The sequence below is a fragment of the Gorilla gorilla genome, chromosome 17, assembly GCF_029281585.2.
Source record: "Gorilla gorilla gorilla isolate KB3781 chromosome 17, NHGRI_mGorGor1-v2.1_pri, whole genome shotgun sequence".
Classification (NCBI taxonomy): Eukaryota; Metazoa; Chordata; class Mammalia; order Primates; family Hominidae; genus Gorilla; species Gorilla gorilla.
In genome coordinates, this window is record NC_073241.2 from 84,265 (window position 1) to 156,353 (window position 72,089).

The window sequence follows — 72,089 nt, forward strand, 5'->3', positions numbered from 1 at the left end:
CCCACCCTCTGGTTTGTGGGCTTCTTGGAGGTGAAATTTATCATATTTGTACTCTCAGTTCCTAAGAAGAGTGTCTGATACATAATGGGTATTCAATAAATATTTGTTGAATAAATTAATTTGTCTGTAGATTGACTTTATTCTTCTTGAATTGCTAAATCTACATAGACAATGTTGTTGTTAATCCTCAGGGTCAACCCTTAGTGTTGGAAATGAGAAAGCAGGTAAAAGTAAAAGAAAATCACGTGCAGTTATATCCAGAATACTGAGAATATATTTAGTAGGCTACAATGATTAGCGAACATGTAAACAGTGACTACGAAATAAAAAATATGCATTGCCATTCCTAACAATAACTTATTTCAAAATTATGCTTATGGTCAAAATAAATGAATCAATATTTATTACTTAGCAATGTGAGAAAGTGAGGAGGCCATGATTAGCTTGAGGTTAATTATGGCAGGTTGGTATTCTGCCACTTCAAATTTACCTCTTTGGCAACTGTTCACAGTCCTGAGGCTTCACTTTACTGATTTCTAAATGGTTCTGTTACCTTTATTGCAGGATGTTGCAAAAATTAAATGAGATAAACTACCCAAGATAGTGTCTGGAACATAAGCATCAACAAATAAATAGTAACAATTATGTTTTCTTCAGCTGACTTTAAAATCAATTCAGATTGTTGATTTTTGATGAACTAATTTACTTGTAAGGGAATTGGATCTCTGTAAATAGATTTAGTCATAATCTGCTACATGAAGTTTACTTCTGAACCTGCCCATTTCTAAGAGGTTCATTTCTCATTTTTAAAACCTGCTGATGTTCAAAAGAAAAGTGGTTGCATTTTGAGACAGTACTATGGTACACTGACCATTCATCAAGACACTCACTAACTTCTCTAACAATCCAAAAACTGACTCCAGAAGTTTCCTTCATCTAGATATAAATTTAAGCATGTTGAGATGTATTAGATTGTCATATATGGGACAAAAGAGACTAGCAATTCTGCATAAACCAGATAAATGCTAGAATAAATCTGCTGCTATTTCTAATAGAGCATAGGCCTTTCTGACATGTCATTGCTAAATGTTCTACTTTACAAGATTGAAATTGTCCAAAGTCACTCACTATTCTAAACAGGATCAATACTAAAAGGGATTTACTACTCAGCTCAGTGCATAAATCTGCTGTGATTAAATCTAGTTCTAGAGAATACTAACACTGGAAATTTTCCTTTTGTTCTTCAGAGGAAATAATGAAATGCATTCATTTTAAGGGTGACAGAAAATAATTTGTTTTTTCATCATGACTATCAATGTTATTCACTCATTTATTTATTCATTGATTTATTGCTCAAATATGCATTGAGTGTTCACTATGTACAAGTCACTTTGGGAGCTGCAAGTTTAGCTTATACATGAATTTTTCCCCTGGGGAGCTTACAATCTATCAGAAAAAGACAAATGTGAACATAAATTAATTTTAGTGTTGAAACTGTTAGGTGTAATAAGTACATTAAGACAGAGTTTTAGAGAGAACTCACATTTGGCTTAAAAATCATCAAAAACACATTATAGAAGTTTTCTACACTTGAATGGGGTCTTGAAGAATGCACGTAATTTAAATGTGTAGATATGGAATAGAATCTACATATTTTACATTTTTCACTATACATCTTAAACTTCCACAATAGAATAAGCAATAGTAGACAGTCATCAAATATTGGCATTAAATCATTTAGCTAGATTTTTCTAGCAAAACACAATATGAATGCCAACTGCAAGACTGCTTTGCACCTTCCAAACATCTCAATCACTTCCTAGTGTAAATATTTTGAGAGATGAGAATTTTCCCTGGTCTACAGGGAAACATTTTATGCATCTTCTGTCAAAGAGTAGCCTGCATGCTCAGATTGCAGCTTTGTAACTATTTTTTTCTTGAGTTTATCTCTTGCTTATTAATATGGATGAATATTAAAATTTTAACGACTTCCATGTGGCATCTGGTTAGAGTATAAAAACATAATTATATGAGAAAGTATAATTAATATTTGTATATTTAGAAATAAGTGTATAAATAACCCATAGAGGCAGGAAATGGTATTTAAAGCATTTAAAACCTTTCCCATTAGTAAATAGTGTCTATGATGAAAACTATGAGAAATACTATCACCTTGGTAATTTTAACACTTTGTATTCTGGAAAACTTCACTTCTGTAGGATACTAAGAGGTTTTACTGCCTTTCTACAAAGATTATATTGTCAAGTAAGTGTGGGTTAAAACAGAGTTAACCAAGCTTCTTTATTGCAGGATTTTGCTCTAGAGTCTTACATACGTTGAAGTGTAACATGAATTCCTCACATAATACCTAGAAAACAATATCTCACAAACTAAATGTAAATGAAACACCATTTTTAAGAAGGCCTTAGCTCATCATTTTCACGTATTTGATTCCAATACTTGAAATAGATTATTCAACTAAAGATGAAACTTTAATGAATATTGGACATACTGATTTGTACATTTATTCAACTCAATAAAGAAAAAAAGTGTCTTGAGTCCCTAGAAATCAGGGCCTATGTTAGAGAAGCAACAAAGCATAGTGCTAAGAACACAAGGTGTGGAGACAGTGTGTATATTCTGAGCCAACTGCTGATTAACAAGTTTCTTAAACACTCTGTGCCTTCTTGTTTTCTCATCAGTAATGGAGATGAGAATATAACAGAATCTACTCCACAAAGTTGTTATGAGGACAAAATAATTGAATAAACAAATTGGTAAAGTAGTTCCAGCCACATAGTATTATACATGTATTAGCCAATGTAATAATCACCATTATAAATATAAAGTAAAAATTTTCAAATATTACCTTTGGCTTCTCATAAGCTAAATATTGATTAAACATATGTGAAGTTGTAATCATGGTTTCATTATTTGACAGCTGTATCTCTTTGAGTGAGTTATTTGAATTCTCTGTGCCGTAGTTTCCTAATCTGTTATTGGCTGGTGGGGAAGGTGATAATGATTGCATCATGTTGGTAACACTACCTCTGCTTTCCCCACTACCTCCCTTTAAAACACAAGCACATTTCTCAATGAAAGTGACACTTTAGTCCTTCCTATTAGACACAGCCTTCAGAGAAATTTATGACAGCCTTGTCAAATCTGACAAATGCATAAGATTATTTCACGCTGAGTCTCAGAATCAAGATCATATGAATCCACACTAGAAGGACAAATATTTGAAATCTTTTTTTCTTGTGTTTTTCTAAATAGGAAAAATTAAACCAAGTCAAAAATTTTGACTGCTAGACCATTTTTTAAATAACAACTTTATTGAGCTATAATTGTCAGAACAAGTAACTCCTTTGAAGTGTAAAAATCAAAGGATTTTAGTATATTCACAGAGTTCTGTAACCATCACCACTATGTAATTTAGGACATTTTCAACACTCCAAAAGAAACCCCGTACCCATTAAGAGTCACATGTTATTTCACCCTATCCCAGGCCCTGGCAACCACTCATCTATCAGAGAGACAGACGTCTCTATGGATTTGCCTATTCTGGAAATGTTATATGAATGAAATGATAAAATATGTGTTCTTTGTGACTGGCTGTTACTTAGCACAGCATTTTCAGGCATCAATCATGTTGACGTATACATCAATAATTCACTCCTTTTTCCTGCCAGATAATATTCCATTGCATGGATATACTATGTTGAGTTTATCTATCAATGGGCATTTGAGTTGTTTTCACTTTTTGGCTACTATGAATAATTCTGCTATAAACATATATATATGTACATGTACAAATGTTTGTGTGAGTATATGTTTTCAGATCTCTTGGGTATATACCTGGGAGTGAGATGGTTGGTTATGTGGTAACTCTATGTTTATTATCTTGAGGAACTACCAAGTTATTTTCCGATGTGGCTGTGCCATTTTACAATTCCACTGTCAATGCACGAAGGTTTCAATCTGGGTTTTCTCTACTTGTAATTGTCTATTTTCTATATTTTAGTCATCGTAATGGGTGTGAAGTGGTCTTTTATTGTACTTTCAGACCATTTTTATAGGGTTGAAAATAGAAATGGAATTTTTTGGGGAAGCAGTAATATCATCAAATAATGTAACTATAATATAGAATAAGAAGACGAAATAAACATCTTGTCAATCACAAGCCATGAATATATATATTGCTCTTTTGAAGCATGCTCAAGAATATATTCAGTTCCATGAAGACATATTTAAACCACAGATAACTAAAGAAAGCTCTGAAATGGTGCCATTTTCTTTTTATTTTAAAAACTAGGAAAACTATAGGTCTAGCTTGGCAAAAATACATTTTTCAATACATTTGAAAATATGAACTGCTTAACAGACTTATAATTTTACATTGGCAATAGTTTTAAAAGCAATTACATCAAATATGTCTCCAAAAAATCTCTCATGTTTACAGTTAGAAAAATTGAATTAAAAAAATGTTTGTGTCTTGGGAGGCTGAGGTGGGTGGACCACCTGAGGTCAGGAGTTTGAGACCAGCCTGACCAACATGGAGAAACCCCGTCTCTACTAAAAATACAAAATTAGCCGGGCCTGGTGGCGCATGCCAGTAATCCCAGCTACTCAGGAGGCTGAGGCAGGAGAATCGCTTGAACCTGGGAGGCAGAGGTTGCCGTGAGCCGAGCGCACACCATTGCACTCTAGCCTGGTCAACAAGAGTGAAACTCCATCTCAAAAAAAAAAAAAAAGTCTGTGTCTGACTCAGCTTTAAGTTATCATTTCCTAACCAAAATGCTGTAATTTTTGCATGTTAAAAATATATTTTCTGCTGGGTGCGCTGGCTCACGCCTGTAATCCCACCACTTTGGGAGGGTGAGGCGGGTGGATCACCTGAGTTCAGGAGCTCGAGACCAGCCTGGCCAACATGGTGAAACCTCGTTTCTACTAAAAATACAAAATGAGCCAGGCATGGTGGCGGGCGCCTATAATCCCAGCTACTCGGGAGACTGAGGCAGGAGAATCGCTTGAACCCGAGAGGCGGAGGTTGCAGTGAGCCGAGGTTGCGCCATTGCACTCCAGCCTGGGCAACCAGAGCGAAACTCTGTCTCAAAAACTATATATATATTTTTTCTTAGTTTGTATAGTGTACAGGATTTTGTTTATCCATAATTGTATTGGTTTCTTGTGGTTGCTGTAACAAACTACCACAAATTTGGTGGCTTAAAAAAACATTTATTCTCTTCAAGTTCTGAAGCTCAGAAGCTGAAATCAGTTTCATTAAATCAATAATCAGTGTGTCATTAGAGCCACATTCCCTCCAGAGACTTTAGAGAAGAATCTATTCCTTAGCTCCATCAGCATCTGGTGGCTGCCAGCATTTCTTGGCTTGTGGCCACATCTCTCTACTTCTGTGGCTACATTTAACTATCTACAGATCTGGTGATTCAGATACATTATTTTATAGCTAGAGATACAAATGTTTTTTAAACCTAAGTGGTAATGATAAACTATTTCATATTTCTATGATACAGTTTTCTGTCTCGACAAACCTTTTGCTAGATCTTCAATAAATGTCTATAGAAGTTATTATAAACCTTTATGAAAGAGTATACAAAACTATAGCCAGTGCTGATGACTTAAGCTCACTTGTAAATTAGTGCCCAATGGAGAGCCAGACATAGAAACAGGTAAGTAGACTACAATGTAACAAGCATTATAAGGAACACCTGGGTAATCTGAAAGTGGCTAAAATAAGCTTGAGTAGAAATTTTAGAAGCTGGCACCTGGCCTGACACTTTGTACACAGGCAGCAAATATTTAGTGAGTGAATAAATGGAAAATTCACACTTCAAGAAAGATTCTTGAAAATTTGTCTAAAAGGAATATGATTTTGCATCACTGATAAACTTCAGGCAGAATTATAAGAAAAAGAAAAATATTTGCAAGTTGACAATAGTTCGATTCAAATAGATGAAATAATTAGATATTTTATTTCAATCAATTAAATAGCTTTATGCAACTAAGACACCTCAAGAGCCTTAACAATTATTTAGAGCCCAAAACAACTTTTGCTTTTACAGGTTATAGCTACACATATTTACTGTATTAGAAATTAAAACTAAGAACTTTAAAAAATAGTCATTCGATTTTTAAAAAGTAAATAATATACCCAGTGCATGTTAACATAAATAACATTTTGATTTTAAAAAGGGTTATATTTTCCAGATGAAAATAAGTTAGTGAGAAGAGTGGCATTGTTTTACTTTGGCAAATCTCTTTTATATACGACTTACGATGGCGGAATTCTTATTTTTGTTTCTGCATTCACTCTGCTGTGATTTTTTTTAACTGAAGTATGTGAAGGAAATCTAGCCTCATCCAACTACTTAGTTGGAAAATAATTCTAAAATATTATTTCATATCTTTGTGAAATTGTCGATAGTACACTGAAATGTGACAAGTAGCATTTTTTTTAAAGATTAACTGTGAGGCTAGTGGCTAGTTCAGCTGGCAAATTAAACAAATACACAAGTGCTTTTCTTCCAGACAAGCCTTACACTTGGCTACTCAGTTGAATTGCTTTGTTGTGTCCTTTCTATTTTATTATGAAGAATATTAGAAAGAAGCATATTTGGCTCACACCTGTAATGCCAGCATTTTGGGAGGCCGAGGCAGGTGCATCACTTGAGGTCAGGAGTTCAAGACCAGCCTGGCCAACATGGTGAAACCCCGTCTCTACTAAAAACACAAAAATTATCCCAGCATAGTGGTGAGCACCTGTAATCCCAGCTACTTGGGAGGCTAAGGCAGAAGAATTGCTTGAACCTGGGAGGCGGAGGTTGCAGTAGGCCAAGATCGTGCCACTGCACTGCAGCCTGGGCAACAGAACAAGACTCTGTTTCAAAAAAAAAAAAAAAAAGCATATTTAAGAGTTGAGATTCAATAAAATGAATCATTTTCAGTACTTCATTCATATTTTAGTGAACTAGCTTTTTATTTTCTGCAAGTGCATGGCAGTGAAGAATACAGTAACTGTTAGTACAGTATGCTGCCACATTTCTTGTACTTAAAAAGTACTTGTAGTGGCACCTCTTCTACCAAGAAAAGACTTGTTTTAACATCCCCCAAAATCTATGTTGCTAGAGTAATGCCTATACTCCTAGAAGAAGCCACAGAAACTTGCAATCCATTCCAGATTAAAAAAAAAATCTCCCACATACTAACAATTCAATAAATACAGTTGAATTCATGAAAATATGAAATTAACAGGAATGTCAAATTAGAATTCAGAAATGAGCTAGCACACAAGGCAACTGACAAAATTGTGAAATTACATCTGATAAATCTAAAAACAGGAAAGAAAGAGAAAAGCTATTTAAGAAATAGCCAAAGAATTTTAAAAGTGTGGCCTATATTCTTTTAGGTTTTGTTGTAGATAGGAACTTTGTAGGACTAGTTTTATTATAGCAGAATAATCCTTATGATCACTCTGGATAACTTGTTGTCAAAAATTACTAAACATTTCCCATTGTACTGAAAATATTTTTATTTAAAATGGTTTAAATTGAAGGAAATACACATATTAGTGTCCAAAGAAATGTGTTAAAAATGGGAAAATTCATTTTGAGGATTCAAGGTAACTGAAACATAACTTGATATCTCATTTCTCACTCTACTAGTTCCCTGCATAGCCCACAGCTCTGTAAGGAATTCCTCTCAAATCTGAACGTTTAGCTGTCAGTGCTATTTTACTTCTCCAGGGAAGTTTTCAGGGAAAAAAAATCTTCATAAGTTAGTGTTTTGCTTGGTATGTATTCAAATATTTGGGGCACAAAATTGTTGAACATGTGCAGGAAAAGGAAATTAGATTTTTTTCTTTATTAGAGAGTTGTTTCAGTACTTTGAAATGAATCATAACTGCGTATCAAAATGTAAAATACAAAAACACATATAAAACCTATTATGTTTTATGATAACTTGCCATTTTAAAATACCGTGTCCATTCTCAAATCAACTTAATAAGAATAGTTAAAAGCTGATATTAATAATCTGAGGGTTGATATAAATAAAGGCCATTAAAATTACCTACCATGAAAGTCAATATTAGAAACCATATTGAATTTTACAACTGAGACCCAGATCTAAGTGCAAATTACTAAACTATAAAAAGTATCTCTGTTTGGTTTAGAGCTCAGTGGTCTTCCTTATATTATCTTAATTTAATCTACCTTCTCTGAATTATCAAAAGATTTGTATGTTTCCTCCCTCAATTTCTACAAGAAAAATTATTAACATGCCCATTATGGTATATATCAATATAATTTAAATTCAAATGTAATACAAACTAAATATTGAGCATTAGTATTTAGAGTGTTGGCCGGGCATGGTGACTGGCACCTGTAATCCTAGCACTTTTGGGAGGCCGAGGCAGGAGAATTGCTTGAACAGTAAGCCGAGATCACGCCATTGCACTCCAGCCTGGGCAACAAGAGCAAAACTCTGTCTCCAACAAAAAAAAAAAAAAAAAAAAAAAAAAAAGATTTAAAGCGTCAATACAAATCATGTTGAAATTGCCAAATCAAGACTCAATGATAGCTCAAATATCAAAAATACTAAATTAATATCTTCTAGTAAGAAACATACTTTTTAGAATTACTTAATATTATTCAGTTAGCATTATGAACAGGATCAAGTTGGGATGATTGCAAATGCAAGAAGTAAAAGCCTAGAAAAAAATTTTTTTTTTGGTAGAGGGGAGAGTGCTCCAAATATTATACATCAGAAAAGAGAAAACTAGGGTTCTTTGCAAAAGCTGTTACTTGAATGTTATCTGTACTATTTCACATTTCTATATATCTTCTCCCAGTTAAATTTAATTTACTGAACGTTTTCCACAAATATTTCTTAGAAATGGAACTTTTACCATTATAAATCTTCATCTCATAAAATGTGAAAGTGATAATAACAACATGACATTTCTTTCTTTCTTATGTGATGTAGATTGAATATTTTGTATGTTTACAATTAGCAGAATGAGATATTCCAGAAATTGAAAATTAATTCCAAGTCAACATTAAAATTTAACCTCCTAAACATCCCTGTGGAAAATATGCTCAAGCATTCTTTTTGGAGGACACTGAAGATAGGGCTTAGTTTTACTTTAATCATGTTGGTCATAAAGAGTGTCTCATCAGCAAAATCTGGTTCAAAAGTACAGTTTTCTGCAAACAGCAATTTGCAGTTTATCAGTAAGAACGCTCAAGGTGACTTTCCCTGAAGAGCTTTTAGGAACATGAGAAAAGGCATGAGAATCTCAGCAAGAGTGTTTCAGCCTGATGTGTCCAATCCCTTGAAGCATATTGGAAACAATATATACAAATATTCATTCTGGCTATTGTCTTTTCACTCCTTTTCCCCTGAGACAACATGCCATGTTATTCCTTATTCTCCGACTCTCCAGCCCATTTGTGAGACAACATATGAGCATATAAAAATGTGTCCTGGATTAGCTAAACTGGCTCATGCTTGTAATCTCAGCACTTTGGGAGGCAGAGAATGGCTGTTCACATGAGGTCAGGAGTTCGAGACAAGCCTGGCCAACACGGCGAAACCTTGTCTCTACTAACCTATTTAACTTTGTAAAAATACAAAAATTAGCCCGTCGTGGTGGTGCAGGCTTGTAATCCCAGCTACTCTGGAGGCTGAGGCAGGAGAATCACTTGAACTTAGGAGGCGAAGGTTGCAGTGAGCCAAGATCGTTCCACTGCACTCCAGCCTGGACAACAGAGTGAGACTCTGTCTCAAAAAATTAATTAATTAATTAATTAAAAATGTGCTCTATAGCTAACAGAAACACAATAATAACAAGTTTTAAGACCAGTTTAAAGGACCATAATCTTAAGAATCTTAAAATTCTTAAACAAACAAATAAGCTTTAATTTTATTCTAAAGTGCCATTGCTGCCGCTGATGACGATGCCTGGCACCCACTGAGAGTTTAAATGTACCAGGGACTTGGTTGCTTTTATCAAATTTTCTTATCTAATCCCTAACATGCACAATAACAAAAGTTAAGTGCTCACCTTAATAAAAAAAAAATTAGGCTTAGAGTTTAAACTATGTGTGCAAGTTCTCACAATTGACAAAATATTCCAGTGCTTAAGAATTCATGCTAAACAAGCACAGTTTGTAATGGGCCAGCATGAATTCAGTGATCTAGATCATCATGAGGAATGAAAATGATGATATATTACAAAAATGACATAACCGTCTTTGTTATGATGTAAAACGAGTTATAATAATCTTCGATAGATAATTAACAAAGCTACAGTCTACAAACTGGGATTTATTAGTTAATAGAAAAGATTGGACGCAGTGGATCATGCCTGTAATCCCAAAACTGGGAGGCTGAGGCGAGCGGATCACTTAAGTTCAGGAGATCGAGACCAGCCTGGCCAACATGGTAAAACCTCATCTCTCCTAAAATTACAAAATTAGCTTGACATGGTGGCACATGCCTGTAATCCCAGCTACTCCTGCGGCTGAGGCAGGAGAATCGCTTGAACCCAAGAGGCGGAGGTTGCAGTGAGCGGAGATCATGCCACTGCACTGCAGTCTGGGCAACAGAGTAAAACTCCACGTCGGAAAAAAGCAAAAACAAAAGGGCCGGACGCGGTGGCTCACGCCTGTAATCCCAGCACTTTGGGAGGCTGAGGCAGGGGGATCATGAGGTCAGGAGATAGAGACCATGCTGGCTAACACAGTGAAACCCCGTCTCTACTAAAAATACAAAAAATTAGCCGGGCGTGGTGGCGGGCGCCTGTAGTCCCAGCTGCTCGGGAGACTGAGTCAGGAGAATGGCGGGAACCCGGGAGGCGGAGCTTGCAGTGAGCCGAGATCGCGCCACTGCACTCCAGCATCTCAAAAAGAAGAAAAAAAAAAAGAAGAAGAAAGAAAATATTTATTTTCTGCCAGACGTAATTACTTGTTTAGAACACACTGCTAAGCAAAATATGGACAATTATTGCATTTATGGAATTTGCTGTATAGAGAAGTCGTAAACTGTAATTAAAAAGAATTTAAAAACAGATTATCTGCGGATTAGTAGAAAAGGCAAGTTTAAATATTCTCCAACGTGTTACTTTCCTGGAGCCATGTGCATTTGTATGCATGGCTATTACTGATCATTAACTGCCCAAGTTTCAGTGAAGTCCTTGTGATTGAAGGGCCAGTTTTTCAATTTATATATCATGAGGGCCAATTTGTTCCTTACTCAGCAACTACCTGCCTTTAGGCAGTTTTCATGATAATGTTTACCTACAACAGAAAAGAAATTGAAAGTCAGTTGTCTTCTTTTTTGATAGTTCCTATGACACACTGATGGAAAAGAGAATTAAGTATATTACTTGAAAGAGTTTGAGAATTTTTAGCTTTTTATACATTGTACTTATCCACATTATCCCTGTTTTTCTTGCCACCTTTAAGAAACCGTTGGATAAAGAGAAGGGGCATTCCCTATTCAAGATAAACGACAGTCTGTCCAATTCTGTGTACTCAAAAGGTCATCAAGTGAAAATTAAGATCTAATTCCTAGCTGTATAAGCTACTCGGAAAAAAAAGGAGTGCTCAGAAGAATGTCAATTGGTATAACCTGGCCAATCTTGCATCACCACCCCCCGGCAAAAAAAACCCTGTGTATTAGGCTCATTCAACAAAATTATGTTCATAGGGACTAATGGGTACTTAGTAGGCACCCAGAAAGCTGTGGTAAAACCAAATCCACATTTGCGTGAAATATTACATTTATAGTTATGACATAAAAAGTGAAAAAAAAAACAAATGAAACACAGGTGTCAGAATTTCTGTGACTCTTGCTGATTGTGTCGTATTGACATGGGTTAGTGCTTAGCATTGTGCTGGTGATAAACATAGTTTATACACTTTCCTATATTTAACTTGCAATTTCTTCTGTAATAGCTGTAATTTTGAGTACATCGAGTGCTATTCAAGTGACAAGAGGATTGTGAGTAGAAGCCTCCACTTTTCTAAAATGATGCCAGATTTTTTTTTAACCTTTACAGTTTTCAAGTGTTTAGGAGCACACAGTGTTTATAAACCCACTGAAATAAGTTAAATGCCTTAATTGCTTCTGATAACACTGCTAATCTGAAGCACCCACCAAGTCTGTTACAGGTATGCTTTCCACCATAGTTTCCTCAGCAACAATACAAAACTCTACAAGGTCCTGAGGATTAGAATGTGATAGAATCTTTGAAAGAAAGAGTCTGAAGCCAGTAAAATCTAAACGTTTTCCAGCAAAACTTTATGGATATATTTAGGGACAAAAAGAAGACTTTCTCATGAATCTTTTCAATAGAATAATAGTATTCTCTCTCGATTTCTAAACCAACAACCTACATCTCAAAGTAGATGTTCCACTGGTATCAGCAAAATTGGGCATTTATGAGGATATTCATAATTCCTGTTCAATTTTTCAACATAAACAATTTGCTTTTTGTACATTTAATTCTACTAACATTATATGGTAAAATTACAGTAAATGGAAATTTGTTTTGCTCCTAGAAGGCATTCTTGATTCCTCCATTTCTCACATACTCTACAATCAATTTATCAAATCCTGTCTAGTCTACCTTTAAATGGTATCTCCAATCTACCTCCTCTCATCATTTCCCCCGAACCCCTAGTCTAAGCCACCATTATCATACCATGATACTTGGGTAACTTCATTGCCATCTTTTCATTCTTGCCCTGCTCTTACTCTTATTAATAAGGAGGATGATTTTATAAAAATAAATCACATTATGCACACCTGCTTAAAGTCTTTAATTTTTATCCATATACCTAGAATAAATACAAACTTTTAAGATACAAAAAAAAAAAAATCCCTGCACGATGTCACTCTAGCTTTCTGTAAAAAAACTAAACTTCTATTATCTGATAGTCTTCGAACTCATATTCCAAACAACTAGTCTTCTGAAACATCTTAGAACAATCAATCAACCCCAGTTTCATCTCTTATAGAACTGACCTATTTATCATCATATAGTGGCCCTCCTTGTCTTTTTTTTTACAGTTTTTAATTTGTAGTACATTTTGTCTCATATGCATATATCTACTCCATGTCCTCTTTTGGATTTTGGTTTCTAGTTGGAGGGTCTATCCCTTCCCACCCCTTCACTTTCCGTCTATGTGTGTCTTTATAGGTGAAGTGGGTTTCTTGAAGGTAGTGACATTCAGCCACTGTATGTCCTTTCAAGGTATAAAACCCAGTGGTAAAATTAAGAACCTCCATTCTTGAGCCTTTGAATACCCCAGCAAACAGGTTAACTCTCAGATATCTAGAACACTTTTCTCATTAATAATTTTGGACCAATGAGGCTAAAGATTTATAACCTACTATGAAAAGAAAATTGTGTACTTTTTATAAAAAGTGCATACCTTGTATCATATTGGCAGTTCTTCTGTGAAATCTGATCATTTGCTGTAGAGAAGAACTGCTGATCACATAAAAGTTAATAATGTCCACTGATATATAGAAATTATATTTTATTTCACAGAAAGTTTGAATTTTTGTTTTTACCTTTCTAACTAACCTCTTCACTAATTAACAGTACACATGCAAGAACAGATCTATATTTCTAACATAATATTAAATATCTTTCCTGATATATGTTGGACATCAAATTGTGAGTTTTTAATTTTTTTCTTTTTTCTTTTTTTTTTGAGGCGAAGTCTCACTCTGTCACCCAGGCTGGAGTGCAGTGGCACAATCTTGGCTCACTGCACGCTCTCCCTCCCAGGGTCACGCCATTCTCCTGCCTCAGCAGGAGTAGCTGGGACTAGAGGCGCCCGCCACCACGCCTGGCTAATTTTTTGTGTTTTTAGTAGAGACGGGTGTTCACCGTGTTATTCAGGATGGCCTCAATGTCCTGACCTCGAGATCTGCCCGCCTCGGCCTCCCAGAGTGCTGGGATTACAGGCGTGAGCCACCACGCCCGGCTAATTTTTTTCTTTTGTGTAGAGTACTCTGTGCATATTTATCATTCACACTAATAATTTTAAAATTATAGAATAGAATAAAAATTACTGATTTTATTGTGAAACATTCTGTTTGTAGTTTTACACATTATGAGTATCTGAAATATATCCAAAAGAATAATGTCCACAACTTCATAAAACTATAAGCCCAGTTTTAAAATACCTTTATAAATAAGTATAAGATATATTTCTGTGCATGATATATTGTATTGATATACCTTTTTTTCTGGAAGACACTTTTAAAATATTGTTTTAGAATTTGAATCTACTGCCCACAATATAAAATTACAAGCGAATCATTAAAAACTACACATCCCAAATGACAACACAAGGGTGTTTCATCATGTTATATATGTCTACTTTACAAATGAGAGGTCTTTGGGGAAATTTATTGTCAGATTTTTTTATGGAAGACTCTTCTGGGCTATTTCACTCTCTGCAATAAAGTAAATTAAGACACTAATTAGCTGTGCAAAGCCCATGTGATGATGTGGCTGCACAGAGGTAACAGACTACAGTCTTTTGACATGGTTCTTCAGTTTTTGAATGAAATAAATCAATAATCATTTCTCTTTATTTAAATGCAGCTTCAAAATTAGCTATGTTTGTTCTGTAAATGAAAATATTGACAAGGTCAAATTAGTTTAAAACCAAACCCAAGGCTTCGGCAAGGTCTATTTGTATCCTTGACCAGTGAGCAATCAACATGCCAGCCAGTGGTGAGGAGGTCAAACGCAAAGAGTATTTCTGGGAAATATCTGTCTGCCATTAATGTGAAAGCAACTTTGCTTTTGCCAATAAATAAAATCAATTTTCTACCATGTCTGCCACTGGTATGGATGGAGTCACTGCATCCATTTAGTCCATCAACTGCTTATCTCACAGGAATACTGAGCTTAATGCTTTTGTTCAAAAGAAAACAAGAAATGAAAGCACAGCTACTGCTTAAAAAGTCTGAAGTTTAAAAATCCTGAATCTAGCCCTAAGCAGAACTGATAAGGAAACTCTTCAATTAAAAATATTTCTCATTGATTTAATTATTATATATAAGTCTTTCTGAAAGTTTGGAAAGTCCAGCTTCTCCTTCCAATAGGGTGAATCAAACTTCATCAAATTTGTTTTCAAAATTCATGGAATATACATCACTTAATTTGGTGCTGCTTTAGTAATTGCTTTGTTATATCAACTCAATGCTTATTCAAGTTAGGATAAAAGTGAATACATTTTTATTTCTGCTTTTTTATATTTTGAGGACATCATGCCACACGAACAATAATAATTTTTTCAATCTAATTGACTTTTTAAACAAAAGACAAAACCAGAGCTAACCTGTTTTACTCAATTCTTTACACATGTGTTCTTATTTTGTCTTTTTATTAGTTGAGTAAGAATATAAGTAAATCTGAAGAGATTTGGCTTGAAGAACTCTCACCTGTATTTCTGAGTTGCTTTGCTTCACTTATGCTTTAGTAGCCTTACAATAAACAAAAATCCAGTCATAATAGATGGAGCAAATAGGGAATTCACTAGAAAGCTCAGGAAGGGTAAGAAGAAGGAATGAAGCATCATTGGAAATCAGGATAACTTTGCCTTTTATTATTGTCATTTGTGTGCTATATGATAATTTTTTTTCAGTTTCTTTCTATTTTCCTATTTTCTTTTTCTAATTGAGCTGAAATTTACCCATAATTCCCCCTCAAAATATTCTCAACACCTAAGTCTTCTTGCTATAAGTTCAGTTATCACATGGAATTAGCTCCATGTCCTACTTATAAATTTCCAGAAAGAATGTCTAATTGTCTTAATTGTCTTACTCAAAACTCAGGATCTTCCAGAGGGCAAAGGAATACCCCTGTCAATTGTCACCTCTCATTCAGTTAGCTGTGACTATGGTGTGAACTTGAGATATCAAAAGTGTTGACTAGAATTTTCAACCCAGATATTTATTAAATACTCTATATGGTACTGTGCAATATGTTACAGGAGATATAACGTATAAAAGGTGAACCCATCCAATAAGAATCTTACTATTAGAGGGTGGGTTTAAAAATACATATATTGCATATAAAAATGGTAATACACAGTAGTATTTATGACAAGATTTTGTCAGTATTTCACTTTATAATAATAAATATTTGGCTATGATATTAAAATCATCTCTTTTGGGGGGAAAGTAAACAATGAAAGAACTTTTATTAGAAATATGAGATTGCATCTCATATACGACATGGTGTAGGCACTGGATTTCCTTAAAATTCCAAGTCTGTTACTTTACCGAGAGAATGCATTCCTACCAAAATTTAATGAATGCTGCTGATATGTATGCTTAGATGGAAATATTATGTCAGACTTGCAAAAAGAATTTAATTCTCAAATTAATCAGACAGCAGTGTGAAAGATTCTTGGGGCTCCCAAATCACTAAGCTAAAGGGAAATGTCAAGCTGGGAACTGCTTAGGGCCAACCTGCCTCTCATTCTATTCACAGTCACCCCTCTGCTCACTGAGATAGATGCATACCTGATGGCCTCCTTTGAAAAGACTAATCAGAAACTCAAAGGAATGCAACCGTTTCTCTCACCTATCTATAACCAGGAGGTCAGTCAGCTTCAAGTCTTCTTGCATTTGCTTCAAGTTGTCCCACCTTTCCAGACCCAACCAACGTATTTCTTACATATATTGATTGATGTCTCATGTCTCCCTAAAATGTATAAAACTAAACGGTGCCCCAACCACCTTGGGCATATGTCGTCAGGACTTCCTGAGGCTGTGTCACGGAAGCGCATCCTCAACCTTGGCAGAATAAACTCTCTAAATTAACTGAGACCTGTCTCAAGTTTTCGGGGTTCACAACTGTAACAAGAAAATATCTTAAAGTAAAACAGCTACAGCAAATGTATTAAAATATAAACCAGACTTATGCCTGAAATTTCAGCACTTTTGGAGGCTGAGGTAGGAGGACTGCTTGAGGCCAGGAGTTCTAGACCAGCCTGGGAACCATGGCAAAACCTTGTCTCTACAAAAAAATAGGAAAGTTAGCCACACATGGTGGCATACACCTGTAGTCGCAGCTACTTGGGTGAGACCCTGTCTCAAAATAAGTAAATAAATAAAATCCCTTTGGGAAACTGGGTTCCGGAGGTCACTGTGTCCTAAGGCTAGGGGAACCAAGGGAAGAGGTTGGTGTTATCTGGATTTAGAAGCTGGAAGAAGGGACCCTACAGGGCTGAGACTCAGGCTTCTGAGGAGGGGGCACTGCCCAACTAAAACTGATACCTTTGCCAGCATACAATGAGGCCAATTCTGGGAATATAGAAAGAAGCTGACCTGGAACCAGCTACAGCCACCAGTGTCCAATACACAGTTAGCAGGTCATCTTAGTGAGAAAGACTCAAAAGATTGTCTGTGAATACCCTAAATCCAATCCAGGTATACTGGATGCAAACACTAGGAGAAAAAAGAAAGCTTTTGTATAACGAATTATATGGTCCTCTGTCTGAAGAAAGAAATGATTAGGAAAGATGGAAGTGATCTGAATAAAATTTACAAAAGGAGAATTCAGACAGACCAACCTGGGTGATGTGTTTCAAGCTCTGCCCCAGGAGCTTGAATGTCTGTTCCTCGTGGCAGGAGCGTTCCTAGAGATTGGTGCATCAGGTTTTATGTTGTTGTCTCTCAGCTCCAGCTCACCCTTCAAAACTCTGCCCTGGGATGTTGGAACTCAGATTCTGCAAATAACTTTTCTCCTTTGTCAACCCATAGGGGGTGACAGAAGAGGGTCCTGGATGGCTGTAGAAGACACTTGCTCTTTTTTTTTTTTGGCTTGCTGTTTTTCTGTCATCTGAGCAATGGCCCTTAACCCTGGTAGCTATAGTTGGTTCCAGGTCAACTTCTTTCTATATTCCCAGAATTCTTCTCATTGTACCCTGGCAAAGGTATCAGTTTTAGTTGGGCAGTGCCCCCTACACAGAAACCTGCAGGGTCCCTTCTTCCAGCTTCTAAATTCAGATGACACCAGCCTCTCCCCTTGGTTCCCTCAACCTTATAAGATGGTTACTTCCCTGTGTTGCGTAATTTCTTATAGTAAATTCTCTGTGTTAAAATATCTAGTGTGGTTTCTGTTTCTCTGTTTGGAGCCTGATGGACACAAATGCTCAATGACACCAGCCATTAACATTATCCAACAAGTTCTCTCTCTCTCTCTCTCTCATGCACACACACACACACACACCATGCTTAACACACACATCTCTGATTAGTATTTGGCTTCTCAAATAGATTTGTCTACCAAGAGAATTTGTTTTTCAGCAAACATCTATAATACATGTAGCCAGTTTGAGAGTTATATTTTTCATTATAAATGAATACATTAAGATGATGGTTTTTGTACATGAGTCTCTGAAAGCCTTATTCTTGTGATGGAGACAGATCCATTCCTGGGACACTGGCAGTGAGTTTCCTGCACTTGAATAATGACCCTAAACATGTAATTCCACCAAAATTGTAACATCCTGACCAGCTGACCAACTTCCTCTCATATTCCTTTGTTCCTCATTTTGCCCTGTGCTGGTGGCAAGGTGAACCCATTTTTCTTCAAATGGCAATATCTAATGTCTATAGGCAATGTCCCCTTTCTGAACACACTCTGATTCTTTTTAAAACTTCTTCTTCAACTAGAATTTCTCTGTAGAGCATCTGAAAAAGCCCTTAACATGAAGTCATAAACAACCAATACAGCTAAACTACCTCATCTCAAGGTGTATATTAATTTTATTTGTATATTAATAAATCTCTAATTGGTTTAAATCAAAGAGACTAAGCCTTGATTTTAGAATCTCAGAATTCACTGTGCTTAGTACGGGGAGTATTTTTCACTGGGAAGAGGCAAGAGAGAGGTGGGTCACATTTCTACTGCTCTTGAAAATCATGCAAACAGTTGCCTCCTTTAGCTGCTCTTTAAGTTGGCACTGATACAAAGACACGTTCAGTCCAACACAGTTCTTGACTGTCCCTTGGCCAGACGATAACTGATCTCCTTTTGGCTTAGGCCACAGTGAAGCACCATGGGGGAGGCCACGGAGTACCTACACATCTTATAACGGCCTCCTTTGTAAAGCTAAACAAATATTTGCCTCTGCCTTGCAAAGCTGAGTCACAGATCTGGCTTTTACATGTATATTCATATGCATCTGCACCTCTGCTGCTCACATTAGTGGCCGTGCCAACATCCTAACTGGGCCCTTGGGGCCAAGGCAGGCAGGATGCAGTGACAGTCCCAGTGTATCCAGGAGCCTGATGTTCTCAGGTGTCCTTTGTGAACTTTCACAGCCAGAGACAACTGTGCAGAACTGGGACTTCATCACCTCCAGGGAGGTTGCCTGGGGCAGATTCTAGATGTTTTTAATATTCAACCCATAGGTAAAAAATTATGCCCAATTGTTATTCGCATCTTTGAAAACTAGACATAAGGAACATTCTGGAGCATATATGAAATGATAACCAAGTAAGATTTAATAATAAACCAATGTTTAAAATGCATTTAATGAGAAATTACTGGAGGGAAGAAAAAGATACCTATATTGAAAGATGAGGGACTCTTCTCTCTGGCCCAGTTTTCTACTTACTGCCCATGAACTTAAGTAATTTACTAAATCTTTTCAGACTGTCATCTCTGCATATACAAGATAGTACATGTATAGACTCCAGACCTCTACTGGGTCTGGAGTGTTTTTGTTGTTGTTTTAAAAAGTTTTCATACATGTTCTCCGTATTTGTTTGCTAAGACTGACATAGCAAAATGCTACAAATGAGATGACTTAAACAGGGAAATTTATTGTGTCACAGTTTTGGAGTCTCAACATCTGAGATCAAGGTGTTAGCAGGGTTGGTTCCTCCTAAGGGTTGTGAGAGAATGATCTGTTCCATGCCTCTCACCTACCTTCTGGTGGTCTGCTGGCAATCTTTGGTATTCCTTGTACTTCTAAGTGCATTACCCTCATCCCTGCTTTCATTTTCACATAGTGTTCTCCTGTGTGCATGTCTGCTTCTGTGTCTAAGTTCTCCCTTTTTATAAAGACACAGTCATATTGGGTCAGGGCCCACTCTAATGACCTCATCTTAAGTTGATCACCTTTAAAGACCTATTCAAAAGTAAACTGAGGCACAATACAGTTTTAAAGAGTTTGAGCAAACAGCAATTCATGACTCAGGCATGAGTCTAAACCAGAAGAGGTTCAGGAGCTCTACCAAGGGAACACAAGGGGTGGGGAGGCTTTTACAGGACAAACACAGATATAAAGCAAATAAAATAGTTGATTGGTTACAGTTGTACAATTGCCTTGTTCGGTCTCTCCCACTGGAAAGCTTCTGAGTCATTTAACTTACATTGTGTTTTTCTTTAATATAGGCATTTACAAAAAGTTGCTGAAGTTAAGTTTTGCCTATGTTTGCAAACCAAGCAAGGTTAAGGCCACTTATGAAACCTAATTGGCTTTGTCTGCTAAGGGATTCTTCAGGCCTGGTGTCTATTTTCATTTACTTTAACAATCCCTATTTTTAAATAGGTCGTACTTGCAGGTACTAGGGATTAGGACTTAAATTTCTTTTGGGGGTACATAATCCAACCCATAATACTTTCTGACCCCAATTCTTGAAGGCAGGCTCCCTGGCAGCTCTCAGACTGACCTCCTTCTCTCTGCCATTGACCCATTATTGATTTCTTGAGAGAGATCAATAATGGGCCAATGGCAGAGAGAAGGAGAGATCCTTCTTTGCAGAATCCTTCTCTGTAGCTCCTTCTCTATAGGAAGGCAGGAGAACTCACTCTGGAAAGACAGATGGAGTCCAATTCTTTCCAGCTGCATAACACAAGACAAGTCACTTTACCTCTGCAAGCTTCTATCACCTCATCTATAAGATGGGATCATAGGTTTGCCAACAGAAGTCAGTGAGATAAAGCAAAGTAGTACTTGACTAGCACATGGTAAGTGCTTAACAAATAATGGATATTATTATTTATTCCTTTTGAGTCAATGAAAGGATGGATCAGTGATTCCTAACCCTGGATGCACCTTAGAATCATCTGAGGGAAGCTTTTAAAAACTGCCCAGGCCCCAATACAGATTCTGACTCAATTGGTCTGGGAGAGAGAGTCCAGGCATTAATATTTTTAGAAGCTCCTTGGTTTAATATGCAGCCAGGGTTGAGAACCACTAGAATAGATGACAGGATTGAAAACATGAATGGAAAGTCTCAATGCGGTGGAAAGTCAGAGGCTGATTTGTATTTACTTAGCAAGATGGCCCACTTCGTGGGGGATGCATGATGGTGAGAGCCAGAGACAGCTCTTGGAAAACCTGTGAATTGGGTGACCTAGATTTCAGAGCCACTGCTTGCTTTGTGGTCTCCCTGTGACATTTTCTCTGGGCCTCCCTGAGGAGGGAACACCCCCACTGAGACACTGCTCTGGGCTTTCCTTCCCACAGCAAAAGCCCATCCACTTGCTCACCCTCCAAACACAGGTGCCATCCTTTCCCCAGCTCCAGCTCCAGGTCTGGGAGGAAAATCCTCAGTTACTAAGAATAACAGTTTGACACACTTCCCTTCCCAGGGACATCTACCTTTTAATGGTGGACATGACAGAACTCAAGGAATCCTCCAGTGAGGAAGGTTTAGATGCTCAAGGGCAGACCTGTAGCACGGAGATGGCTGAATTTTTATGCCCTACTAGGTGGGAACTGACTGCTTGGACTGAACGTGACTCCCAAGGCCCCTGAACTGTGGCCTGGAGAGCTTTTAGTTCACAGAGTAACTCTCTCCCTCCATCCCCAGCACCAAACCCTTTCCATGTACAAGTGTGGACTCTGGAAGCGGCTGTTCTGGTAGCTGCAGGAGGGGCCAGGCTAGCTTTTGACAGTTCTGGCCACTTCCAGAGATGGCTCTTGGTTCTCAGGCCCTCGGCTGAGTGATGGGGGCAGCTGTCAACAGCTCTCTCTCCTCTCCCCTTTCCCCAGCTGCTCTGACTCTTCATCAGCAGGCTGAGCTTCTCCAAGCCTCAGTTTCCCTTCTCCTCACCCCCTTCTCACCAGACGCTTGCCACCCATGCTCTTTACGGTCCTGGGTCTCTCCAGTTTTCATGAGAGAAAGGCCAGTAACATTTTCTTAAGCCAGTGAATGAGTAATATAGATAAAATCGTATGTAAATAGAAGCAATTTTTGATGACAAAACTGTTTAAATTCTCTTAATTTATTATCCTGAAGCAATTAGGAATGTCCATTTTCTTTTTGGCTGAATTAATAAAAGTATAGCAACTAAAGCAAAGACATGAGAATCCTCTTAATCTGGATACGCTGTGTTTGAGATAACGTGTTTGGTGCTTTCCACTTCTTCAGTTTTATTATTTATTTATTTTTTAAGTAGAGACAGGGTCTCACTGAGTTGCCCAGGCTGGCCTCGAATTTCTGGGCTCAAGGGATCTACCTGTCTTGGGCTCTCAAGGTGCTGGGATTATAGGCATGCGCCACTGTGCCTGGCCCCGTTTCTATTTTAATCAAGAATATGTCAAAAGAAAGAGGAGCCAGAGACAGCCTTCTCTTAACACAAAGCAGGGTGTTGTATCTTCATCTGACAATAAGTGACTTGGTTAACTTTGACTTAATTTTGGCTTTTGGGAAGTCATGGGGAAAAGAAGTAAAGCTGAGGATGGTGAAACACCTTTGCTAAACCCAGAGACACTGCACCTGAATCCTGCTCAGTGTTTTGTAGGCAACCAACTGCCTTCTGCCACTGGTATCCGGAAGGGGAAATGAGTTACCTTAAGTGGGCCAAAGTGGGGAAATACTAACAGTACAACTAGAAAGCAAGAGCTGTCGTGAAAGCCCTGAATGGGTTCCCACTGCCATTTCAGACAAAACTGATGCAGTTAAGCCTGAATTTCCTGGCAAGCGCAAGGGTAGATTTTTCCAAAAGGCTTTTTAGACTGCAAATACACAGCCTTTCCATGTCTAATCACAAAAGCAAACTGCTGGACACATGCTCTCTGTTCCCAGCTGGTTGTGTACATTTTCTTCACACTTCAACAGAAACGTGCCAAGGTGTGACATTTATAAATTTCGCCAACTGGGAACTGTGCACACAAATCGTTCTTGCTTGTGGTGTGGGAAAATGATGAATGGGGGCTGTTCTGCCTGGGGAGGAGGGCTGCTGTCACTCTGGCATGCCTACAGCCTTATTTATTACACACCAAAGTATAAAACCACTCCACCGCTGCAGCTCTCAGCTCCAGGCCTGGCATCTGCCCGAAGAGACCACGCTCCTGGAGCCCTGCTGTCTTTTCGGGGAGACTCTGGGGCTCTGTTGAGAATCATGCTTTGGAGGCAGCTCGTCTATTGGCAACTGCTGGCTTTGTTTTTCCTCCCTTTTTGCCTGTGTCAAGATGAATACATGGAGGTGAGCGGAAGAACTAATACAGTGGTGGCAAGAATAGTGCAAAGCCACCAGCAGACTGGCCGTAGCGGCTCCAGGAGGGAGAAAGTGAGAGAGCGGAGCCATCCTAAAACTGGGACTGTGGATAATAACACTTCTACAGACCTAAAATCCCTGAGACCAGATGAGCTACCGCACCCCGAGGTAGACGACCTAGCCCAGATCACCACATTCTGGGGCCAGGTACTCAGAATTCTCTGCTAAGGATTTTTGTGAAAGCTTAATGAGTTTTGTTGTTGTTGTTGTTGTTGTTGTTGTTGTTGTTGTTGTTGTTCTTTTTTTGGCTAAGATTCTTAGAATCAATGAATGCTTTCGAGAAGTTCGCTAAGCTGCTTGTGAATCTCTTTCTGGATTGCTGTCGGGTACAAGAGAGACTGTCGATCTCTGTTAGAAAATCAGCAGAGGCAGCAATGATGTGATGGGATGGTGGCCGTAGTATCACCCCATCAGAAAGGGGAAACTGGCCAGCCGGCTTCCTGCTGTGCTGGGACTTGATTTCCTTCTTGCTCTGTTGGTCCGGAAAGGAGTGCTGACCCATGCAGACAGATCGGTCACTGTGGACAATCATTTGTTGCTCTTAAGAGAATTGGACTTTCTTAATCCCTTCCGGCAGGGAAAAGCTGCCCTTTGAGTTTGTCAAAAGCAATCAAAGTTTTTTTACTTTGATTTGTGAGTATACTGTGACATTTCATGGCAGTCTTGTTTATTTGATTTATAGCATTCTAGATTGTTAAGCCTCTCTGTTAAGCCTGTTTTGAAAAGAATTAAAGAGTTAAATAAAAAATAAACTGTTTGAAATGCATACCTTATAGCATGATTTGATGCCTGATAATCACAGAGGACTTGATCTATTGCTCAGGTTATAAATTCAGCTCTAAGGAAATATCTTTAACTCTTGGTAGTATGAGAGTGAGTTAAGATTTCAGTATAGTGAATTGCAAATTGGTGAAACTCAATGTAATTTAAAATATTAAGTACAGGAAGAGACATATTTTGAATTACTCTATAGACATCTGGTATGCTGAAAACTGTCAGAGGGGGCAAGAAAAGTTACTTTGAGTTATATGATATTTGAACATACAGGTTTTTACTACAAGATTTGATTACTTTAATGCATTAAATAGGACCTGAAGAATTTCATGTAATTGAAATCTAAATCCTTCCTACTATGGATTCAGAAGTTTGGGTTGGTTGTTTGGTTATATGGTCAGACCAAGATCACACACAAAATCAATTGCAGATTTGAAACTAACCCAGAACTTCTAACTTGACCACACAAGGCAGTTGCCCAAACCATTCTGTGGGGGATGTATCCAGAGAAAACTGCTTCTTTAAGGAGCCACGGAAGAAATGATAATCTCTAAATATGATCCTATCTTTTGAAAGCCACTTTTAGAGATTGTCTATTCATCTGACAATCTTTTGGCTAAAGGGTAATGATTAACACTAATTTGTGTGTGGGTTTTTGTTTGTTTTTGTTCTGTGGTGAAGATATTTTCACTTGTGTCCAAGACTTGATCTGGACTTTCCATTTCACACATGGTATCTTTCTTGGCCAACAGATGGTATCTTTCCTGGCCATGACAGTGTGATTCCCCCAGAGGAAGCAGAAGGAAGTTAAAGGTTGTCTTTGGTCATTGTGTCCTGACAACCAACACCCAGCAGGCCACTGAAATTCAAATCACATTTCTCCTTCACTCTACCTTCTAGGTTCCTGAAGTATTTTCAAACAAACCACCAACAGGAGATATTGAGGATATTTAGAGTTACTGACATTCTGGAAGTTTTCAATACAACTCCTCTACCAACGGCTATGGAAACCACAGTTTGAATTTAGGATTGTGCTATGTTCTTCCTTCTTTTCCTACTTCCCCTGTCCCTCTTCTTTGATCATAATTCAATTTTCCTCTTATTCATTCAGTTCCCATGTATTTCTTGTGCTTCTACTTTGTACCAAACTTTAAAAGGGGCCCAGGGATATATAAAGATAAATATGCCTGAGCTCCCATGTCCAAACCATCCTGAAGGGCTGTAGTAGAGATGAATTTTTGTGAATTAAATTAAGCTTAATTAAATTCCATGTGTTAAATAAAGTCAGTACATGAAAGGCAATTGGGCAAAAGTGTCAAAGTACTGATAGTTTTTGAGCTGGATCTTAAAAGATGAGATTAAAAGAATGACTATCCACAGCAAATTAAAAAAAAAAAGTGCTGCAACAGAGACTGGAAAGCCTGTGAGGAGTTGGCTGTGGCTGAAGCTCCTGGGTTGGGGATGCAGGGGTGGGGGTTGGGGGGACGACGGGACATTACACGATTTTAGTGCCAAGAAGGATTCCGCTAGCTGGTTTAGGAGCTTAGATTTTGCTTTGCTAGCTAGGTTTTGTTTGTTCATAGCAGGACAGTGAGGTAATCAGATATATGGTCTGGAAAGATGCTCCAGCTGTGGGTTCATGGTGGAGTACAATGGCCGGAGATCTGGGGTGGGCAGACCTGGGCTCTTTTTTCCTGGTATTTTCTTCTCTGTAGGCTCTTTTTCATTCACCTTTGTCAATCTCCCCTCCTTCTCCCGGATACCCATTTCTCCCTCCTCCCACTTCCCTTCTTCTTCTTTCTTTTCCCTTTTTTTGGGGCAGGAGGTTTAAAAAAAGGAGCTATGACTCTCCTTCCTAGAAGTCACTTACTAGTAGTAGAGCTCAGTTCTGCATCACTACCCCTAGGCCTCCATCTGCAAAATTGGTGGAGCATTTCTTAGAGACAAACTCTTTCTCGCATGCTGCAAATTTACCTGCCTTTTGCATACACATTTGTCCTGCTTTTGGGAAAGGGGATGATAAACAAGGAGATCATAAATAGCAACTACCTACATGTAATTTTCCCTTACCTAGGAGAAAACTTCTGAATTAACACATCCCTTCCAACTTGTTCTCAGAATTCCAGCAAAAGACTTGACAATGCAAAAGCATTGCTCCATTCAACTGAACTTTGAAAGACAAGGCCAGAGGAAGGAACATGTAATGCAATGCTGCTGAAGGGTTCTCACGAGGTGCTCGACTAGTAGCAACCAGAAGTCTCTCACTGTTCTGGTGGCAGCTCTGTGCCCTCAAAGTGCCCTCAAGTAGCTTGGTATTGCACTTCCAATCCTAGTTGGCTCTAGCATTGAGCAACTTCATCTCCTGGAGCTGAATTCTTGTGCCTAGATACTAGACTTTAAAAACAAAATGTTTCTAAATTATTATTTGAGGCTTTGGAAAATACTTTAGTATCTTTGCATTGTAGAGCTGGAAACAAATGCAAGACGATTGTAGGGAAAAAGTGGGAAATCTTCTCTTGTTTCATCCTCTGAAGATTCTCTGAAAATTAACCGTCCAAAGGCAGATCAATAGGAGAAACACACATACCGCATGGGGATGATTTCCCAATAGCCCAATGTGGTATGCATGCTTACACACCCTTCCACGTAGGGTAGCAGGGAGTTGGGGAATGTAGAAGTAGATTACAAAGTTCCTCTGAGCCCTGGGGGAGGTGTTGTTACAAAAAGTGAATCCATACGGGTCTGCAACAACCTCAATTCTTGGCTCCTCAATTCCACTGAGGGTCATAAGGCAGAAGGAAAGACCAACGCAAGTTTTAGAGCAGGAATGAAAGTTTATTAAAAAGTTTTAGAGCAGGAACAAAAGGAAGGCAGGTATACTTGGAAAGGGCCAAATGGGAAACTTGAAAGACAAGTGCACGGTTTGACCTTTTGACTTGGGGTTTTTTTACATTGCCATACTTCTGGGGTCTTGCGTTACTTCTCCCTTGATTCTTCCCTTGGGGTGGGTTGTCCACATGTGTAGTGGCCTGCCAGCACTTACTTGGGAGGTGAGCATGCATAGTATGTTTACTGGAGTTGTAACCATGCTCACTTGAGGTATTCTTCCCTTACCAGCCAAATGCCCCTAGGAGGTCATTTGCCAATTAAACTCTGCCATTTTGCCTCTTAATGCACATGCTTGAGCCCACTTGCCCAACTCCTGAGATCTTATTGGGAAGCTGCCGATAACCAGTTTCAGGTTTTTGCTATCTTTAGGAAGACTGCCTTTACCCGGCACTGGCTGCAACCAATTATTATTTTAGAGAAACAGTTAAAAGCCACTTGATCATCACCTGATGATCACCTGACATTCCTGGTCAGGTGGAGCCCTCCCCTACCCTGCTCATGTCTGAGTAGCTACCTAGTGTAACAGTGTCAAGAAGGGAAGGGAGAGAAATTTACTGTGAACAGAGGTTGTCTTAAAGCTTCCCAGATTATGGCTCCTAGCTGCCCTCAGGAAATAGAAAAAAAGCCTGTCTGAGCCTTGTGATGACTCCCAGTCTCTTCACTTCTCCAGTGGTTGATCTTTCCTGGTTATTTGATGAGATTCCTAAGGAGGGGGTCTTAAGACAATTGCATTTCTTTTGGAAAGACGCTTTCTTAGTCAAATAAAGAAATTCCAGACAGAGTCCCTCCCGGCACTTCTGGAAAAAAGATCAGAGAGACTGGGAGGCAGGGAAAGGTCAGAGAGAGACCTTGGATCTGAGGCTTCTCTCTCTTTTTTTAATAAGAGATTTGCCACAAGCCAGTTTTCGTTGTGATAGCTCTTCCTATACGCCTTTCTTAAAACACCGAAGTTCAGAAGTTCAGAAGGATCGTGAGGCCCCTCTCTCATGACCTGCATTCATACTGAAAATCAAGATCGAGCAGGCTTTTGTCCTGCTCCGCAGAGCCTTCCATCGTCCCTGTGCTCACCTTATCTTCGTGGCTTATTTCTGAAGCCTTCCATTTCCAAAGCACTCAACACGCTGAAGCACGTATTTTGAAGAGTCATTTTCTGTGCACCAACACCACCTCATCCAATCCTCTGATTTAATAGCCAAAAACAAAACAAACAAAAAAAGATGTCTGGAGAACAGCGACTTCTCTAAGGTCACGCAGCACCATGATGGAAATTCTGGTTTCAGTCCAGTGGGTGTTTCAACATTCCTAAGCATCTCAGTATTTCCATTCCATTCCTACATCGATGGTTCCACTTGAGGATTTTCCCTCCTTCTCCTCCCTTCTCCATCCTTAAAATTCATCATTGGCAGAGCCCTGGATTTTCTGAGGTTTAAAAGGCTGAATTTCACATTGGCAAAAGCATAACAGGAAATATGGAATCCTTCCTTCTCAGATTACAGTTTTGGATTAGAAGGTGGGTTGTGCTGTGGTGTCTTTGACTTTCCAAGTGTCCTGAAATCCCTCAGCTAAAATCCCTGAGATGAAATCCGTCATCTCAAACCAATGGCTTTAGTTGACTTTTCTTCCCCTACCAATTTGGCAGAAGGTTTTCATAGACTCTAGTTCTTGTCCAGGTTTGAGCCTGGTAGACTGAAGACAAGACTAGGAGTTAGCTCTAAGTTATAGCTCCTGATCAGGCAAGACTTGGGTTCTGAGAGGTTGCAGGAGAATGCTTGTGCTACAGATACTGTTCAGTGTTTTCCCTGAATAGCTTGGTGGAAAATTTTAGGACAAAGCGGTGAGAGAGTGAGAACAAAATTCAAGCCCATTTTTTATTAAAGAAAAGAAAGTAAGTTCTAAATGTTTAACTGTGTGAAGTTTTGATCCAGTTCTCGGCTTAAATTTTTAGTGACAAATACAACCTGAATTTAAATTCTTTTTTCCTGCCTCTGTGTCTCCTTTTTCTCTCCTTTGCTTCATTTTTTTCATGACTCTCTTAGCAACAACATGCTGTTTTCAAAAGACCGTTGAATTATAATTGATGTCTAGGAACATTTCCACAAGTATTTTGTATGACATAATTAAAAGGCAAGTTGCCAGTTTAGATGGGAGTTCAAATTTCATAAGCAACTTTAACTCTTCTGTCAATCAACTTCCACTAGGTCTTTAGCTCTTTGACGGTAAACATATATTTTAGAAATTTATCTTTGGATAAATAAGCATTTCACTCAGTGTCATACTTGAGCGTGTTTAGTACCCATTAAGTGCTTATTAAATATTGGTTCAAACAGTGAGATAATCATTTCACAACTTTTTTTTTTGAGACTGTGTCTTGCTCTTGTCACCCAGGCTGGAGTACAATGGTGCTATCTCAGCTCACTGCAACCTCCGCCTCCTGGGTTCAAGTGATTCTCCTGCCTCAGCCTCCCAAGTAGCTGGGATTACAGGCATGCACCAGCGTGCCTGGCTGATTTTTGTATTTTTAGTAGAGATGGGATTTCACCATGCTGGCCAGGCTGGTCTCCAACTCCTGACCTCAGGTGATCCACCTGCCTCGGCCTCCAAAAGTGCGGGGAATACAGGCGTCAGCCACCATTCTCGGCCCAATCATTTCACATTTTAAAGTGGAATGTGTGAAATAGAAATCATGTTAAATAGTTGATTTACTTATAAAGTTAAAGTTGTTTCAAGATGTAGATAATAAAAATGTATTGGACTTATAGTTCATAGCAATGTATTATACTCTTGAAAATTGTTAAGAGTACATTTTAAGTGCTCTCTCTACAAAAACACTATATGAGACAACGCATATGTTAATTAGCTCAATTTAGTATTTTACACTGTGTACTTATTTTATAACAACATGTTATATGTGATAAATATATATATAATTTCTAGTTGTCAGTTAAATAAGTAAATAAATGTATTGGACTAAAAAATACTTCATTTCCTTCGTTTTCTAAGACAATTTAAGTGTGCTATGGCTGTTTGAAAAACTAGTGTTACTATTCAGAATTTCTAAGAGATCTTAATCTAGCTCTTAACTCAGTATCATGGATATAGTAAGCATTTAAAAACAGTGCTTAAAGTGGATAATTCTTGTAATTTGAGGACCATCTACTCAATTTAGCTACATCTGGGGCTATGGCAGTTGGAAAAGAGAAAAGGCTTCCAAGTCCACTTCTGAAGGAGTTTCTTCCTTTGCTGTTACAGTAGCAGCAGGAAGGCACTTTCCAGAAATAGGACCCAACATCCCACCCCCACCCACACGCTTTTCAAAGAGCATCTTCCTCTACTGACTTTCTTGTTGCCTTTTCCTTTGATCATCAACTGACCTTAGCTACTCCCTGACCCTTTGCCATTGATATTTCCACCCCATCCCATCTTTTGTGATCTTGCTGTGATTCGATTGGAATTAAGCTTACCTAAGGGCCAAGGCCAGTGGAAATTTAAAAATCCTAATTGCTCACAAGTACCTTTTTTTCTGAAGCTTCTCTTTCTGTCTTTTTAGTCTCCACAAACCGGAGGACTACCCCCAGACTGCAGTAAGTGTTGTCATGGAGACTACAGCTTTCGAGGCTACCAAGGCCCCCCTGGGCCACCGGGCCCTCCTGGCATTCCAGGTAAGGATGAGCAAGACATACTGTCAATCTAATTGCAGCCTGAGCTAAAGTAGGAGCAAAGGGCAAAGCTAAATAATTTGGGATCACTTCTGTGTGATCCAAAGGATCCGCTAGACTCTTGGCACCCTGGAATACCAGGTTCATAGGCTGGGAGGCTCCTCAACAGCATTGAGTCCGAAACGATCAGGTCATAGTCTTCGTTCCAGTATATCTGCCACAGCGTGCCACAGCGTGCTTTATGAAGGGCAGAGTAGAGCCAAAAGCTTACTGCTCTGGGCTTCAGCCATCTCAATGCCAGTCACTGAGCTGTGCATCCTTCTGTGTGACTCTAGGTCCAGCTAAGTGCTTCTTCCTCCAGTCTCAGGATCTCTCCATGTTCAGCCGTCTCTCAGTTGACTCTCATGCCACTCTTGGCCTCATGGAAACATTTTTAGGCTCCAGTACCATGTAGTGGTATGGGGAATGCTCTGGAGCTACATCAGACCCCACTAGACCAGCAGTTCAGTCATCTGTACTGTGCCGATGCCACCAGGCACAGGAGAGTGCCGCGGGCCTGCTGGTACCCTGGGTCAGTCCAAGAAAGGGTAGCCCAGGTCTCCTCAATATAGGGCTCCCAAGCCTATCTTGGGTTTTATTGTCTTCATCCTCAGGTTAATCCCTAGGGTAGGACCTCATCTCAGGGTCTGGCCAAAGTCCACTGGCTCTTCTGTGACTTACTCTCATTGATGTTAATATTTATCAAATGTGGTTCAATTTTTTTTCTACTTTTGAGTAGCTTCTTGCACAAAACCAAATTTACAGCAAGAAAATCTTATGTTAAACTTTAAACTACACTTACTGGCTTGGAATCTATGTCATTGGCCATCAACGACAGCAGCCAGCAGGAGCAATGATGTAGGGTAGGGCCTACTTCGACCCTTGTAAAATCTTCTCAGGTCTTAACTCTTCTGAGGTTACACAAAAGGTTGGCCTTGGTTAAATGTTTTCTAACCAGGAAATGGCTTTGTCACTGAACACATTAATTTGTAAACACAGTCAAAGTTCATCCATTTGGTAGGGTTGTAGGCCTGGTATGATAACCAACCAAGGGTAGCATGCAAAGTAAACAGCAAAAAGCCTGAAATTTAGCAAATATTAAAAATAAAAAAGAGGTGTAGAAATTGTCTCTTGGTGGCAAAGGGAAAAGTTAAAATTGTTTTCCAACTCTTGCTTTCAAAATCATTGCTGTAATTTGTTTAATGAATGAGTTTACCTTTTCCCCAGTTATAAAAGTGATGTGTTTTTTGTAGAAAACTTCAAAGAGACAGAAAAATATACAGAATGACATGAAAATTACTCATGTTCCACATTTAGAAAAGAACCTCTATGAATATTTTTCTGTAACTTATTCTTGTCTTTTTTTCCCTATGGATATAATACATAAATACATATTTTTCCAAACAAAGATAGTATCATGTTATTTCTATTTACTCATAACTTTCTTTTGCCTGAAACAAAGTCTGGCTCTTTTGTCCAGGCTGGAGTGAAGTGGCATGATCCAGGCTCCCTGTAGCCTTGGCCTCTTAGGCTCAAGAGGTCATCCTGCCTCAGTCTCCCAAATAGCTGGGACTACAGGTGTGCACCACCACTCCTGGCTAATTTTTTAATTTCTATTTTTGTAAAGACGGGATCTCGCCATATTGCTCAAGCTTGTCTCAAACTCTAGGGCTCAAGTGATCCTCCCACCGTGGCTTCGCAAAGTGTTGAGATTACAGTTGTGAGCCACTGTACCTGGCCACTTATGACTTTAAAATCTAAAAATATCATGAATATCACTATATCATTAAATGTTTTTCTTCAGCCTTCTTTTTTATGACTATATAACATAGTTTCTAGAATATGTCATGCCCTCCTAGTATTGGTGATTATATAGGTGGTTTCCAATCTTTGCTATTTTAAATGATAATGTGATAATCAGAATTCTACACAATTTTTCCTCCAAGCCTTGCTTCAAAGGATAAACAGGCTTTGGAGCTTTAGGGTATCTAAGGCTTCTTTCAGAGCCTGTTGCCCTATTTAGATGATGATACCCCTTGGTTATATTTGGGATTGTTTTGAATGGTCCCCTTTCATAATTGAGTTTGGATAGTATGTCTAGAAATGGATGGTAAGTATGAGTGACTGGGTTTCCTCATGTGATGATGTCTGGTTGTTTAAGGAAACCATGGAAACAATGGCAACAATGGAGCCACTGGTCATGAAGGAGCCAAAGGTGAGAAGGGCGACAAAGGTGACCTGGGACCTCGAGGGGAGCGGGGGCAGCATGGCCCCAAAGGAGAGAAGGGCTACCCGGGGATTCCACCAGAACTTCAGGTAAACCATCCTCAGTACATCTCCTGGTGGCTTTCCAACCTGCCTGACCACAAGGGGTCAGGAATCAGGATGTTCGAGCGCTTCCTCAAGTCTTCCCCAGTCCTGAGTAAATCTGAGTCTCAGTTTGTTCATCTACATCACAGGATGTTTGCATAAGGCCCATACTGTCCAAAAGGAGGACTTAGATATTATTCTTAGGGAGGAGAGACATTTATGAAGGGTGAAATCTAAGTCCCTCATAGAACCAAATCCAAGGCAACCCTAAATATAAACTTATCTCCTATTTTCCCAAATAAGATGTTTTAAGAATGTAATAAGATGTAATAAGGGTTTGGGCCAACTTGAATGTATAAACATTTAAATATATAAATGGAATGATGAAATGTCTAGTTATAATATTGTATTTATTAACATTGTTGTATTTACATATACTAATCCATACATAAATATTGATATATATTGTTTTCTCTCAACTCAGATTTTGTGGTATAATTTTTGTTTATTTTTTGAAACAGAGTCTTGCTCTGTTGTCCAGGCTGGAGTGCAGTGGCACGATCTTGGCTCACTGCAACCTCTTCCTCGTGGGTTTGAGCAATCCTCCTGCCTCAGCCTCCCTATAGCTGGAATTACAGGCATGCATCACCACACCTGGCTAATTTTTGTATTTCTAATACAGATGGGTTTTTGCCATGGTGGCCAGGCTGGTCTCAAATTCCTGGCCTGAAGTGATCTGCCTGCCTCGGCCTCCCAAAAAAGTGCTGGGATTACAGGCTTGAGCCACCACACTTGACCTTGTGGTATAATTTTTACTTGAGCTTTTCTTGTCAGAATCTTCTTTATCAATGGAGAATTTCAGTTTTGAGCCATTCACTCAGTGTTCCAGACCAGATTACATTCATTTCAGCATAAAGTTTAAAAAATCAATTTATGAGGTTAAAACTGTACATTTTTTTCCAGGCTCAAGTACCCATTTACCTATTCTTTATCTCTCTTTTAAATGATCATTAAAGTTCTTATTGCCAACAAGATCTTAAACTTGTAAATGTGAGGTTAGGTCACAAGAAAAATTACTAACTTTGGGTTATTTCTGGAAGGTGGAGGAGGGCTAGTATTTTGAAATGGATCCCCTCTGGCGGACTTCTATCAGCATTGAAAACTAGCATTTTTTAAAAATTAAGTTGCTTTCTGACTAGTGTCTTCCCAAAAAAAGTAACTTGTGGGTAAAAATAAAGTAACTGAGATAAAGTACTGCAACATGAGAGATTTTTGAAGAACTAGACTATAAAGCGATTCTTGCCTGAAAGATCAATTAGGGGGAAACTGTCTTTCATTTGTGCGTGTATGGTGGTAGTTTGACCCTGTATAAGTTCCATCATTTTTCTGGGCCTTGGTTTTTCAAGTTTAAAATAGCTTGAATAGTTAGGGTGTTACTCTTATGTGTGGGTTTTGCAACTTTTAAATGAAAGCCGTTTTGTTTTGTTTTGTGTGTGTGTGCACAGGCTGGAGTGCAGTGGTGTGATCTTGGCTCACTGCAGCCTCCACCAAGGTTCAAGCGATTCTCTTGCCTCAGCCTCTGGAGTAGCTGGGATTACAGGTGCGTGACACCATGCCTGGCTAATTTTTTTGTATTTTTAGTAGAGACGGCATTTCTCTATGTTAGCCAGGCTGATCTCAAACTCCTGGCCTCCAGTGATCGGCCTGCCTCGGCCTCCCAAAGTGCTGGGATTACAGGTGTGAGCCACTGTGCCTAGCCAAATGCTGTTTAATAATTTCAGCAACCTGGGATCCATGTGCCAGTAGAAATTTACAAACAAAAAGGCTAGAGATGCCACTCAGCCAGGTTAAGGTATTTAATAAGACAGAAGATAAACATCTCAAAGCTAGACACTCTAACCCATAACCTATGAATGGTAAACCACGGAGAAGGGGCCCTAGAGTAGCCAGTTTGATAGAGAACATTCTGGGCAATTATTAAATTTGTCCCATCAGCTATTTTACCCTAAAATCGCAATACAATCATTTGGGTCTTATGCAGATTGTGAAGGAGGGAACTTCACATTCTTTCAAGGTCCCAGCAAATTAAAGAATTTATTAATCTAACTTACACTCAGTTTCAATGACTCATTTGGATGAAGGATTAACTTTGACTTTCACAGCTCATTCTTCAATGGTGGTTTTAAGCAAAAGCTTTTCTTTTTTTTTTTTAACTTTTATTATAAGTTCAGGGGTACATGTGCAGGTTTTTTACATAGTTAAACTTGTGTCGTGGGGATTTGTTGTACAGATTATTTTATCACCAGATATTAAGCCTAGTACCCATTGGTTATTTTTCCTGATTCTCTCCCTCCTCCCACCTTCCATCCTCCCATAGGCCCTAGTGTGTGTTGTTCCCCTCTATATGTCCACGTGTTCTTATCATTTAGCTCCCACATATACATGAGAACATGCGGTGTTTGGTTTTCTGTTCCTGCATTAGTTTGCTAAGGATAGTGGCCTCCCGTTCCATCCATGTTCCTGCAAGGGACATGATCTCATTCTTCTTTATGGCTGCACAGTATTCCATGGTGTATATGTAGCACATTTTCTTTATCCAGTCTATCATCAACTGGAATTTAGATTGATTCCATGTCTTTGCTATTGTGAATAGTGACAAAAGCTTTTCTTGACAGGTGGAATTGTCTCAAGGCTTTTTAAATTATTGTTAACATTTTGTATTTTGAACTTCAACCCTGTCTTTGGATATTAGTAGTATAGAGGTGGTAACAATAGTAGTAGGGGTGGCAAGAGGAGGAAGAGTACTACCCCAATCTCCACTTAGGGGATATAGAAATTTGAGGCCCAATTACTAATTACTCAATTGCCAAGTGACAGAATTAAGAGAGGTGGACCTTAATCTCATATCTTTGGACACAAATAGACAGCCTTATTCCCAAACTCATAGAGCCTCTTGGTTGCCACTGTGAGCAGGTTTCTCAAGTTAATTCTCTTTGCTGATCTTTTACTGATTAAGCAGAGGCTTTCAAAGTCCCTTAAAAGATTACACATAAAGTATTTGTAACCATTCCCAGAAATGGGTGTTGACCATTAAATGACTTCTCGGATTCTCCCATCTCTAAACTTTACAATTCCAAGATGACATTTTTTCGTCCAAAATCATGCTGAGAAATTTTTGCTGTTCTAATATTCAAAAAGATTGCTAATTTTAGTAAACCATTTTTCTATATTTTAGATAACTGCAAACACTCCTTTTTACCTTTTCAAGGTTATTCACGTAATATCTTTTCACTGTTAAAAAAAATTAGAAAAGTTCTGGGCCAAAAATAATAAAACATGCCGAGAGATGATTACTGTTAACATACAGTTATGTAACTTTTCAGATTTATGCATACTTATATACATGTTACTTTTAAATATGATGGGAACATATATACATATTATTACTTTATTTCACGAATGACAATCTATCCTAAATGTCTCTTCATATAAATAAATACAATCCTATAGCTTTAAAATTAGTATCTTTTTTCTGAATATAAAATTAATACACGCTAACTTGAAAATTATAAGTGTAATGAAGAAAGGAAAACTTTCCCACGAAACTTCTACCAAGAAAGACCTGCTATTAATAATTTCAAGAATATTCTTGCAGATATTTTTCTGAATTGCCCACACAATAACTCCATCCACACAGACACAGTTAATAAAGGCTGGTATCAGATAATAATGATCTTGTGTTGTCTACTTTTTGGGTAAACAGCATATTGAAGATATTTTCTCCTTTTATACAGATGCACATTTAGATCAGCATCAAGAATTCTCAAAGTGTATTCAAAGAATTAATTTCATTAGAAATTAATAGGCTGGGCACCATGGCTCACGCCTATAATCCCAGCACTTTGGGAGGCCGAGGAAGGTGGATCTCTTGAGTCTAGGAGTTTGAGACCAGCCTAGGCAACATAGTGAGACCTCGTCCCTATAGAGAAAAAAAAAAAAAGAAATTAATAGATATCTTTTGGGGAAAAAATAATGCAGGGTTACCAAAATTAAAATGTTTGGCTATAGGGTTTCTCAGGTCCTTGAATTTGCTAATGTGCATTTCACGGCTTTAAGTGGAAAATTTCACCTAAATTTTTCTGGTATTATTTGATTACAGAATTTTAATATTTCAAAAATCATTTGAAAGACAAATAATCTTCGAAACCTGTGTTCAGAACTGTTGATAGACATTGTCAATCTAATGGCTGCATAGCATTCAAATGTTGGAATTACCATAATTTATTTGTTTCTTTCTCCATAGATTGATGTTTATTCCCAATCTTGCTGTTATGTATAATGTTTAACAAACTAATCTGCATAAAAACTTGACTTCTTTAAGATAGATTGCCTATTTATTGACCAATAATTCTTTCCTTAGATTGCATTCATGGCTTCTCTGGCAACCCACTTCAGCAATCAGAACAGTGGGATTATCTTCAGCAGTGTTGAGACCAACATTGGAAACTTCTTTGATGTCATGACTGGTAGATTTGGGGCCCCAGTATCAGGTGAGATGGAAACATAGGATGAAGATTGAGTTAATCAATGTAATAATAAAGACAATTAAGGAAGGAAGGAAAGAAGAGAGGGAGGGACGGAGAAAGGGAGGGAGGGAAAGAAGGAGGAAGGGAGCAGGAAATAAAGAAAGACATTAAGGTAGTTATTTTTTTCTGATTCAAGTTAAACCAAACAGCTCATATAGATTTCTGTTGGATTTCAAAGTAAACGAATTAGAATCTGAAAAGACAAAAATAGTTTTAAAAATATGGCCATAGTCATTAATATTATTAACTCTGATTTAGACTGAGCTAAATAATTCTTAAGAGGACATAGTTACCTCTGACTTTAAAAGTCCTTAAAACATAATTCTCAGTTTTAATGTGTCATAACTGTTTCCTCCCCTTGCCACCACCTCAAGGAGTGCCTGATCCTATTTTTTTAATGAAAAGAAATTGAGCAGGTAATACATTTACTTATTTAAAACGTTAAGGCCCGGCGCGGTGGCTCACGCCTGTAATCCCAGCACTCTGGAAGGCCGAGGCGGGCGGATCACGAGGTCAGGAGATCGAGACCATCCTGGCTAACACGGTGCAACCCCGTCTCTACTAAAAATACGATAAATTAGCCGGGCGCGGTGGCGGGCGCCTGTAGTCCCAGCTACGCGGGGGGCTGAGGCAGGAGAATGGCGGGAACCCGGGAGGCAGAGGTTGCAGTGAGCTGAGATCGCACCACTGCACTCCAGCCTGGGAGACACAGCGAGACTCCGTCTCAAAAAAAAAGAGTTTGTTTATGCAAATGAATACAAATATATCTTCTCATATTTCTATATAAAAGCTAGGACACTCTACATTCTGATTGTGTCTTGCTTTAAAAAAAAACTAACAACATATTTTAGAAATCTTTTCACGTCATTACTTCATCTTTCTTGTAGCTGAATGTACCAAAGTATATTTAATGAATTCCCTTATTGCTGGACATTTGGGTTGTTTCCAGTTTGCTTTTTTTTTTTTTTTTTTGGTGGTGGTGGATTTTTTTGTTTGTTTGTTTCTAGACAGGGTCTCTATCGCCCAGCCTGGAGTGCAGTGGCACCATCTCGGCCCACTGCAACTTCTGCCACCTCTGCCTGCCAAGCTCAAGCGATCCTCCCCACTCAGCCTCCTGAGTAGCTGGGACTACAGACCCAGGCCACCACACCTGGCTAATTTTTGTAGTTTTAGTAGAGACGGGTTTTACCATGTTGGCCAGGCTGGTCTGAAATTCCTGGCCTGAAGTGATCCACCTGCCTCAGCCTCCCAAAGTGCTGGAATTACAGGTGTAAGCCACCATGCCAGCAAGAATATACCACTTTGTAATTGATCACTTACAGGTATATCTGTAGGCTAAAGTTTTAGGAATATTATCAGTATAAACATATCCATAATTTTTATCAATTTTGCCAAATTGCTCCCTGTAAGGGTTGTACCAATATACTTATATTGTCAAGATATGAAAGCACTTATTTCCTGATAGCCTTGTCAACAAAATGTGCTTTCAAGTTTCTGGATAGTTGATAAATAGAAAATCCCACTTTACAAATTTTTTACTTTGAATTAATTTTAGACTTATAGGAGAGTTGTGAAAATATTATAGAAAGTTCTCATATTTTGCTTAACCATCTTCCACTACTATTAACATTTTAAATAACCAAAGTGCAATTATAAAAATAAATAATGAACCTAGGTACAATACTATGACTAAATTATGGACTTCATTCAGATCTCGCCAGGTTTTTCTGATGCCCTCAGCTTTTCATTCCATTTGTTGTCTGGCCATTTCTACCATGGGTTCACGCCTTTTGTTCTATAATGTTCTTTTGTAGAGGTATTTGCTTTATTAGTATAAATTCATGGCTACATTTTTCATCTACTACATGACAACATTTTTTCTTGGAGAGTGTTGTTAATCCATTAGGGTCATTTTTGCTTTTCTTTTCTACTTTAAAAAATTAACTGAGGGTTGAATGAGTTTAATTTTCCTAGACCAGCTGTATGCTCTAGTTTCTCGGTGAAGAAAGGACCAGGGCAGTTTCTAGACTGGACAACTCAAAGGCTCCATCCCCTGCTGCCAGGGGACTAACAGATTCTTTTAAGTATGGCCCTGATGTGCGTTTTTCTTGGTCACACTTCCACTACCTCTCCAGACTGCACTGGGTCCATGAAAGCTTCTGAAGCCAGCCTTATACTTCCTGGTTCCCTTGCCTTCAGGAGCCTTTTTTTTCTTTCTTTTCTTTTCTTTTTTTTCTTTTGCTGGCAGATTTTGAGATTGGCCACTGCAGGTCCTCTTTCCACATCCTACACTGTATCTAGCAACCATCACCCCAAACACAGCCTTGCTTCCGCTCAGCCCTGTTCACAGGGGCTTGTTTTCAGCATTGCTCTTCCACGTGGCCCTCACTATCAGGGAGTGCATTTCTCCTGGCACTGTGTGACACCTGCTGCCACCTGGCCTCCTCAGAGCCTGGCCCAACCTCATGTTATCTCCACATGACTCTGTCCACCCTCAGGGGCATTTGGCAGCACTTACAGGTATTTTTGAAGTTCATTGATTTTCTTCCAGTCTCCTAGCGTTGCAGAACGTGGATACTTATCTGGTTTTTGTTTTTCAATTCTACTCATTTCTCTATATGGTATCCAGAATTAAAAGGAAGAAACTTCTGATGGAGGCAGTGGCCCTGTCGGATTTTCACAAATGCTTTTAAGTGCACCTTGATTCATTTTTTCTACTCAGTTTAAGTCAGAAATGAACTGAGATATGAAATGATAGAAGCAATCTTTCATCACACTTTAATGTCATGAAAATCATCTTTAAATGTTCTTATGTGATTTTCTGCTCTGAAGGTTTATGTCATAATTTTCTTACAACTATTCTGTTAAATGCTATCTATGCCACAGATTATATTAATGCCTAGAAATACCTAGTCCACATTTCCATGGAATTAAATGGCTTTATAACTGAAGCCTAAGTAAGGATTTAATTTTTTAGAGCTCTCTTGGGCCAGACGTTCAGCTTCTAGTGATACCAACTGTCATTTGACTCTCACAGTTTTCTGTTTCAGTCTCCATTTTTGCAATAGATTGCAAAAAGACCGTTTTGTCCTTTTCAACTTTGGGAGTGAAGAGACGGAGAAGGCTGGTTTTTGAAATTACAGCAACACAAAGACCTCCAAACCGTAGTGCAAATGTGTCTCCTCTGGTTTCAGTACCTTCCCTTGCAGGAAAGCCACATGTGGGTATAATACATACTCACTTCGGTATTTCCAACTCCAGGCATTTCATTTATTCACCATCTGGCGTTTTAGTCTCCTCTTTCTAACATGTTTTTGCAACCTATGTTTAATAGTAGTCATCATTTTGTAAGAAAAACTAATATATTTTCCTGTCATTTTGATTTCAGCTTTATCTTCTTGAGGCATTGAAAATTATGTGTGTGTATGTGTCTAATATGAAATTTTGTAAAATGTGAAAAACTAAACACATATAAACTATTTTCCTTGAGGCTTTTAATTTGTATCTGCCTTTACTTTTCCTCTGTGGGCCAATCTCTAGGCATATGAATAGGCATGATAAACTTTTAGGCCATTTCCTTTGTTCCCAGAACATTGAATATGCATTCCTGGCACTAGACAAAGCATCATCATACTTCTTCGTTTAATTTGACTTAGAATCAGGTGAATTGACATGGCACCCTTACAACTTTCATCTTACTTGATTGCACCTTTGAGAAAGAAACAGAACTATCTTCTATTAAAGCTATTTCTGGGTTATTGTCTTGAAAGGCCATTAGTTTAAAATGTAACATGGAAATCAGTAAGAGCTTGATGACTTATGTTCATTCACCTTTCCAAAATGCACACCAAAATCCCAGATCATTTAGAGTTTGAAAAATTTTCCTTTTGTCTTGTCTGTGTGCTATTGGATTCTTCTTAATCATTCAGTGAAAGTGTCTTGTGTGCTAGCATTTAGAGTATATTAGGTCATATTATATTGCTTTCAATTAGGAGCCCTAGGCTCCTATTAAAAAACTCAAATCTTTTAAAATATATGTTGGTCTTCTTCAAATGAAGAGGATACAGACTTTTAGTGACAAGGTCCTGTTGCTGAGTCTAAGTTGGGTCTTTCTGTTTATTGTACATAATTTCACCAACATACAAGGAATAGCATGAGAAATTACCAGAACCGTTTCTTTAGAACTCATAAACATTTGTGCTGTGCTCCAGGATTTCCTCATCTTTGGCTAATCCCTTTGGTGAGTTTAATCATCTGTTATATTGTTATAGTTGCTCATTTTCTTAAGTCATGGAGCATCGTTGTTCAACCACAAACATCTCTGCACCTTGGTAACACGAGTTCTGTGGTACATGAGGATGATAGCTAACCTATGCCCAGGAACAACGCCTACTTTGCCCTAAGCACTTTGTCAGGGCACAAGGCAGTGAGATACAGCTAAAATGAGGTAGGCTCCTTCCCTTAAAGACTTTTAAGTCTTATTCGGGATACACAGTGTACACATTGAAAGCACTTGGAAGGGGACTAGATAAAGGGACATTCCTGCAAATTAAGGCCAAGGAGAGACACCATACTACAAAGAATATCAATAAAAGACATATGAAGGCATTTGGCAAATCTCCAGGTATCTCCAGGTCCTCAATGTATAACATGTTAATATCAACATGGATATATACCTGCTTTTTTCAGGTGTGTATTTCTTCACCTTCAGCATGATGAAGCATGAGGATGTTGAGGAAGTGTATGTGTACCTTATGCACAATGGCAACACAGTCTTCAGCATGTACAGGTGGGTGGTCTTTTCTGTCACGGGTCTCATCCATGCTGCCATTGTTTGTTCAAGGAATGCCTAATGACAGGGAAGCGTATAGCAGTCAATAGAGCCTGACATGGCCCCTATCCTTAATAAGAGCCCTCATGCACCAGTATGGCCACATTATCATCATTATTGTTTGGGAAAAAATAAATCTGATGAACTTGAGCATCAGCAGGTTGATAAGAGGCCTTGCACTAATTACTAGCAGCACTCCCAATAACCAGTCATTTGGATTATTTTTATAACTCATTATTTTGCTCCTCTCTCTCTGCCCCTTTTTCTGCTTTCCCATTCTCCCATGCCCTCTGATGTTAGCTTGGAATGTGGCAAAGAGGCAGAGAGCTGACACCTTTCTTACAATTAAAAGGGCCATGAGTTATCTATGAAAAACTTTGTGGCTGTTATCATTTCCCTGTTATTTTTGATGATGTGTGATAATTGCTGTGTTTACTTCTGGAGCCTTACCTGAGTGGGAAGATGTATTTGAAATGCCAAAAGACAGAAAGATGAGTTAGGGTAGATGAAATTGTTGCAACTAAGAGATCCAGTTACTCTAACATGCTAGAGGTTGATTTTTCTTCACCAGTCCAGGGCAAGAGTTCCAGGTTGAGAAAGAATGAGGGGTTGTAGGAGGGGTGCAGGTTGGGAGTGGGTTTATTCTTCCTGTTTTTTGAGGAAGCCAGGCTGATGAAAGCAGCTCTGCTGTCTATAAAACTGACTTTGAGCCAGGCGCGGTGGCTCACGCCTGTAATCCCAGCACTTTGAGAGGCCGAGGTGGGCAGATCATGCGGTCAGGAGATCGAGACCATCCTGGCTAACACGGTGAAACCCCGTCTCTACTAAAAATACAAAAAATTACCCGGGCATGGTGGCAGGCGCCTGTAATCCCAGCTACTCGGGAGGCTGAGGCAGGAGAATGGCATGAACCCGGGAGGCGGAACTTGCAGTAAGCTGAGATTGCACCACTGCACTCCAGCCTGGGCGACAGAGCGAGACTCCATCTCAAAAACAAAACAAAACAAAAAACAAACAAACAAACAAAAAAACTGACTTTGAAATTCTCTCTGGTCATTGTCATTGCCAGAGTCAGAAGGAGAAAAGCTTGCTGTTGCAAGCTTGTGGAAATATTTATGGATCAGGAATTCTGTTCAGAGAACTTAGTCACATTGTTTTCCACCCAACAAATGCAAGGGTGACATGGAATTGCAGTGCCAATGGAACAGAAGAAAGGGGATTCTGGTGAACAGCTAACCTTCTCTGCCCTCTGGCTTCCAAATATCTGCTGAACTCTTCTTCTTACACTTACAATACGTGTCTCCCCATCTCTCTGTCCCTATGGGAGACAGCCTGTGAAGCACAAATAATGCATCCAGCTCAAAGCCCTGAGTCAGTCAATGAGTAGTCCTTTTCATCAGATTGGTTTGTTGGCTGTTTTTCTCTTTGGCTCCTGGTTCTGTCCTCTAGGAGGGTCTTCTTTATCTGCTTTTCTCTGTGGCACATCTGAAAGGTGAGCAGGGCCTCCTCAAGGCTCTCTCACAGCCCACTTCCTGCTGGTGCAAATTTGAAAGCTGAGTCAAACAGCCCAAGCTTCTTGAGTCCGGTTTTGGGTCTCTGGCAAACCCATTTCCTTAGAAACTTACTTAGCAGGCTTTTACTCTGTTTTTTACTCGATTTTACTCTATTTACTTAGCTGGCTTTTACTTCATTTGTTAAATAGATTAAGTGAAGTCAGTTACATGTGTTACTAAACCACACTCCATATACTTTTCTTGACAGTTTTCAGCCTGCTATTCCTTGTCTTCATGCCTTTCTCTCAAGTTAATGGAGTTACCCTGAGGCCTTCTAAAGCAATCGATTTGGGCAGAAAGGCAATATTTTTAATCCATCAAATTGTGCCACAGCTGTGTCTACTTGATTGAATGAGTAGTCTTTTTTTTTTTATTATTTTACTTTAAGTTCTAGGATACATGTGCAGAATGTGCAGGTTTGTTACACAGGTATACATGTGCCATGGTGGTTTGCTGCACCTATCAACTCATCATCTAGGTTTCAAACCCTGCTTGCGTTAGTTTTGTGTCCTAATGCTCTCCCTCCCCTTTCCCCTCACCCTGCCACAGGTCCTGCTGTGTGATGTTGCCCTCCATGTGTCCATGTGTTCTCATTGTTCAACTCCCACTTATGAGTGAGAATAGGCGGTGTTTGGTTTTCTGTTCCTGTGTTTGTTAGTTTGCTGAGAATGATGACTTACAGCTTCATGCATGTCCCTGCAAAGGACATGAGCTCATTCTTTTTTATGGCTGCTGAATGAGTAGTCTTAAGGAAAAAACATCAACTTTATCACTGCTCTTCCAGATATAAAGACACCTGGCTTTTTTAACCTTGTTAGGCCCCAACCATGTAGACACTATTTACTTCCTTTTCTTCAAACAAGTCAGTTTTTGCCTAACTCATCTTTTGTAGCAACATCTTTCTAAAAGCAGTAAAGAGTACTTTGGCTTTTTCTGATTACTTCCCTTTCTTACCCTACAGGCATTAGATCTGTCTTCCAAGTTATCACGTTTTCCAAATGTTTTTGCACAGTGTAACATGGATCTTCTGCTTTCCCAGACCATGATATTTGTTTCCCCATTGCTCCTTGCCTGACCATGAGCCAGTGCAAGCCTATTTTTATTTGGGTTGCGGAGCAGCCTCCTTTTGTACCAAATTCTAGCTTAGTTAGGGGAAGCTAAATTACTGTAACAAAAACCCAGTGGAATAGCTCAAACATAATATAACTTTCTTTCCTTCTCATCAAACAGCCCAAGGTTGTTCCAGGTTGGAGCAGAGAAGAGAGAGAGCTCTTTTCCACACGGTCTCCAAGAACCCAGTATTCAACATATGGCTTCTAAGATCATTCTGGTCATTGTCATGAACATTCCAGACAGTCATAAGAAGGAGCAGGGAGGGATTTTGTGAGAGTGTTACTAGCCAGCTTTAGAAGTGGCACATAGGTCATTTCTGCTCACAGGCTGTTTAGAGAACTTAGCCGCAGGATTATACCTGTGGGAAGGAGAGAATGGGAGCACAGACTTTGGTGAAGAGTTGGTTGTTCATGGCAAAGACTAAGTAGTTTGTTCCTCTTTTTCTTTCCAGCTATGAAATGAATGGCAAATCAGATACATCCAGCAATCATGCTGTGCTGAAGCTAGCCAAAGGGGATGAGGTTTGGCTGCGAATGGGCAATGGCGCTCTCCATGGGGACCACCAACACTTCTCCACCTTTGCAGGATTCCTGCTCTTTGAAACTAAGTAAATATATGACTAGAATAGCTCCACTTTGGGGAAGACTTGTAGCTGAGCTGATTTGTTATGATCTGAGGGAACATTAAAGTTGAGGGTTTTACGTTGCTGTATTCAAAAAATTATTGGTTACAATGTTGTTCACGCTACAGGTACACCAATAATGTTGGACAACTCAGGGGCTCAGAAGAATCAACCACAAAATAGTCTTCTCAGATGACCTTGACTAATATACTCAGCATCTTTATCACTCTTTCCTTGGCACCTAAAAGATAATTCTCCTCTGACGCAGGTTGGAAATATTTTTTTCTATCACAGAAGTCATTTGCAAAGAATTTTGACTGCTCTGCTTTTAATTTAATACCAGTTTTCAGGAACCCCTGAAGTTTTAAGTTCATTATTCTTTATAACATTTGAGAGAATCGGATGTAGTGATATGACAGGGCTGGGGCAAGAACAGGGGCACTAGCTGCCTTATTAGCTAATTTAGTGCCCTCTGTGTTCAGCTTAGCCTTTGACCCTTTCCTTTTGATCCACAAAATACATTAAAACTCTGAATTCACATACAGTGCTATTTTAAAGTTAATAGATTTTAGCTATAAAGTGCTTGACCAGTAATGTGTTGTAATTTTGTGTATGTTCCCCCACATCGCCCCCAACTTCGGATGTGGGGTCAGGAGGTTGAGGTTCACTATTAACAAATGTCATAAATATCTCATAGAGGTACAGTGCCAATAGATATTCAAATGTTGCATGTTGACCAGAGGGATTTTATATATGAAGAACATACACTACTAATAAATACCTTAGAGAAAAATTTTGACCTGGCTTTAGATAAAACTGTGGCAAGAAAAATGTAATGAGCAATATATGGAAATAAACACACCTTTGTTAAAGATACTTTCTAAACTTGTTTTTAATAAACTTTAATAGTCATAGAATTGTAAATCACTATGGTTAACAGAAAGTGAAAATATTTTCATGCAGATGATGTGAACAGCCATGTGAATAGGTGACTTGGGCACACAGCAGGGTCATATGACTCCAGAAACTTCGCTTTTCAGTTATTCCATTGTTATAATGTCAACCCTTTAAGACATTGATGTTTAGAGGGCTCACAAATACAATCTGAATACCTGTAAGGAAAGAGGTTTTTTATCACATACCTGAAGTCTTTGTAATGTTCATGCTTAAATTCTAAGTTTTCACTTTAGTGACACACAAGGTTTGGTTGTAGGAAACAAGTCCCAGGTGTGTGGGAAATTGATTCACAACAGAGATGGGAAAAGGTGCAGATAATTTCCAATGCCTTCACAATTTACCCATGACCAGAAATATACTTGGAAGACTAATTTCACAAGTGTCCCAAAACTGAGATGCTAAAAAGGAAACAGTAGGTAGGTGTCATAGGAAGTTTACATGTACCATCTAATAAACAAACTTGCAAATTCTAAATCTTTTTTTTTTGTTGAGACAGTTTCACTCTGCTGCCCAGGCTGGAGCGCAGTGGCATGATCTCAGCTCACCGCAGCCTCCGCCTCCTGGGTTCAAGTGACTCTCCTACCTCAGCCTCTTGAGTAGCTGGGACTACAGGCACCCACCACCAGGACCAGCTAATTTTTAATGTTTTTAAGAGAGACGGGGTTTCACCATGTTGACCAGGCCGGTCTGGAACTCCTGACCTCAGGTGATCTGCCTGCCTCGGTCTTCCAAAGTGCTGGGATTACTGGCGTGAGCCACCGCACCCAGCTGCAAATTCTAAATCTTAAAACAACTCTGCAAACGAAGCACTTGAGTTTCTGCTTGCTTCAGGGATATAATATGGTGTAGAACTGTTTCACATAATGATCAGCTTTGGTAATTTTCCAGTGTAGAAAACATTATATTTGACCCTTGGACAACAAAGAGATTATATTGAAGGAATTTTATTGATTGTATCATGAATAAAAGCTGAAGTCAAAATTAAAATATAAAAAATAATTCAGAGGATGGAATATGCAAATGTAAACTCCAAACAATGTGGCTGGAATTCATAAACATTTACTTTATGCAAGATACTGTGCTATTCCAGGCACTCCTATGGCATTTAAAGTACAATTCTTACCTTCCCTAATTTTTCAACCTAGTAGAGGACAATAGGCTAGAGGGAACAAGTACATGGACAACAAAACATAAAGTAGAATGTTTTTATGGCCATAGAAGGCAAAGAGCTAGGAATTCACAGGAGAGAGAAACAGTATCTAGCTGAGACCATAAGAAAAGCTTGTGGAAAAGACAATATTTGATGGCCAGAGACAATTTCTTGCTTTGGTATGTTTGAAGTGTTACATTTATATATATATTTTTTATTAAAAAAACTCACTATAGAAAATTTATAAAATTCCCCAAAATATTTAGTATAAAATTAATCATCTCATCAAATATTAAACAATATTACTATTTTAAAGTGTTTATTTCAGTCTTTTCCTGCATGTATTTATGGCTTTTATTTTTAAATATAGTAATAAAATAATTTGAAATTAGCTTTTTCTATATTTTTGTATCTTGCTCTAATGGGTTGGACTAAGCATATTAAGAACACTCTCAAATGCTACTAAGGACAATTTGAAAACATAGTTTTAATTACTGCATAATTTATTTAACTTTCCTGTTTTGGAAAATATTATATATTTTTTGATTACAAATAATATGTCATGAGCATTCTCTTTTTTAAAAAATAAACTATGTGTGCACAAAATTATTTCCTTTGATTAAATTTCCAGAAGTGAGATTATTTGGTAAAAAAGCCTAGACATTTTAAAAGCTGTTAATAATGTCACATTTTTTAAAAAAAATAGCTTAAACTTATGTAAGGAGGGACTTTATTCAAAAGGATTATTGCCATAAGGGGAAGGTGACTACGACAATAGAAAAAAGGCTCTGAGATCTATGAGATCTGTAGCTCAGAGGACAAACACAAATAGGCTTTCTTTTATGGAAAGAAGTAAACAAGAACTGGGTGCAGGGGATGGGATGGGTGACAGGTATGATGGGACGTCGACTAGGAAACACTTTTTCCTGAGTTCAGCCAGTTCCCCGAAGGAGAGGCCTCTAACTTTAACATGGCTCCATGTTCCAGTGCCCAAAGTGGGCCAAAGTTTAGGTGCCTGGGCAAACGGGAAAAGCCTTACTAAACTTTGGTCAAGTCAAGTTAGTTCACATTTTGCCCAGATTGAACAGTTCAACAAACACTTCAGCTATTTATAAGACAAAAAACGTGGGAATTTAGAGGGTCTGTGCCTGGTCATGTTCTATGTAAACAAGAAAGTTTTAAGTCATAAGAGAAAGCATGATTCTTTGCAGCAAGCCATTTCCCAGAATAAAAGGGAAGGAGGATTTTTAAGGTGCCTTTCCAAGAACACGGGGCTCAGCTAAGGTTCAACATTGCCAATAAATATTGTCAAATTGTCCTCCAAGAAATCTGCACTTCTACTAGCAATATTTGAGAATGCTAGAAATGCTGCACATAGGTAGGATTGTGATTCACGAGGATGGGAGACAAAGTGTTCTATGCAATGAAAAATAGTTTGGAAAAAAAAAGAGGCAGGGAAATTGCAAGCTGTTTTTATGCAACAGCATAGTGTGCTGTCAGCCTGGAATGAATTGCTGATGCAGCGTTAAAGCAGGTACGGCTAGAAAGGGAGACAGAAGGAATGCCATAGGCTTTCAATGCCAAGGTGAGACCTGTACTTAAATTAGCAGCTAAAGAATCACTGTTAAATTGTGATCAATATTTTGATGTAACCAGGGCTAAGTTTTAGGAAAATCAATCTGCTGAAAATGGGAGGCTTTGAGGTACTCTCATTTTTTTTCTTTGAAAGACAAGCATTGATTATGTCAACCTTACAAAAAAAGATACTAGAAAAAAATTAAATATGTTGGGTTTACTTGGTAATAGAAGTAAGTATTATAATCTGAATGCATGGAATGGCAAACCATGAGTACATTTGGTGAGGCAAGGGGAAGGGGAACTTTTGTTAGCAAAAAAGGTTTACCTAAGCTGCTTAGAAACAGAGGTAATTGGTTCTAGAGGTTGAAAGCCAGAGTTGTTAGCAGTTTATGGATGGAGACGCTGTTAGTGGGCAAGTGTTCTTGAGAACATCATATCTGAATTATTGCAGTCCTGGAGAATGTCTAGTCATAAACCAAAGGGTTTTTAGAAAGTTCCTGGAAACAGTTCTTCTTATCTCAGACATATAAGCACGAGCATCCTCTTTTTCGGGCTTTACCAGCTCTATTTTGTCTGGGTCTGATGAAAGTGATTTCATCCTGGTATCTGCAACTTTCACAGCTAGCTAATGCTGAACATACATCCCACCCTCTCCCCACCACCCCCGCACAATTTCTTCTCCAAATGTTTATTGGACAGTCCAAGGTAAGGAGGCACAATCTCTGTTTGGATGGTAAGTGTTAATCCAGTGGAATGGACATAGCAACACCATGCTTTGCAGAATGCCTTAAAAATACTCTCTACCCTTATTTCCCCTGCAGAAACCCCACAAAACACACCCACTGTCACTCATTTTGACTCTTTAGTGTCACAGCAATATTGTGGAATAAGAAAGAAGTCTCTCCCCTCTTGGCATAAATGAGTTACTTTGGGCAAGTTACTCAATGTCTGTGCCTGAGTTTCCTCACTTGTAAAATTGGGTTGTCTGCTAGCATGTATCTCAAAGAATTGTTAAACGAGAAATTAGTTACTGCATGTTTTAATTATTTAGTGATACATAACGACCACAAGCTAACAGCTTAAAATAGCACACATTCGTTATTTTATGGTTTGTGTGGGTCAAGATTCCAGGCATGGCTCAGGCAGATTCTTTGCTTCAGAAGCTCTCACAGGTCTACCGTCATCGACGAGGGCTGGGTCATCTGAAAGCTCAACTAGAGAAGGCTCTACTTCCATGCTCCCTAGGGTTGCTGGCAAAACTCCATTTGTTGAGGGTGTTGGGTTGAGGGCCTCAGTTCTTTGCTAGCTGTTGTCTGGAAGCCACCCTCAGCTCATTATGATATGGGCTTGTCCAATGAACTGCTAACTTCATCAAAGCATGGAAACTGAGAATATGATGCAGAAAGTCTGCTAGCAAGATAAAAGCCACAACAGCTTAGAACTTAATCATGGAAGTGACATCCCATCACCTTGTGGTATTCTGTTGGTTGGAAGCAGGTCACCAGGCCAGCCCAAACTCAAAGGGAGGGGGTTTCACAAGGGCATGAATTCCAGGAGGAGGGGATCAATTGGGCCATCTTAAAGTTAACCTTAGATTGCCCTCCAGCCCCTAATGACTCAAATAATTCCCACATGCAAAATACAGTCATTTTCTTGCAAGGCCCTCAGAGATCTCACATCATCATCATAGCATCATCTCAAAGTCTAGAATTTCATCTTCTGCATCATGTCCAGATATGGGTGAGGCTTTTTGGAAGTAATTCTTCAGTCCAGCTCCTTGAGTACAGTTCCTTTTGATCTGCTAACCTGTGAAACCAAAAAGAAAAGTTATTGGCCCCCCACATCTAATAAAATAGTAGGACAGGAAAATACATATAACAGGTATAAAAGTTTCTATTCAAAAAAGAAGGGAATGAGAGTGACAAAGGCCAAAGATTCATAGCAATTCTTAAATCCAGTTGGTCAGAAATTATAAGTTCCTTGATTAACTTTCAAGGCCTATAACACTTCAGCATGTATCTCAGAGAGATTAGTTTAAAAAAATATAACCATAAAAAGAAAACATGGGCTGGGCGAGGTGACTCATGCCTGTCATCCCAGCACTTTGGGAGGCTAAGACAGGTGGATCGCTTGAGCCTAGGAATATGAGACTGGCTCTATTTAAAAAGAAAAAGAAAAAAACAAGATGATAACCACAGAAAGAAAAATGATAATCTCAAAAGGAAAAAAATTCTTAATATTATCAAGTATCCAGTCAGTGTTTAACAATATCCCAATTGTCTTACAAATACCTTCCTACTGTATGTTTGGTTAAATCAGGATTTCAAACAATATTTGTATATTACATTCGATTGATGTATCTAAGTCTTTTTAAATGGGCAATAATTTCTTGCTTATTTATCATTTACTTTCTAACATTGTGGATTTTGCCAATTATATCCTTTGGTTTATCCTCTATCCTCTATATTTCCTATAAGTAGATAAATAAGATGCTTGATTAAATTTAGGCTTCAGATTTTTGCAGAAAAACTTCATAGGTGGTTCTGTCCATTGCATCATACAGGGAGGTACATAGTGCCCTATTATATTGATATTAAAGTTATCAGTGGATTCAGGATGTCAAAGCCAGATTTATACATTATAAGTTCCCTGCTATGGACTGAATGTTTGTATCTCCCCAAAATTCGCATATTGAAACCCTAATCCCCAGTGTGATGGTATTTGGTGATGGGGCCTTTGGGAGTTAATATGGTTTGGCTGTGTCCCCACCCAAAAAATCTCATCTTGAATCGTAGTTCCCATAATCTGCATGTTTTGTGGGAGGGACCCAGTGGGAAGTAATTGGATCACACGGGCAGTTTTCCCCATGCTGTTCTCATGATAGTGAGAGAGTTCTGACAAGATCGGATGGTTTTATAAGCACCTGGCATATCCCCTGCTAGCTTTTCTCCTTCCTGCTGCCTTGTGAAGAAAGTGCCTTGATTCCCTTTCACCTTGGGCCATGATAGTTTCTGGAAGCCTCCCCAGCCATGCTGAACTGTGAGTCAAACCTCTTTCCTTTATGAATCACCCAGTCTCAGGTATTTCTTCATAGCAGTGTGAGAAGGAACTAATACAGGATGTGATTAGGTCAGGAGGGCGGGGTCCTCATGATGGGATGAGTGTCCTCATGGGACATGAGAGAGAGCTTGCCTCTCTCTTTCTCTCCCTCCCACTCTCTACCTTGTGAGAACATAACGAGAAGCCACAAAGAGTGCCTTCACCAAGAGCTGACTCTGCCAGCACCTCGATTTTGGACTTTCCAGCCTCCAGAACTGTGAGCAATCAACGTCTGTTTAAGTCATCCAGTCTATGGTGATTTGTTACAGCAGCTGAAGAGACTAAGACATTTCCCCCTTTAGCTTTTTGCCTAATGTTTTCAGCAGCCACTTAGGATTATAGCTGAAATCTGCTATTTCATTTGGGGTTGCAAAATAGTGAAAGTTTTAAAGACAGATATTCTTTCATTAGCTATTTGGTTATCCTGAAATACCATTCATATGGAGGGCAAGATAAATATTCAACTTTTACAATAAAAAGTTGGTGCCCTAACAACCTCCAGCAGGGATTAATGAAGGCTTTAAGAACCATTATTGTGAACTCATGAATGTTCATAGTATTTGATGTGTTTTAATCCACCACAGTCATTATTCTAGTTTAACGGGCTTCATCTTAATTGTCAGTGGGAGGCCCTTCAAGTTAGTCCCTCTGCCCATTTGGGTCAGATTTAGGCTAGTGCCAATCCTGCACAGCTGGCAGGAGTTCAGCAGGGCAGGGGTGAGTGGAGTCTCTGTGCAGACTCTCCATCCTAACCAGACATTCATGCTGCAACCTTGAATGTGACTCTAGCAGCCCAGACTATTCTGTGCCCTGCCAATTGCCTGAATTCTGGCTTTCGCAGCAATTCTGTGAGCTACTTGGTATCCTTCCAGTGAACTTTTTTTTTGTATTTATGCCAAGAATCCTGATGGATCTAAGAGGAAGTAGTAGAAATGGGAAGCCAGTTAACATAAAATTGAGTGGTAAGATAGTTTAGAAAAATAAATGCAATATAATATACTTTATCAAATAAAAACCAAAATAACATTTTGACAAAACAAAACATAGTATATAAACAGTACAGCTATGTCTGCAGATAGATATAATGGACTGTAGGACACACATCAAAATCATGGGAGTGTTTGTCTCCTTTTTTTTTTTTTTAAACTGAGTCTCACTCTGTCACCCAGGCTGGAGTGCAGTGGCATGATCTCATCTCACTGGAACCTCCACCTCCTGGTTTCAAGCAATTCTCCTGCCTCAGCCTCTGGAGTAGATTACAGGGGCCACCATGCCCAGCTAATTTTTGTATTTTTCGTAGAGATGGGGTTTCACCATGTTGGCCAGACTGGTCTCAAACTCCTGACCTTAAGTGATCCACCCACCTCGGCCATCCAAAGTGCTGGGATTACAGGCATGAGCCACCGCACCTGGCTGTGTTTACCTCTTGAATGCTGCGGTGGGGGAGACAAAGAAATCTAACTACAGGTGAAAGTTAAGGAAGACTTTAGCTATGGAAGGAGTTTAAAAGCAGCTTGCATTATGATGCATTTACCCCCTTACTACAGGGATGCCCTGAAAGAGAAAGAAAAAGGCAAGTGAATCTCCATATTAACTGGATTTTGTGTAAATAGATGCATGATATTGTTTAGGAGGAAGAGAATTGAAAGACTGAGTGCACTTAACAAGATATCCCTGGCCAAAGGATTATTTATGGTAAATAAACCGGGAATCTAAGAAGCATGGTTCCATAGCTAAAGCAATTCTCTGAGATATAAAATGAAGTCTATTAGGTGACCTGAGAACCTCGTTAGAGACTTCATCTGTAATTTGGGGCAGAGGGTGTATTCGTTTACTAAGGCTGCCGCAATGAAATACCACAGACTGGTTGGCTTAAACAATAGAAGTTTAATTTATCACAGTTCTGGAGGATAAAAGATCAAGATGTTGGCAGGTTTGATTTCTTCTGAAGCCTCTCTCCTTGGCTTGAAGACAGCAAGTGTCCTCACTTGATCTCACTGTGTCCTCACATGGTTCCCTTAGGTCTGTGATTTTTTGGTCCTAATCTCCTCTTCTACAGATACTAGGATTGAATATTAGTCATATTGGATGAGGGCCCACCCATATGACTTCATTTTGGCCCTATCTCTAAATACAGTCACATTCTGAGGTATTGACGGCTAGGGATTCAACATATAAATTTTTATTGATTTATTATTAATACATAATATTCATACATATTTATGGAGTACATGTGATATTTTGATACATGCATACAATGTGTAATGATCAAATCAGGGTTTTTAGGATATTCATCACCCAGAACATTTATCATTGTTTTGTGTTGGAAACATTTCAAATCTTCTCTTCTAGCTTTTTGTTTGTTTTTGTTTTTTTGTTTTGTTTTGTTTTCTTTTTGGAATAGGATCTCACTCTGTCTCCCAAGCTGGAATGCAGTGGTGTGATTATAGCTCACTGAAGCCTCAAACTCATGGGCCCAAGTGATCCTCAGACCTCAGCCTCATGAGTTAGTAGGTTTGTAGGTGTACACCACTTCCAGATAACTTTTCAAGATTTTTTTTTTTCCAAGACAGAGTCTTGCTCTGTCGCCCAGGCTGGAGTGCAGTGGCGTGATCTCAGCTCACTGCAACCTCCGCCTCCCTGGTTCAAGTGATTCTCCTGTCTCAGCCTCCCTGGTAGCTGGGATTACAGATGCGCACCACCATGCCCAGCTAATTTTCGTATTTTCAGTAAAGACGGGGTTTCACCAATTTTTCAAGTTTTTTGTAGAGATGGGGTCTCACTATGTTGCCCAGGCTGGTTTCGAACTTCTGGCCTCAAGTGATCCTGCTGCATCAACCCCCCAAAATGCTGGGATCAGAGGTGTGAGCCACTGCATCTGGCCACTATTTTGAAATATACCATATACTGTTGTTAACTATAGTCACCCAACTGTGTCATCAAATACTATTATTTAGCTATTATTTATTCCTTCTATCTAACTACATGTTCATACCCATTATCCAATCTCTCTTCATCTCTGCCCCCCATCATTCTACTCTTTATGAGATTCAATTTTTAGCTCCCACATCTGAGTGAGAACGTGTGATACTTTTCTTTCTGTGTCTAGTTTATTTCACTTGACATAATGACCTCGAGTTCCATCCATGTTGCTGCAGATGACAGGATTTCATCCTTTTTTTATGACCAAACAGTATTTTATTGTGTATATGTACACATTCTCTTTGTCCATTCATCCAGTAATGGACACTCAAGTTGATTCCATATTTTGGCTATTGTGAATAGTGCTGCAATAAACATGTGGGTACAGGTGTTCCTTTGACATACTGATTTCTCTTAAGATGTTTATCAAGACAATATGTGCACAGCTGAACATAGACCCTTATCAGGAGTTTTTGATTTTGCCTTTTGCCTTGTGATCTTTGCTTTGCCCTTTGCCTTGTGATCTTTATTGGCCTCAGAAGCATGTGATCTTTGTTCTTCTTGTTTGCCCTTTGAAGCATGTGATCTTTGTGACCTACTCCCTGTTCTTAAACCTCCTCCCCTTTTGAAATCCTTAATAAAAACTTGCTGGTTTTGCGGCTCAGGTGGGCATCACGGACCTACCGATATGTGATGTCACCCCTGGTGGCCCAGCTGTAAAATTCTTCTCTTTGTACTCTTTCCCTTTATTTCTCAGACTGGCCGACACTTAGGGAAAATAGAAAGAACCTATGTTGAAATACTGGGGGCGGGTTCCCCCGATACTTTTGGACATATATCCAGTAGTGGGACTGCTGGATCATATAGAAGTTCTATTTTTAGTTTTCTCACAAACCTCCATACTGTTTTCCATAATGGCTAAACTAATTTACATTCCCACCAACAGTATACATAAGTTCCTCTTCTCTGCGTCTTTGCCAGCATTTGTTATTTTTTGTCTTTTTGATAATAGCCAGTCTAACTGAAGTAAGATGATATCTCATTGTGGTTTTGATTTGCATTTCCCTGATGATTAGTGATGTTGAGCATTTTTTCATATACCTGTTGGCCATTTGTATGCCTTTTGAGAAATGTCTGTTCAGATCCTGTGCCCACTTTTTAATGAGATTATTTCATTTTTTGCTGTTGAGTTGTTTGAGTTTCTTGTATAGTCTGCATATTAGTCACTTGTTGGATGAATAATTAGCAAAATATTTTCTTCTATTCAATAAGTTGTTTCTTTATTCTGTTGTTTCCTCTGTTGTGCAGAAGATTTTTAGTTTAATATAGTACCATTTGCCTATTTTTTGTTTTTGTTGCCTATGCTTTTGAAGTCTTAGTCATAAAATCTGTGCCTAGGTCAATGTCCTGAAGTGTTTTATCTGTTTTCTTATAGTAGTTTTATAGTTTTGGGTTGTATGTCTAAGTTTTTTAATCCATTCTGAGTTGATTTTTGTGTATGGTGAGGGATAGGGGTCTAGTTTCATTCTTCTGCATATGGATCTCCAGTTTTTCCAGCACTACTTATTGAATAGAATGTCCTTAATGTATGTTCTTGGTGTTTGTATTGATAATCAGCTGGCTGTAAATATATGGATTTATTTTGGGGTTCTTTATTCTGTTGCATTGGTCTTTGTGTCTGTTTTATGCCAATAGAATGCTGTTTTGGTTACTACACCTTGGTAGTATAATTTGAATTCTGGTAGTGTGTTGCTTCCTGCTTTGTTCTTTTTGTTCAGTGTTGCTTTGGCTATTCAGGACCTTTTGTGGTTTTATACAATTTTTTTTTCTATTTCTATGAAGAGAAAGCCACAGAGTCCTAAAATAATTCTAAAACTCATCATGACTTTCTTGCCTAAAAGATCTTGATTTCAATCGTGCCTAGTTTTGCTTTAATCACTTGCTTGAGAAATACATAAATCCCCACTTAAGATTAGCGCAGGCATATCTCTGGCACCCATTTCTGGTTCTATTAAAATTCCTAGAGATGTCAAAAATTACATTAGGCCACCTGACAGGCTATACCTAGAAGAGAAAAAATGATTTGTAAAAGCAGTGAGGCTATTTGCGATTGCTTTTTTTTTTTCTTAAATATCACCTATTAGGCTGAAAACCTGAAATTGCAGCTCTCTGTAGAAATGTCAGAAGACAAACTAACATTTTTAAAGGGCTCTCATTTAGCTCTGATGAGTACTACACCCCTGATGTTCTTCTGATACTAAAATAATTTTCCTAGTGTAGTCTAAACTTTTTTAAAAAGACATGTAATCCACAGAGTTTGTAACTCAAAACGAGCGCATCTAGGAGGGATCACAAGCCGTTTCTGGATTAAATTCCCAGCTAGCTAGCTAGCTAAGCAGGGGCGGTGAAGAAATCTGCAGCCTAGGGAAGAAATCGCTTTCGCATTGTTCTTACGTGTTTACGTTATTTTACTTCCCTAGAGCCAGGCAGGAGTAGGGGCTCGAATGGTACAGCCGGGCTGGGGATCGCCATGGTCACAATAAAAGCGTCCAGAGAGGACGGTAACAGGCAGGAGCTCCAAAGGTCAGTCCCTGAAATTTAAGACTCAGGAATGTAGGTTGCTCGAAAAGGAAAGCAACCTACTGCATTTCGCACTGGCGGTCCCGGGAGGCCGGGGGTGGGGAAGCGCCCAGTGCGCAGACTCCGCGGGCTCGCGCAGGCCCACAAAGGAGGGCCGGGGGTGGTGCCTTCGGGGCGCGGCGCCGGGGAGCGGGAGGGCTTCTCGCGGGCTGCTGGGCTGGGGCTCAGGGCTGCTCAGTTTCCTTCAGGGAGGCACTGGGAAGCGCCATGGCACCGCAGGGCATCTCGGTCGTGGAGCCGTCCGGCCTGGCCCCGGGCCCGTTCTGTGCTATGGTCCTGGCGGACTTCGGGGCGCGGGTGGTCCGCGTGGACCGGCCCGGCTCCCGCTATGACGTGAGCCGCTTGGGCCGGGGCGGGCGGTCGCTGGTGCTGGACCCGAAGCAGCCGCGGGGAGCCGCCGTGCTGCGGCGTCTGTGCGAGCGGCCGGATGTGCTGCCGGAGCCCTTCCGCCGCGGTGAGCCCGGGCCCCGCGGGCTGCTCTCGGGAAGTTCCCGCGGAGGGGAGGGGCCTGGCCGTTCGATGGAGGCTGCACCCGCCACACCTCTGCCCCGTTGCCGCAAGAACCCTTGTCGGCCCCAGCCTTCCAGACTTTTGCCTCCTAGGGTATTGTTAGTGATCATTCATCCCAAACTGGATTGTCCACAACTTGGGTTCTGAGGTACTGCTGTTGCCCGCTTTCTCCTTTTGCCTCTCTGACTCCTTCCCGAATTCCTCCTTTTTTTCTAAGAAACGTTCCGTATTTGCCTTTCTGAATTAATTGAGGGTCTTGAGCCCCGTGAGAATCTAACGAAAGCCATAGGATTCCCTTCCTGGAAAACTGCATCTAGGCGCTCATTCGGCTACCGTTTTGGGGGGCTGCACCCTCAAGCCATCCACGGGCCCGGGCTAACGCGCCTCCCTGCCTGAAATGCTGGCGTTCTAAGTCTCAGCATCTGCTCCCTGAAGCCCCGTTACCCATTCCCATCATTTTCACCTTTTTCTAGACTTCCCCCTTCAGAGCCGCAGACGCTGGCATACGCAGGTCCTGGGCATCGCCGTCAAGGCTGCCCGCCAGGCAGCTTCCACAGATCCCAAAATGAGCCTTTCCTTCTTCCTTCTAAAACAGCATCTCCACCTTCTGTATTATTTATTTCAGTGAATGCCTGAATCTCAAACTTGTACTTCATCATGGACTCCAGTCTTCCTTTCACATCCAATTTCAATGATCATCAATACAGTCATTTTGCTCCTTAGCCCACTCGGACTGTTTCTCTCCATACCTGCTGCAACTGCCTTGACACTGGTGTGACAGCCTTTTAGAAACTGGTGTTTGGGGCTGGTATCACTCCAGTGGATTCTCAGACAGCTGCCAGAATAACTTTGTTTAAGTAGAAATCCAAAGCATTGCCTGGTCTATAGTGGGAAATCGGTAAATGGTGAATGAATGAATGCCTACGGCACAGCCGGCTTATTTAAATGCGATAAGTCATTTAACCCTCACAGCTGTATTTGAGGCTTGTAACAATAATGATTTAATAATTAAGATTATGTAATAATTTAAGAATGCTCCATTTAAGATGAGGGAGGCTTGTCCAAGGTCTTGTAATTAGGAGGAAGGTCGGCTGGGAATATGGATATAGCCTTCGGGTGAGGAGTTGTGACTGGTGTTTAGGTAGATGACTAGAGGTTTTCTGTGATTTATTTTAGCCTTAAGAAGGTAAAGATAGTGAGTTTATTATGTAATTTTGATTACTTTTAACCCCAGGAAATTTCAGGTGCTGGTTACCTGGGGTTTGTGCTGTAAATACTATACTTGTTGATAGCTTAAAAACTCTCAGGTACTATTGTCACTAACCACTCTTTCTACAGATGGGTGCTAAACTTTTTCGTGAAGGTACTGATGCTAGGCACTTTAGCGCCTGTGGAAACATCAGGTGTAAATTCTGCAGGAGGAGCTCGTGAGCTGATAGGGAAGATAAGTGTATGCATGTACAAGCAAGTGCAGCTAAGGTGGGATGTGGTAAACACTGATGCGGTATACAAAGAGAGAAAAGGGATTTACTAAAGGGATGAGACCCTGCTCTGGGGATTGAACAAATAGGCTTGGATAAACCTAGAGGGAAACAGAGATGTACTGGGAGAAATTACATCCTGGGAAGAAGCCACACATTCCAGAAATGGTGGCTTCACTCTTTGAGTCCTTAGCTGCTGTAAACATGCCATTAGCCTACAGCAAATGTTATTAATATTACTTGCAATGGTGCTATTTTATGTTTGTCTCAGAGAAGGGATTATCTCCATCCTCAATTCATACTCTCTTAAGAAGATCCTTACTTTTCTCTTAAGGTGTCATGGAGAAACTCCAGCTTGGCCCAGAGATTCTGCAGCGGGAAAATCCGAGGCTTATTTATGCCAGGCTGAGTGGATTTGGCCAGTCAGGAAGCTTCTCCCGGTTAGCTGGCCACGATATCAACTATTTGGCTTTGTCAGGTATGTTGAAAAAAAATTTAGTCTACACTTCTAATTTATTCCATCAAGATCTACAGGTATGTTGATTAATAATAATTTGTAAAGGTGAAGATTTAAATATCAGAATCAATCAAGAGAGCATGGGTGTTTAAAATGGATCGGTTTGAGTCTTGAAACAATCATTCTCAACCTTCCCTCACCCCACCCCTTAACAGGTTCGAAGGATAATACATGCCCACTACTATCATTTATTTACTACATTTGTTGAGTCAATTCTCAGACAAACCCCTGCTAGGAATTAAGAGGCTTACTGGGTACTACAGATGGTTGCTCTGTGGTTTGAAAATGTTGACATAGTTCGATTCTGACAGCTACTTCTCCCCCGGACCCCCAAATCTCCACCCACCATATTGAGAATCATTGCCTGAGTCATTGTTTCAGACTTCTATGAGCACTAAAAAAAGCCCATGGTTTTCAGGTCCTAATATCACTTTATTAGAGTTTTTGCCTGTAACAACATGTGAGATAGGCCTGATTCCAGAATTCTAAGAACTATGTGTTGTTGACTATAGGACATTTCAGATTTTCTGTGAGTATACGTTTAAAAGTTGAGGAAAGAAGTGGGTATAGAATTGGCTTTTCACATCTACTTAAAAATTAAATTCCTTTTTTTTCTTGTCTGCAAGTATTTTCTTACATTTCTTTCTGCTAAGAATGAAAGTGCATTTACTGTTTTAAAACCACAAAATAAATAATCATTTTCTTTTCCAAAAGTAAGTGAGTAAAAACTTAGCAATATTTGAAAATGTTGGTTAGAATAGGTTTTAGAGAGGAAAACAACAAAACAAGGATCCTGTCTTGAGGGAAAGCCTGTTTATGAGTTTACTGACTAAGCTCAGATTTGGAAAAGTGATGTATACTAGCTTTCACTTAGATTATCTACTGGAGAGATTGATTATTCCTCTAAGATGCTCACATATTTATTTTAAGAAGAGATTAAATTTAAAAGAGACATTAAATTTGTTTTTAATGATGTAGGTGTTCTCTCAAAAATTGGCAGAAGTGGTGAGAATCCGTATGCCCCGCTGAATCTCCTGGCTGACTTTGCTGATGGTGGCCTTATGTGTGCATTGGGCATTGTAATGGCTCTTTTTGACCGCACACGCACTGGCAAGGGTCAGGTCATTGATGCAAATATGGTAAGTATTAATTGGGGTAGATGCCTGCCACTTGTCCCTAAGTTTAAGATATGGCTGCTTAAAATCCTTTTTTTGAAGAAGAAGACAAGAGATATTTTAAAATAGACTTATGTCTTTTATGTATCTGTTAGAATGTCATATTTTGATCATCTGTGCTTGGAGTCAGTTCTCTGAACTTTCTGTGACTCATGTGATTCCTACGTTGTTTTAGGTTGGTGCAATAGTAATTGCAGGTTTTGCCAAATATTTGCCAACCTAAATATTTCAACAATTTTCCCCAAGTATCTCTTGTGCTTAGTATATCATTTTCAAGCAGTCGTCATTCAAAAAAAGTTCAAGAAGTCTCCCTCAGCAGGTAGAGAAAATTCTTAGGAATGCTAAGGTCAAATGGACCTACCTGTCTAAACCTTCCTGCTGCGTTTTAGAGGGGATGCTCTGATATCATAACACTTCTGTTTGTTCACTGTCATCCACTGAGTGCTTGCCTCATGTTCTGCTGAGCACATTCTCTGTGTGATTTCTTCTTATTCTCAAAACTGCATTTGGAATACCTTGTTGTTTTAAAGAGGAGGGAATGGAAGCATAGCCATTTGCTCAAGATCTCACAGCTAGTGGGTAAGAGAGCCCACTCCAGCACCACCACTGCGTGTTTGCATTTTCACAGACATTTGGAGGTGGGATGGAGAATGGATTTGAGGAGACAAGACTGGAGGTAGAGAGACCAATGACTGGGTTATTGCTGAAGAGATCAGGGCAAGTACTAAAGCAGTTAATGGTAGAGTTGGTTTGCATTGAAGGGACATTTGAGATATAAAATTGCTGGGAATTGATAATGGACTGACAGGGAGCAAAGAGGGAGAAGTTGAGGCCGGCTCCCAGGTTTCTGGCTTAGATGACCTGCTAGTGTCCTGAGGGAAGACTGCTGAACACAGTGGTCAGAGCATAGAGTGGCAGCTGACTACCTCCGTCCCAGCTCTGCCATTTACTAGCTCTGTGATCTTGGGCAAGTTACTTAACCTCTCTGTGCTGTAGTTTCCTTTGTAAAATGGAGATAATAATGACATCCACCTCATAGCATTGTTAGATGCTATGAGAATTCAATGAGTTCATCCATTGTTCAGGGTGGGAACAGTGCCTGGCGTACAGTGGGCCCTCTGTAAAAGTTTGTCATTGTGGTTATTTTTACTAGAAGAAAAGGAACTCAGTTTTGGTCTTTTCAGTTTTAAAGTGCCTTTCAGATATCCAGGTGGGATACTTGAGGTTAGGGACTGGAAACAGATTTCGGAGTTATTTGGGAGCCATATGAGACTATGTGATCCACTAGGAAAGGGGATAGAACACCGGCATTTAAGGAATGCGTGGGCAGAAAAGAGAAGCAAGGGCTGAGGACAGCTAAGGAGAGAAGCAGAATGGAGTGTTGTCATGGAAACCAAAGAAAGGAGTGGTCAGAGGCTCAAATGTTGGTGGGTACCTCAAGAGTTTAGAGACTGAGAGTGTCAGCTGGGTTGGGTCCTGGCTGATCTTCACAAAACCCATTTTCTATCAGAAACCCCCTCATCTCCAAAGCTTCAGCCTGCGCTTCCTTCTCCTGTTCATGGTGAATCATGACCAGCCCTGTACTGAGTGTGTGCCTGTGGGACACTGTCATCAGGGCACATCTCACACTTTCCAGTGTGCCCTCTCTGAAGTGTGTACCAGCGGCAGGGGAGTGTGGTTTATCTTTTGTGGGTCAGCTCTTGGCGTACTCATGGCATAGTCGCTGCATGAGATAGCAGCACCGGATTTATACCAGTACCCGCCAAACTCAAGACCGGTACCTTCCACAGGGCTTCTGTGATCCACACAATTCCCTGAGGGAGACATGCTACTATCATTGGCATTGAAGACTTGAAGGCTTGGAGAGGTTAACTGCCTTCCTCTAAAGCAGATGATGGGAAAGGGTCCTAAGCACTGCCCCAGGCAGTTGGATCCTAAAGCCACTGCTTTCAACAACTTCCCCTGCTGCCCCAAGGGCATGGTCCCTGGGGTCCAAAAGGAATGAACTAAGAGCAAACATGGAGTCTTGGGAGTGTTAAGGAGAATTGGAGCCTAGATACTTCTCTAGTAATAATTTGAATAATTTACCGAAGAGATGCAATTGATTATCATCAAATATAAATAAAAGGTGATTGCTGCTTTCAGCAGAATGTAGCTAATCAGAATTATATAATGATTAGAAGATAGTAAGGTTGGCTGGGCATGGTGGCTCACACCTGTAATCCCAGCACTTTGGGAGGCTGAGGTGGGTGGATCACCTGAGGTCAGGAGTTCAAGACCAGCCTGGCCAACATGGTGAAACCCCATCTCTACTAAAATACAAAAAAGTAGCTGGGCTTGGTGGTACACGTCTGTAGTCCCAGCTACCTGGGAGGCTGAGACATGAGAATTGCTTGAACCCAGGAGGCAGAGGTTGCAGTGAGCCGAGATCACACTACTGCACTCCAGCCTGGGTGACAGAGTGAGACCCTTTCTCAAAATAAATAAATAAAAAAGATAGTAAGGTTTTAGTGTATGTGAAAATGTTGTAATCTTTCTTCTGGGTTCATATTTCCATTAGGGGATAGTAAGTATTTGCTAATTACACAAGGCTAAAAGAATCAGTAAATCATAGTCATTACTTCATCACTAGGACCCCTTGTGACACAGGCAATTGCAGAAGCTGATTAGGGGAAGGCAGACACCTTCTAATGGGCCGAAAGTTTTCACAGTGTTTAGCAGCAGAATTCCAGACCTGGGCCTGCCTGTGAAGAGCTGGAGGCTGCCTTATTGCAGTGCTGTTTCCTTGGAAACTGTAGTTAAGGTAACTCTGGAATATGGAGTGCGTTTTGCTGTATTTACACTCAATCTGAGTCCACATGATGAGCACAGCGTTGTTAAATTAACTGTAGCATAAAGCTGCCCCCTTACATATTTTAAGTTCCACCTAAAGGTTTCTCTTACATAGTGAGCTGTGACCTAACTGGATGTGTAAACAGACTGTAACCTGCTTTTGTAACAAGCAGCAAGTCTCAGCCAATCACAGCAGCCATACTTCAACTAATCACAGGCGGCCAGCTCTTCAAACCATGTTCAAACAAGGCAAAGGCCCACTCGTAACCAATCCGGCTGTTTCTGTACCTCACTTCTGTTTTCTGTACATCGTTTTCCGTCCATAAGTCCTCTTTGGCCCCAGGGCTACACTAGTCACTCTGAACCTAGTCTGGTTCCACAGACTGCCCAATTCATGAGTCATTCGTTGCTCAGTTAAACTCTTAAATTAATTCGTCTAAAGTTTTTCTTTTAACAATATCAAAGGTTGGTGGCAAATTGAGGCTGCGGTTTCCCTGTGTCAGGTGGCTCTTCACTCGCATGCATGGTATATGAGTGATGGGGCAAGAGAAGCCATGTGCCAGGGTAGCCACTGCCAGGCCTTATGATGAGACGAGGAGGGTTCCTGCTGTATTTCTTGTCCTGTACCTCCTCTGATGCTAAGGATTAGACCAGAGCTTGTTTTTGTCCTGAGTGGACCCAACTGGATCTGTAACTCTGTTAACACGTCTATTTTTCCACAGTCTCATCAGGGCGTTCAACATATAAAAGAGATTAAAGGGGTATTTTATTAGCATAAAACATTTTATGTTTACATATTCAATATTTATGTATTATTTTGTCAGACCAACGAAGCTGTTCTGCTAAACACAAACACTGGAAGTTAGAGTTTATGGGTGATTGTCTCGTCGCTTTCAGTATTCAGTTTATTACTGTATTTCATTTTGACTGGATGTTAGGAAAATCCTGAGTTACAGAGATAAGTTAAAAATATCCATAGTTTTTACACAAAAATTAGCTGGGTGTGGTAGGCACCTGTAATCCCGCTACTCGGGAATCTGAGGCAGGAGAATTGCTTGAACCTTGGAGGTGGAGGTTACGGTGAGCTGAGATTGTGCCACTGCACTCCAACCTGGGCAACAGAGTGACACTCCATTTCAAAAAACAAACAAAAAAAGACCCTATACTTTTAAAAACTTGCTTAAAATTTCAGATTGCATTTCATTTATGATGAAGCAGAACAAAAATACTTTGTTTCAAGGTTGACTCACTACAGTGTGTAAAAACTTCTCACATTCTTTGGCCTGAACATGAAAGCCAGATAAACAGTATTCAGAACTCTCTGCTAAACCTCTCTCTTGCACTGTATGACAAGCTTGCTTCCAGTTCATCTATTATCGCCCTATTGATTCGGCGTTAGGCTCTGAGAGAAGCAAAGCTTGAGCGGAAAGCAGGCACTTGCTTATTGAAGGTGCTAACTTGTTGGTTTTGTATGAGTCAGCACAAATTAAGAGGAGAGGAAAACCATGCAGAACAAAAGTTTTCCTTAATAGTGTTTCAAATACAAGGTAAGATTTATGCAAAATTGGAAGGAAAAACTTTATTTTAAAGTCTAGCAACAAATGTTAATGAGTTGAGGCTCTGATGGGTCAGAATTTGGTATAGGATACATTTAAATATGTGCTTAAATAACATAAACATAAAATATATTTAAAATAATGCACATATACATGCATATGTGTATATATGTGTGTGTGTGTATGTGTATAAATGTGGAACTCTAATATCTCTGTAATCCAGCCTCAAAAAAAGGCACTGCCGTAGGCCACTTGCATGAACTCAGCTATTTGGTGACAATAAATGTCACAGCCATAAATTCAGATGTGCGTGAAATTTCACGTTAAGAGGGAAAATTGGATATATCCAAAGATACATTTTGTGGTTGTTCCACAGTCAGTAACTGAGAAATTGCTAGCAGTTGGAATGAGGCCTCCTCTATTGGTAACTTTTGAGACGCGGATGCTTTGAGGGCCTTCCTCCTGGGGTGCTGGAGACATTAGGCTCATAAAAGGCATAAAGGTCAGAACATCATCTTCTTCAAATAGTCCAGTGCCTCCAGCCTTTGAGTTTGAGCCTTGTGATAATTGTACTTTATTGTATAATTACTTCAGGACTCAGTGGGAAGGTGGCGTGATGACTTTAGGACTCAGTGGGAAGGTGGCATTCCCAAACCAGTTTGCCTGGACTCAGAAAATGCACATACCTGCCATCCATATTGTTAGTTTATTTTATAACTTTCTAGTGATTATGAAATATATTAAATACTCAAATACAGTTTTCTTGGGATTGGAATCAAGCTAGAATAAGCCAAATTTTACTGTTATGTGATTTACTTTTAAAATGTGGTATGGTTTATACATCTGTGTGTGTTTATAGGTATGGAGATCAGAAGATGGATTTTTAAAAGCTCTTTTAATTTTTAACTTTTTATCTTGGCAGTTTTTAACATTATAAAAAGTAGAGAGAATAGTATAGTGACCTTCCATGTACCCTCACCTAGCTAAATCACTAGCATTTTGCCAATCTTATTTGAAATGGAAAGCAAAGGTCATTTCTTCTAAGTGTTATAGTATTTTCGGAACTGAATAGTGCAGCCAATTGTTATTTTAACACAAACTGCTCTAACTCACTTTCTGGAAATACCAGAGAAGTTGTGTAATTAGGTAGAATCTTCGTATACTCTAAGATAAGAATTTTTACGCAAATTTTTTTTAACTTGAATGGGAGGAATTATTCATGCCTTGACACTTGAGTTATCTGGATTTGTCTTGTGTTCTGTTTTCTCAAAGGTGGAAGGAACAGCATATTTAAGTTCTTTTCTGTGGAAAACTCAGAAATCGAGTCTGTGGGAAGCACCTTGAGGACAGAACATGTTGGATGGTGGAGCACCTTTCTATATGACTTACAGGACAGCAGATGGGGAATTCATGGCTGTTGGAGCAATAGAACCCCAGTTCTACGAGCTGCTGATCAAAGGTAAGTGAACTTCACACGTCTCCCCCAGTTCCCCTTTTGCTGTGGATGTTCTTTGGTTCTATTTTAAAGACTTTTGGAATCTAGGATGTCTTTTATTATATAGCCACTTTCTAATTAACCTAATTATAGCCATCAATAGAATGTGGGGCATTTTCCTTGGCTTTTAAATTGACCAGCAGTCTTACTAGTCTATAAAATAGCTGAGGGTTTTAAAAATAATAATCCCTTTTGTAGGATATTCGGTGCTTTTATTACAGTTCACTCCTTGTGTTGGATAATCTTGACCCTGTGTGCCCAGATCTTACTCTTCCCTAGAAATGATCTCACGTGGGTTGCTTTCCATTCAATATTCTACCAGCTCCTATTTCTTGGTAGATGTCCCTTATGGCACTTCAATGTCAGAAGTCACCAGAGCATGGAAAGATTTTGGCAAATGAGATTCTGTTAGAATATGTTACTATATCACTATGCCTTTGCAGATTACCTGTCTTGCAGATTTTTGCCTTCTTGGCAAGTTGCCATAAATTAGCAAGAAAATTTGGGATCTCTTCTTCCCTAATTAAATAATTGGATGGGAATCATTTTGTTCCTGAGAAATGTTTGAATTTAGAGTTCACTCTATAAATAATGTAGAATCTAAGAAGTTTTAGAATATACTCTGAAGTGATGTGAAAGCTGATCACAGTGCATTTACCTTTCTACTACAAGTTTAGAGTTTCATTGTTATGTTTGGTAGCTTTTCAGATGCATATACTAAAAGTTATTTGCATATAGCTGGAATGACTTTTTAAAAAATTATCAAATTTTTGATGTGTTCTCATCTGATGGAGTAATTGTTTTTGCAAGCATCTGAGAGCATTTTATGATTAAGCATATTAACTTCACCTATTCAAATATAGTTGGAAAAACTATAGAAGAACACAATGGTTTATCTAGATCGTAAAGGGTACCTCTCTGTCCAGAAATTAAAAAGCTTGCCTTTTGTCACTGCTCCAAATAAATTGGAAGCTCTGGCTGCTCATGATGCTCTGGTGGAGCTCTGTGGAGCCGTGAACACTGCCACCTGCAGTCTGATGAAGATAGCAAATGATATTCATTTTCTGAGTTCTGGTCCTTGGCCAGGTCTGGGAGAACTGATCTTGCTAAAAATACAACAGGAAGCAGTATCGTGCCAGGCAAGGCAAACCCTCATCAGTGTGAAGCAATGGCCATCGTTGCAGCCCAAGTCATGGAGTTTTGTGTGGCTGTAACCGTTGGAGGTAGCAATGGCCATTTTGAGTTGGATGTTTTCAAGCCAATGATGATTAAAAATTTATGTTACACTCAGGCTGCTGGGGGATGCTTCAGTTTCCTTCACAGAAAACTACATAGTGGGAATCCAGACCAATAAAGAAAGGATCAAGAAGCTAATGAATTAGTCGCTAATGCTGGTGACAGCTCTCAACCCTCATATAGGGTATGACAAAACAGCAGAGATTGCTAAGACAACACCCCAAACTGGATCAACCTTAAAGGAAACTGCCATTGAACTTGGCTCTCTCACAGCAGAGCAGTTGGATGAATGGGTAAAACCTAAGGACATGCTGGGTCCAAAGTGACTTAAATAAGTTTTAATGAAAATAAACGTGTAAAATTTAAAAAAAAATACTGGACATTTTAAATAATTTAATGTGACAACTCCCAGGACTCCTCAGGGTCCCTCAGTCCTGGACTTGTTATTGTTGCTGTTTGTTTAATGATTTTCCTAAATTAAATCTGTATTCTTTGGCATGTGCAGCCACCGAAGTCAGCTGAGTTAGCTTCAGCTAATGATTGGACAGAAATGTCCTTAAATGCCTTTTTTTTTGTTTGCTTGTTTGTTTTAATCTAGGGGACAGGATCTCACTCTGTTGCCAAGGCTGGAGTGCAGTGGTGTGATCATAGCCTTGAACTCTGCAGCCTTGAACTCTGGGGTACAAGTGATTCTCCTGCTTCAGTCTCCCAAGTAGCTGGGACTACAGGCACGCACTACCACACCTGGCTAATTTTTTATTTTTGGTGGAAATAGAGTCTTGCTATTTTGCTGAGGCTGATCTTGAACTCCTGACCTCAAGCTATCCTCCTGCCTCAGCTTCCCAAAGTACTGGGATTTCAGGCATGAGCCACTGCGGCTGGCCCTTAAATGCCTTGAACCAATAAATCTCCCATCTTTTTCTGAGGCACTATATGCCTTAACTTCTTGCTTGTGAAGAGCCTCAAGGTCAGCCAGAGGTGAGAGACGAGGGCCTTTACAGATCTCTCCCAGGCATTCATACTGCCCTGCATGTGTGCGTGTGTGTGGCCTTCTCAGGAGTTGCAAAAAAATTCTCAGGAATATGTTGGAGCTTTTCAAAGCCGCCTGTGGATATCCCATTCCCCAGTTTATTCTTTTGAGTTTTTTGGTCAGCATCTTATGAGCTGCAATAAATAACACCACCTAAGACAGCTGCGATAAAATATTGCCTTTTTTTTTTATTAAATCAACATTTTAGGGCTAGAGCAAAGTGAGCTCTGAGTCAGAAAGACAAGCCCTGAGAATGGAGCCTTTCAGGGAGCTGCCAGACAGGCTAAATAATGACAGTTCTCTGGGGATGGGGTTTTGGGGGAAGCTCCAAACTTCTTTTCCTCCTCTTGGGGCTATTCTCCTGCTGGTTTTCAGAACTGACCAGAGTTGAGAGGAAGTTGTTTTTCAAGGCTACCACAGGGAGAGGGTTGAAATTAGCACAAGTTCTGACACCACAAAGCTCACTGCTCTTACTGAGATTCAGCTGTTTTTCTTAAATAAATGCTCCTTGGCTTGCTGCAAGCTTTTAATTTCCAGAATTATGAAAAAGTTAATTCTGACAGTTGTTGTTAGTGTTCTCATTGCTTTAATGCCGGTTTTTGAAGGCTGTCATTCTGCCACTCTGGAGTTAACTCCCTTCCTTGGTATATCCTGTTATTTTAAAACATATACAGTAGTCCTCTCTTACCTGTGGGGGATGCATTGCAAGACCCCCAGTGGGTGCCTGAAACTGCAGATAGTACTGAACCTGATTGCTGTCAATTGGAAGATGTTTCTGTTTATGTCTTCCACGCACAAAGTTAATGCGTTTCCCATCTTAATTAAGCACTTATGGACTATGGCTGTAACTTTTCAGTCTGAGTTGTGACAGCAAAACTAGCATGAATTTCTTTTTCCTTCTCCCCTTCTTCACAATCTCATGAATATAAGATTCATTCTTAACAGTCGATTTTAGCAACCTTGGCTTATGAGTTTTATTCTTCCCTTAAGCTGAGAGCTTTCACCTTTTCACTTAAGGGAAGCACGTTAGACTTCTCTTTGGCATATCCACATTGCCAGCATCACCTTTGCCTACAACCTTTGGGGCCCTTAGGAAGTAAAATAAGGGTTACTTGAACACAAGCACTGCAATACTGCAGCAGTCAACCTGACAACCTAGTTGGCTGCTAAGTGACTAATGGGCTGATAGCCCCACAGTGTGGATGGGATGGACAAGGTTCATGTCCAAGGCAGGATGGAGCAGGATGATGTGAGGTTTCATCATGCATCATGCTACTCAGAACAGCATGCAATTTAAATTTATGAATTGTTTATTTCTGGAATTTTTCATTCAATATTTTCAGACCATGGTTGACTGTGGGTAACTGAAACCACAGAAAGCCAAACCTCGGATGAAGAAGCACTGCTGTATGTGTGGAGTGCTCATTTTTCACATCCACACTTCACCTCAATGAATGAGCCTTCCTGGAAACACTGAAAATGAAACAAGACAACATTTTTCTAGCAGGGTCATTGCTCCAACCCCTTAACTCCTGATCACCTTCTTCTGGGTATTCTTCTGCTGAGTTTAAACTTTGTAACTCCCCTGATTTTTTTACAGCACCACCCGCGGCCTAAATTTTTATTTTTTTTTATTTTTGTAGAGGCAGAGTCTTGCTTTGTTGCCCAGGCTGGGTCTTGAACCCCTGACCTCAAGCAATCCTCCTGCCTCGGCCTCCCAGAGTGCTGGGATCACAGGTGTGGGCCACAGCACCCAGCCTGCCCTAAGCTTTCTATGCATTCACTTGATTAATTTAATCCAGAGGCATGTTACAGGTTATGCATTCACAGATGAAGCCATTGCTGCCAGGAGGTTAACTGGCTCTCCGGATATGGAGGCAAGGAAGGGACCCAGGCTTACTGGATGGGGACACAGAGGGTGAGAGGCTTCCCTCCTCCAGGGTGCAGGTAGGGACAC

At 39.6% G+C, this 72,089-nt stretch overlaps 2 protein-coding genes across 6 annotated transcripts; both read left to right on the forward strand.

The window, feature by feature from the left end:
* Positions 1-23,340: 23,340 nt before the first annotated feature.
* LOC134757411 (complement C1q tumor necrosis factor-related protein 3-like) lies at positions 23,341-46,826 on the forward strand. 3 transcript variants are annotated; one of them, XM_063699354.1, is made up of 6 exons: positions 23,341-23,728; positions 30,792-30,903; positions 33,101-33,255; positions 37,670-37,799; positions 42,525-42,624; positions 45,784-46,826. In XM_063699354.1, exons 1-6 carry the CDS (start codon positions 23,426-23,428, stop codon positions 45,941-45,943), a joined length of 960 nt encoding a protein of 319 aa, XP_063555424.1. In that variant the 5' UTR covers positions 23,341-23,425; the 3' UTR covers positions 45,944-46,826. The 3 variants fall into 3 exon arrangements, with proteins under 3 accessions (XP_063555424.1, XP_063555425.1, XP_063555426.1); XM_063699355.1 differs by having other exon boundaries at positions 23,341-23,509; XM_063699356.1 differs by having other exon boundaries at positions 23,539-23,689; positions 33,101-33,154.
* Positions 46,827-58,458: 11,632 nt separating this feature from the next.
* LOC129530595 (alpha-methylacyl-CoA racemase-like) lies at positions 58,459-70,754 on the forward strand. 3 transcript variants are annotated; one of them, XM_055377343.2, is made up of 4 exons: positions 58,459-58,754; positions 60,626-60,769; positions 67,644-67,830; positions 69,701-70,754. In XM_055377343.2, the coding sequence occupies exons 1-4, from the start codon at positions 58,508-58,510 to the stop codon at positions 69,816-69,818; spliced, it is 696 nt and encodes a 231-aa protein (XP_055233318.1). In that variant the 5' UTR covers positions 58,459-58,507; the 3' UTR covers positions 69,819-70,754. The 3 variants fall into 3 exon arrangements, with proteins under 3 accessions (XP_055233318.1, XP_055233319.1, XP_055233320.1); XM_055377344.2 differs by lacking the exon at positions 69,701-70,754 and adding an exon at positions 69,158-69,475 and having other exon boundaries at positions 58,460-58,754; XM_055377345.2 differs by lacking the exon at positions 69,701-70,754 and having other exon boundaries at positions 58,462-58,754; positions 67,644-69,477.
* Positions 70,755-72,089: the final 1,335 nt, after the last annotated feature.

Excerpts from the sequence above, each read along its gene's own strand:
- LOC134757411 (XM_063699354.1), top strand. The coding sequence starts at position 23,426 with ATGCTTTGGAGGCAGCTCGTCTATTGGCAACTGCTGGCTTTGTTTTTC. Across the intron at positions 37,800-42,524 it reads ATTTGGGGCCCCAGTATCAG|GTGTGTATTTCTTCACCTTC; the intron begins GTGAGATGGAAA and ends TGCTTTTTTCAG. Across the intron at positions 42,625-45,783 it reads ACAGTCTTCAGCATGTACAG|CTATGAAATGAATGGCAAAT; the intron begins GTGGGTGGTCTT and ends TTTTCTTTCCAG.
- LOC129530595 (XM_055377343.2), top strand. The coding sequence starts at position 58,508 with ATGGCACCGCAGGGCATCTCGGTCGTGGAGCCGTCCGGCCTGGCCCCG. Across the intron at positions 58,755-60,625 it reads GCCGGAGCCCTTCCGCCGCG|GTGTCATGGAGAAACTCCAG; the intron begins GTGAGCCCGGGC and ends TTTTCTCTTAAG. Across the intron at positions 67,831-69,700 it reads CTACGAGCTGCTGATCAAAG|GGGACAGGATCTCACTCTGT; the intron begins GTAAGTGAACTT and ends GTTTTAATCTAG.